The sequence below is a fragment of the Bubalus bubalis genome, chromosome 3, assembly GCF_019923935.1.
Source record: "Bubalus bubalis isolate 160015118507 breed Murrah chromosome 3, NDDB_SH_1, whole genome shotgun sequence".
Taxonomy (NCBI): domain Eukaryota; kingdom Metazoa; phylum Chordata; class Mammalia; order Artiodactyla; family Bovidae; genus Bubalus; species Bubalus bubalis.
The window spans coordinates 45,073,490-45,124,358 of NC_059159.1; the positions used below are offsets into that span (position 1 = coordinate 45,073,490).

At 37.9% G+C, this 50,869-nt stretch overlaps 2 protein-coding genes across 3 annotated transcripts; one reads left to right on the forward strand and one right to left on the reverse strand.

The window, feature by feature from the left end:
• The first annotated feature begins 4,001 nt into the window (after positions 1-4,001).
• ATAD5 (ATPase family AAA domain containing 5) lies at positions 4,002-39,250 on the forward strand. Of its 2 annotated transcripts, none has more exons than XM_006059396.4 (23): positions 4,002-4,476; positions 7,340-9,252; positions 10,227-10,323; positions 13,468-13,623; positions 15,004-15,130; positions 15,664-15,745; positions 18,325-18,509; positions 20,184-20,341; positions 20,822-20,981; positions 21,433-21,762; positions 24,603-24,699; positions 26,276-26,355; positions 26,579-26,721; positions 26,813-26,963; positions 28,585-28,761; positions 29,490-29,623; positions 30,251-30,344; positions 31,321-31,385; positions 34,256-34,436; positions 36,027-36,199; positions 36,701-37,566; positions 38,150-38,308; positions 38,422-39,250. In XM_006059396.4, the coding sequence occupies exons 1-23, from the start codon at positions 4,411-4,413 to the stop codon at positions 38,498-38,500; spliced, it is 5,673 nt and encodes a 1,890-aa protein (XP_006059458.2). In that variant the 5' UTR covers positions 4,002-4,410; the 3' UTR covers positions 38,501-39,250. The 2 variants fall into 2 exon arrangements, with proteins under 2 accessions (XP_006059458.2, XP_006059459.2); XM_006059397.4 differs by having other exon boundaries at positions 38,153-38,308.
• A 1,764-nt stretch (positions 39,251-41,014) lies between these two features.
• TEFM (transcription elongation factor, mitochondrial) lies at positions 41,015-48,610 on the reverse strand. Its single transcript, XM_006059399.4, has 4 exons — positions 48,460-48,610; positions 47,112-47,575; positions 45,854-46,003; positions 41,015-41,858 (listed from the first exon to the last, which is right to left on the reverse strand). The coding sequence occupies exons 1-4, from the start codon at positions 48,488-48,490 to the stop codon at positions 41,421-41,423; spliced, it is 1,083 nt and encodes a 360-aa protein (XP_006059461.2). The 5' UTR covers positions 48,491-48,610; the 3' UTR covers positions 41,015-41,420.
• Positions 48,611-50,869: the final 2,259 nt, after the last annotated feature.

A 50,869-nucleotide genomic window follows, 5' to 3' on the forward strand; every position in this document is an offset into this window, starting at 1 on the left:
AAGGGTTTCGCAGGTGGCACTAGTGGTAAAGAATCCACCTGCCAATGCAGGAGACATAAGATTGATCCCTGGGTTGGGAAGATCCCTTAGAGGAGGGCATGGCAACCCACTCTAGTATTCTTGCCTGGAGAATCCCATGGACAGATGAGGTTGGTGGGCAACAGTCCTTAGGTTTGCAAAGAGTTGGAGAATACTGAGTGACTGAGTACCCACACATGCCCCTAAATAGATTGGAGAAACCAAGTGGTCCAGAGAAAAGACCTCCACCTCTTAATACTGGGAAATTCCTCAGTGAAAATGCTAGTTCATCTTCTGATCATCCTACTATAGAACCCACGAATGAGTCCTGCCCATGCTGAAAAACTTCAATCAGCGTTAACAATTTTTAAAAACAGCTTTATTGAGTATAACTGATTTGCAATAAACTGCATGTATTTAAAACATATAATGTGATTAACTTTTTCATGGGGAACCATTACCATAACCAAAATAACAAACATTTCTATCACTCCCCAAACTTTCCATGTGACACATTCTTTTGTAATCCATGCCTTCTTCAACTCCTGAACACAGGCAATGATGATCTGCTTCCTGTCAGTAGAAATTAATTTGCATTTTCTCAAATTTTAGAAAAATAGAATCATGCAGTATATACTCTTTTTTCATCTGGCTTCTTTTACTCAACAGAAGGATTTTGAGATTCATTCATGTTATTTCATGTATTGATAGTTCATTTCTTTTTACTGCTGAGTAGTATTCCATGGACAGAGAAGACAATGGCACTCCACTCCAGTGCTCTTGCCTGGAAAATCCCATGGATGGAGGACCCTGGTGGGCTATAGTCCATGAGGTCTCTAAGAGTCAGACAGGACTAAGTGACTTCACTTTTACTTTTCACTTTCATGCACTGGAGAAGGAAATGGCAACCCACTCCAGTGTTCTTGCCTGGAGAATCCCAGGGACAGGGGAGCCTGGTGGGCTGCCGTCTATGGGGTTGCACAGAGTTGGACACGGCTGAAGTGACTTAGCAGCAGCAGCAGCAGCAGTATTCCATGGAATGGATATACTGTTGATAGGTTGTTCCCAGATTTTCACTATTACAAATAAAGCGTCTATGAACTTGTTTACAAGTCTTCATAATTTAGCTATATTGGGAATGTGGAAGGAGAGGAAGAGTGGAGGGTGGTGTTACAAGAGAATTAAATCCTTCACCACCATAACAGAACATTAGTGAATACTGTTTACAATTGTTAGATCAAGAAATAGCTGTGTAAAGAAAATGGATTATTTAAAGTTAAGCAGATATTTATAGTGCTAGAAGAATTTTGAAAGTGGTTGCCTCTGGGAAATAGAACTGGGGGTTGAAATAGAAATTAGGTGTTTTTTTATTAAAAGCTTTGTGAAGCTCTTTGACATATTTAACCAAATACAGGCATTATTTGGATGAATATAAAAGCTAATAATAATTTTTAAAAGTAAGGATTAGCCAGATGAGAAAGATAACAGAAAACAACATAGGCACATTGTAAATGCTAAATTGCCATACAAATATGACCGCTCATTTAATTTAAAATTAATAAATGCCATAAGCTCCTAAATAAATTTGTGTAAAATACTAACTCAATATCTAAAAATAAATTCAGTGCAAATGCTTAACAACACAACACATTTTAAATATGTAGTTTTTTGGAAGACTAAAAAGCACTGCATACTCTGCTGCTGCTGCTGCTGCTAAGTCGCTTCAGTCGTGTCTGACTCAGTGCGACCCCATAGATGGCAGCCCACCAGGCTTCCCCATCCCTGGGATTCTCCAAGCAAGAACACTGGAGTGGGTTGCCATTTCCTTCTTCAATGCATGAAAGTAAAAAGTGAAAGTGAAGTCCCTCAGTCGTGTCTGACTCTTGGCGACCCTATGGACTGCAGCCTACCATGCTCCTTCGTTCATGGATTTTCCAGGCAAGGGCACTGGAGTGGGGCGCCATTGCCTTCTCCGACTGCATACTCCAGAAACTAGCAATTCCACATCTAGGTGTGTATCATGGAAAAGCACTACTTGTGTTCAAGGAGACAAGAAGGTTCATCAACTCACTATTTGTCTAACAGAAAACTGAAGACAATTTAAACGATCATCGCTAAAGAAATGGGTAAATAAAAGGTGCATAATTGGGTGAAATGCTCGGGAATGAAAGAGAACGAATCAAGTGGACCTGTATCATGGCTGGGTCTTGAAGACAACGGGGAAAAAAAAAATTGCTGAGGGATATTTACGTTGCTACTTTCTATGTAAAGAAAAACAAAGCTAAAGATTTTCCTACAGATATGTTTATATGTACTTTTACATACATTTATGTATCCATATACGTAGAATTCCGGATCGAACCCGGGTGTCCTGCATTGCAGGAAGATTCTTTACCGTCTGAGCCACCAGGGAAGCCCCCCAAAGAAAGTCTGCAATACTATCCACCAAATAGGTAATATTGGCTGCCTTTGCGGCTAAGAGGAAGAAACTGAATTTGGGGGTGGAAATCAGAGAGACTTTCAGTTTTTTTCAGTAATTTTCTAATCGATTCCTCCTCTTCCGCCCCCCAACTCTAGCTCCGCCTCCTACTCCTCCTCTTCTCCGTTCTCCTAGAGCGTATTCTTATTCTACACGAGTTATAAACAAATCAAACCAAAACAACAAAACAGTTTATACTCAGAAGTGCAGTCTTCCTTCCCGTAAAACCTTATCAAGGTTAACAATTTTCAAAGAGAATGTAATTCCCACTAATTTCATTGGAGACATTTGTACTCTTTATGTTGTCCAGACAATAGCAAATACCATGATAGACGCAGTTACTCAACAGTTAAAATCAGTTTGCATAACCCGATGAACAAGGTGGCTTCTCGCTCTCATTTGATAGGTCTGTTTACATGTCTTGTTTCAGCTTTTACACATCGTGTACTTATGCACTCAAACAAAATAAATACAGTGTGTAAATTGCAAGTGTCATGTAAAAAAATGTAAAGCTAAACATATGTATGAAAACAATGCAAAAGATACATGAAATTATCGTGACTACAAACTAGCATACTGCTGGTTGCTGCTAAGTCACTTCAGTCGTGTCCGACTCTGTGCGACCCCATAGACGGCAGCCCACCAGGCTCCCCCGTCCCTGGGATTCTCCAGGCAAGAATACTGGAGTGGGTTGCCATTTCCTTCTCCAATGCATGGAAGTGAAAAGTGAAAGTGAAGTCGCTCAGTCGTGTCCGACCCTCAGCGACCCCATGGACCGCAGCTTTCCAGGCTCCTCGGTCCATGGGATTTTCCAGGCAAGAGTACTGGAGTGGGGTGCCATTGGTACCCAGGGACAATTCGGACACACGCCAGCCTGCAGAGGCGATAACCGCGGGCTCGTAGCTGCTCGTGCGGACAAAATCCACTGGAATAAATGAGTTCAATTAGGACTAAAAAGTCGAAGAGACACACATACACACACACAAAATAAATAAATAGGAAAAAGACCTGGAAAAAAAGAAAAAGAGTAGAAAGTCGAAATCTTGGACCCCCAAGTGGGCGTGTCTAGAGGTAGGACGCTTGCCAAAATAACCTTTTAGTCCCTGTGAGAGGAGTGTAATCAATCATTATTCCTTTTTCGATATTTCTCGAATTTTCACTTTTAAATAGGGGCTAATCTGGGGTATCAAAATATAGGGGTTTAGGGAATTACTGGCCTAAACCAGTGGTTGGGACTCAGCGTTTTCACTACTGAGGATGCCGGTTCAATTCCTGGCGGGGTAACTAAGATCCCACAGGCGGCCAAAAAAAAGTATACGGTTTTAATTTTGCCACCAAGTGACTTAGTCAAAGCACATCCTCATTCGTGAAACTGGGCGTTAGAAGTTTGAAATCGGCGAACTCCCCGCTACTTTTAGTTTCTCGATCAAACAGTCCCGCCTCCCGTAGGTTTGGCAAAGAAGTATTTTGGCCCTCTGGGCTCACCGTCCGCGCAGCGTCCGGAAGCAACCTAAGCTCCGCCCCCTGCGCGCCAGTCGGCGCGAAAACCCAATTGACAAGAACTCCCTTCGAAGCTCAGGGGTTGGTTCTGCGTTCGACCTGCTTTTCCTGCAGGACCCCCAGCCTCGATCACACAGGACTGGCGCGCCCGCCTCGGGGGCACCCCACGCTCACCAACCACGCCCGAGGGTTCTCTCTGCCCGCGCTTTCTTACCGCCTCTTCCCGCGTTCGACTCGGCTGAGCTGGGCCCAGCCTCTGCGACCACCCCGGGCCGTGGGCGCGGGGGAGTCCGAGGTGGACCCCGCGGCCCAGGTCCTCGCTCCTGCTGGAGTCGGCCGCCTCCATGGCCTCCCGACAAGCCGGGCCGGGCCGCGCAAGGTCCTAGGAACTGGTATTCCGGAAAGGAGGGAGCATGGTGGGGGTCCTGGCCATGGCGGCGACAGCTGCTCCCCCTCTGGTGAGGGACTACGAGATTGAGGTGAGCTTGGATATCTCCGTTTGTGAGGAGTGATCCCAGTTTAGGATCTATGAGGGCAAAGGAGGGACCTGGTGAGGCCTCACAGAGTTGTGACATTGTGTGCAACAATTGCTGGGGTGTATTGTTTCTTGAAGACGTGATAGGTCCTGACAAACGTTAGGACTGTGAGGTGTTTGCGGGGACTTCAGGATGCCTAGTTAAGGACCAGATCCTGAAATGTTGAAACTGGCTGTTTTGGACTTTGTTAGTGTCATCAAGGATCCTATGGTCTAGTTTGAGTTCATGATAAGGAAGCAGAGAACTTTAACGTTGAAAAGAATCTTTGAGTCCTACTTGTCCACCCAAATCCACCTGCTCTGGGAATACCGATTAGATTGTCGCTACAGGAGTCAAAGAGAACCCTTCATTTAAAAACCACTTTCTCATTCTTCTTTAGCTTAAAATACTGCAGTTAGAAGTCCCACCTTGCCATACTGTTCTTCTATTGTGTTCATCAAGTTTCAGTGAAATGTACTAGCAGTTGTTATAAGGAGCTTCTAACACCATGAAGTAGTGAAGTAGCATCTTAAAGTGGATGGTTGCTATATTTTTACACCTTTTCATCTCAGGCTTGTAGTCTGTCTGACGTATGTATTCACTGTATGTATGTCCTTGAAGTGAGCCAAGATGTATATTCACTTATGTAACTGGGACTCTTTCTGTTTAGAATTGAGTTCTGTTGTCTACTTGTTATTAGGTGTTATGCTGGTGCTTGTTTGCTAAATCAAGGCACTTGCTCTGCTTGTCTTAGGTGTGAAAAAGAACTTTTAATAGTGGAATCACACAGTTCTTGCTTTTTGTTTGGGCAGTTTTCCCGTCTTTTTGTTACAGTTTCTGTTTTTGATGCCCGGCTTAGAGGGTTATTTCACAGTAATATTTACTGTTCAGTATTGGAAGGGTATATCAACTCTGTGATGAGGTGTTATTATCTGTATTCTGTGGATGAGAGGTTAAGTAGTAATTAAAAGTAAGTTAAACTAGGTTGTTGTTGTTCAGTTATTAAACTGTGCCTGACTGTTTGTGACCCCATGAATTGCCGCATGCCAGGCTTCCCTGTCCTTCACTATCTCCCTGTGTTTGCTCAAACTCACATCCATTGAGTCAGTGATGCCATCCAACCATCTAAATTAGGTTAGAAGAAGTAAATTAGAAAATTAAAAATAATTTGCTTAAGGTCCCACACTAGTAGATGACAGAACCAGCACTTGAACTTAGATCTGCCTAACACCAGAGCCTATGGTATACCGCCTCTGATACCAATTCAGGATAGTAATACTAACAACTCACTAGCATTTTCTTCTAATACATTTATCACTTCATTTTAAGAGGTAAAATTTTAATCTGTCTGTAATTTATTTTGCCTTATATTTATCCAAAGGGTTAGAAATTTGCCCCAATAGTTTCTGTTAACTGCTTCTTTGCCCACTGACTTGAGTGCTATTATTATCATATGCCAATTCTTAAATATCTAAGTCTTTTTCTGGTTTTCTAAAGGGTTCTGTTCAATTGCCTATTTGTGCATCAGTACTGTGCTTTAATCATGATAGCTTTATAATACATGTACATTTTCTAGAAGTATAATTTCTCGATTACTTATGTTTTTTAAAAAAAGGTTTCCTTGTTATTCTGGCAAGTTTATTCTAATAAATGAACTGAAGGAAATGAAAAATAACAAAAAGACTGATGGAGGTTTTTTATAAGGGCAATGAATAGTGTAGGAGTCGGGCAGTAACTGTTTTAATCAGTTCAGTTCAGTTGGTCAGTCATGTCTGACTCTGCGACCCCATGGACTGCAGCACGCCAGGTTTCCCTGTCCATCGGCAACTCCTAGAGCTTGCTCAAACCCATGTCCATCGAATCGGTGGTGCCATCCAACCACCTCATCCTCTGTTGTCCCATTCTCCTCCCGCCTTCAGTCTTTCCCAGCATCGGGGTAAAACTCCAAAGTACTGGTGTTTTAGTTTCAGCATCGGTCCTTCCAATGAATATTCAGCACTGATTTCCTTTAGGATTGACTGGTTTGATCTCCTTGCAGTCCAAGGGAGTCTCAAGAGTCTTCTCCAACCCCACAGTTCAAAAGCATCCATTCTTTGGCTCTCAGCTTTCTTTATAGTCCAACTCTTACATCCATACATGACTACTGGAGAAACCATAGCTTTGACTAGACAGACCTTTGTCAGCAAAGTAATGTCTTTGCTTTTTCATATGCTGTCTAGGTTGGTCATAGCTTTTCTTCCAAAGAGCAAGCATCTTTTTTTGTTTTAATAGCATATTAAAATATTGGAAAATCTTATTTATTTGTAGTAAGTGCCCACTATAATTTTTGCTTAATTAGTAAATTTTGGGATCCTAGGCTTGTTCCCTGTGTACCTGTTTCTTGGAAATAGAATAATTTGTTTACTTTTAGCTAAAAAACCATAAAGGAAATGGAAACTATTTATAAAGTTCCTATCATGGGTCAGACTTTATGTGTTTGTATGTAACATGTTCATTGCAAATTCTGTTTTGTGGTACTATTTGAAGGTTATTAAATGAACAGAGGCCAACAATAATTAATGTATTTGTACACAAATATAGTGTCCTTGAAACTTTCTATTGAAGTATACATACAGTGAAGTACACAAGTTATAATTGTGTAACTCAATGTGACATTGAGATTTGATTGTAGGTTTAAGTTTAAAGTTCTTTTTCTTCCTAATATATCATGTTTATCAAGTAAGGAAGCCTTTTTTTTTAATCCCATTACATAAAATAATAAATCCGTGTTTAAACTTTATAGTATTTTGCTTGAAATAAGTGCTTTTTTCTTCTTTTAAATTGATAGGCATGCAAGAAGCGAAGGAAAGATGATGACAGAACTTCTTGCAGAACAATCACAAAGTATTTATCACCCATGGGGAAGACTGGAGACAGGGTTTTCTCTCCACCCAAATCCAATAATATTCTGAATTACTTTAGAAAGACTTCATTCACAAATGAGAAGACTCAGACAACAAAAAAGTGCAAGACAAAGTCATCCACACCATTGCCTGCTGACAGTGGCAAAGACTGTTTGGAAATGCTCTCAAATACGCACTGTAAGAAGAGAAGAAAGAGACTAAATTTATCTCATCGACTAAGTATTAAAACTGAACATAAAACTCCAATTGAAATTAACAGTGATGAGAGCAAAGAAGACTATAGTTTAGATAACGATTTTGTGGAAAGTAGTACTTCCACTTTACTTGACAAGAAACATGTCGAGGTACTTGCAGAAAGTATTCAAAGTCTCAAAAAACAATCAAGCACTGTGACCTCCAAAAAAAGTTCTAAGAAAGTAAATCCTAAATATGGGCCCTCAAAAAAAGATCGCAGAACACTGAGAAAAAGGAAGCACAGAGAGGTCATAGATCTATCTGAAAGCTTATCCTTAGCAGAGGAACTAAATCTCCTTAAAAAAGATGGTAACAACAGTAAACAGATAAGGCCTTCCCTAACTAATGAAATCAAAAGTACTGTAAATGATGCTGAGCCTAGAGATCAAATAACTGAAATAGCCCCGTTAAAAGATAGTACAATAACTGTCTCATATGAGGAATTTTTAAAAAGTCACAAGGAAAATGAAGTGGAGCAGACACCAGACTCTACAGTGTCAATTTGTATTCCTTCTGAAACTGTTGAGGATACAGTCAGAAGTGATTCTATGAGTGACCCTGAAACCTATGAAATTTCCCAGCAGACCCGCTTTAAGACAGTCACTGTTCTTGCGCAAGTTCACCCTATCCCCCCAAAAAAGACAGGAAAAATACCCTCCATTTTCTTGAAACAAAAGCAGGTGGAAATGGAAAGTAGTCTTTCTGATCCTGAGAATGAACAGGCAGTTCAGAAAAGAAAATCTAATGTTGTTATACATGAGGAAGAACTAGAATTGGCGGTGTTGGAAGCTGGAAGCTCTGATGCTGTGAAACCTAAATGCACTCTAGAAGAAAGACAACAGTTTATGAAAGCATTTAGGCAGCCAGTATCAGATGCACTTAAAAATGGAGTCAAAAAGTCTTCTGATAAGCAGAAAGAGCTCAATGAAAAATCTTCAAATGAGGAAGAAAGAGATAATCATTCTAAAAAAATCATGGAAAATCCTAATACCCAAATGGTTTCAAATCCTGGCAGTTCACAGCCCTACACTGATAAAGGAAGTTTTCCTAAGGGGAAAAGTAAAACACTGAAGAAAAAGAATAAAAAAATGTTAGAGACTGTTGGTATTCCAGCTGAAAATAGAGAGGGAAATACTCAGGAAAAAGAAACAACTCTTTCCTTTAAAGAGAAGCAAAATCAAAACAGTCTTAGAATGAGTTTAAGACAAAAGAAAACAGAACTTTTCAAAAACAGCACATTATTTAACAGGGAAAGTCTTGTTTTTGAACGTACAGCAAATGATGACCCTGGAAAGATTTCCTCTCTGTGTAATAATAAGTCTTCAAAAAAAACCAGCTTACCAGTTAAGGATAAGGTTATACAGTCTAAAGCTGAGACTGAAGACAGCTTGGGAAATGTTTCTACACCCAAATCAAGCAGAAGATCTGTAAGAAGCAGCAGCACGCCTGCTACAATAATCCATATAGGTACTGATTCTGAAGTTGTGCAAGAGGATAGTCCAGTCAAAGCTTCTACTCCAAAAGCAGCCAGCTTATCAGAGAAGCATCACTTATATACAGCGGAATTAATAACAATACCTTCTGATTCAGAGAGTCCTATTAGGTAAAAGTTCTGTTTTGTTCTCAGGTTCTGAATATTCTGTGTAAGTTATTAGATTCGAAGGAAAAGACGTCAAGCACTGGAGAGTAGTTTGGTGTTTTTTTTTCCCCCTAGAACACAGTTTATTTATAAGAAAAAGAAAACAGGGTTTCAAAAATGTTGCTTATTTTCCATACTTAAAGTCAGGCATGCTTTCAGAAGAATTCTGGATGTATTTTAGATGAGCTTTACACTCTTGTTTATCATAGTTGCTAATTTCTGGAGGAATATCATTCAAATAAGAATTCTGTGCATTTAGCAAACATGAGATTAAAAATAAGTTATAGAACTTCAGGTAAACTGAGCCATATACTATGAGATATATACTTGCATGCTGGTTCTGGCTAATGTAAGATTTTTGAAGTGAAGTTGAGTGAAAGTTGTTCAGTCCTGTCTGTCTCTGTGACCCCATGGACTGTAGTCCATAGAATTCTCCAGGCCAGAATGCTGGCGTAGGTAGCTTTTCCCTTCTCCAGGAGATCTTCCCAACTCAGAGATCGAACCCAGGTCTCCCACATTGCAGGCGGATTCTTTACCAGCTGAGCCACAAGGGAAGCCCAAGAATACTGGACCAGGTAGCCTATCCCTTCTCCAGGGGATCTTCCTGACCCACGGATGGAACAGGTGTCTCCTGCATTGCAGGCAGATTCTTTACAAACTGAGCTATCAGGGAAGATAAGAAAGATCTTAGGGACTAATTTTCTGGAAAACTTATGATTTACAAAAGAAGCTTTATGTTTTCTAAGAGTTTAACAATGAGTTTGGCTTACATTTGAACTAGTAACTTGAAACTAATGGAGGGTTTGATTTTTTTTGTTTTCTACTTCAGAACTGTCCAGAAATTAGAGCTCTAGCTAGTTGTTTACTATATTTAATTGAAATTCTTAGATATTATAATCATAAAAATATTTGTCAATATCTTTCTGGCTTGCTTTCAGAATGAAATTCACCAGAATTAGTACTCCAAAAAAATCTAAGAAAAGGTCTAAGAAATCTGAAGCTGCTGATGAAGATTTTGAGACACAGACTAGAAAGGTAATTGAAATATTAGGGAGTCCTGTAAGTGGTATTCTGTTTTCTAAAACAACCACCACTACTTTTGGAAGTGATACGCCAAAAGAAGATGCACATAATTCATAGACTGGTTTATGTTAACTACAACCCTTTACTATTTTTGACTGTTCACTCCGTGAGTTAGCTTATTAAAAGAGCAATATATCTTATTGTGAGATGAAAGCAATTGATAAAGATCGTGTAGTTTACTTAGAAAAGGTGTTCTTTTTTTTTTTTTTTCAATTTATTAATTTATCTATTTAGGCTTGTCCAGGTCTTGGTTGCAGCATGTGGTATCTTTAGTTGGAGCATGCAAACTCCTAGTTGTGGCATGGGAGATCTAGTTCCCCGACTAGGGATTGAACCTCCACCCCCTGCATTGGGAGTGCAACGTTTCAGCCACTAGACCACCAGGGAAGTCCCAGAAAAGGTGTTCTTAATCACAGTTATATTCCAATCATTTTCCTTAAGGCTGGTTACAGAAATAAGCATGATTGAATTTTTGTTTTATTTCTCTAGAGGCTAAAGAGTGGAGTCTCTCAACCCTGGCACTGTTGACATTATGGGCTGGATAATTCTTTGTTGTGGGGGACTGTCTTATGCATTATGGGGTGTTTAACAGTAACCCTGGCGTCTACACATGAGATGCCAGTGGCAGTCCAACTCGCCCAGTATTGGCAACCAAAAATATCTCCAGACATTACTAAATATTCCCTGGAGGGAAAAATCACCCCCAGTTGAAAACCACTACCACTATCCTGAATGGAGAATGTGTAGGAATAGTTTAGCTGCTTTTGTAAAATAGACTGCTTATCCCCTCCCTGAGAGAATTGGATTCTCCCTTGGGTGAATAGATACAAGTGTGTGTGTGTGTCTAAAAAGCTACCAGGGTGATTCTAATGTAATTCTTGGGAGAAAGCCCCTGCCACAGAAAGTTGGTATCTCCTTTGTTTTTCTTTAACAACTGTCCTTTTTTTTTTTGACAGCTTATCCCATTCCAGGTATTATGCTTGGTACTCATACCATTAATCTCATGAAGTAAATATTTAGCCCTCTTTTGAAGGACAGTGGTGCCAAAGAAGGTTTTTGAGAGTTGAACATTTTTGAGAGTTGAAGTGATACACAGTGCATTTTAAGCTGGGGGCATGGGAAGAGGGCTACCAGAAGCTGATAAATAGGAAGAAAGTAGAGAACTGTCAGGACGGAAGTTCCTGTTGTATTAGGAGTAAGTAAGAGCTGGGAGGACAGGCAGCTCGGTCACAAAGGAAGGTATTGGAAACGACTATTTTTTGAGGTGATAGGATTATGGTTGATTTTAATTTTCTTATTTTTCTGTTTTTCTATAAATAAGAACTTTTAAAAACTTTTATCAGAAAAATAACTATTACGAAAAAAAAAACAATTTCAAGTAATAGTAGAACTTGCCAAAATGCACGTGTATTTTTTTCCCAAGCATTTACTAAAACAGATCTCTTTGTTAACTGGTTCAGTGATGGAGTTGTTAATTTAAATTAAGCTGGATTATTACCCTAAGGTTTATCACCAGCCTGTCAGAAATTTTGCTACCAGAACAACAGATATCTATCACTCTACTCCTGTAAGCAAATCCCTAACATTCCTAACCTCCTTATGTACTGAATACCCATGCCTGTTCTTTATTTTTTTATGCCTATTCTCTTTAACATTTTTTTAAAAACATTTAAAAAGTTTTGAAGAAATAGCAAACGTTTGTTTAAAAAGCACAGTAGTATATACATATAAAAGTGAAAGCTTTTTAAATTTTTTTCACTCTTATTCTGTAAGGGTAACCCACTTTTAATAGTTACAAGTTTATCAGTCCAGACTTTTTCCTGTGCTTAAATAGATATGTCATTTTTAAAAGAGATCGTATAATGTAAACTGTTTTATAGCTTGTTTGCAATATGTTTTTAATACAAATGTAAAACCTTGTAAAACTCAAAATATGGAAAACACATAATTTGGAAGATAATATTTGAATATACAGAGTCGCTTAGTACATCAGTGACAGAGCCAGACCTGCAGGGTAGACTTTGCTCTTTTCTATGCCTACTGCCCTTTCAATTTCTCTCCAGAGGATTCAGCCTAAAAGTGACTAAAAACAAAGAAAAGATGCCATGAAGATGGAAATAACCAACCATTCCAATCTATACAGACATCTTTTTTTTTTTTTAATTTTTATATATGGTCATCTTTCTGGGTGTTTTTTAACAAATGTAATTATATTTATCTGCATAGATTTCAAGTAAAAAAATGAAGGCAAACCAAGTATAATTAGACACATTTTAATTTCATTTCCATGGTAAAATTTGAATAGGCATTTTTTTGGTCCTTTATTTGGTGTGATCTGTGATTATATTTTTCCATTATGTATATATTTAGTGGATTTCAGTTTTTAGAGCACTTTCAGGCTCATAGCAAGACTGAGCAAAAGGTACAGGTTTCCCATATACCCTATGCTGCCACACAGGCAAAGCCTCCCCCATTATCAGTATCAGAATAGTGCATTTGTTATCATTGATGAACTTACACTGATACATCATTATCACCCAAGGTCCATGGTTTATTTATTTTTAAGTCTTTCCAAAAAACATTTATTTATTTATTTAGGACTTGCTTTGCAAGGGCTGTGTCTAGTTGCAGCAAGTGGGCCTACTTTTTGTTGCGGTGCCCGGCATTCTCTTGTGGGGCCCAGGCTCTAGAGCTCTGGCTTCAGCAGTTGTGGGAATGGGCTTAGTTGCTCCGTGGCATGTAGAATCTTCTTGGACCAGGGCTCGAACCCATGTCCCCTGCATTGGCAGGCAGATTCTTACCCATTCCGCCACCAAGGAAGTCCCCATAGTTTAAGTTAAGGCTTACTCTTGGTGTTGCATAATCTGTGGGTTTAGATAAATGTATACTGACATGTATCCACCATTATATTAATAGTACCATCCAGAGTAGTTTTGCTGCCTTAACAATCCTCTGTGCTCTGCCTGTTCATCCCTTCCTTTTCCCCTGACAACCACCTGTCTTTTTACTGTCTCTAAAGTTTTGTCTTTTCTGTTTTTTCTATTATTAAATATAATTTGCCAGAAACCTAAATTATTATTTCACATTTGTTTTTAGGTAAGCCGTGCTTCAAAAAATGTGTCAAAAGCAAAACAATTGATCGAAAAAGCAAAAGCTTTGCATATTAGTAAGTCAAAATCTACTGAAGAAGTAGTGACACCTTTAAGACGTTCGTCTAGACATCAGACGCTTCCTGGAAGATCAGAAACAGAAGTGAGTATTACAGATATTTAGTGGTATAAATTTTGTTCTCTTCTGTTTGAAATGAGAGAAGGAAACCATTGTAAAATAATAAGATAGAGTACTTGTAGGAAGCCTTGAAGTGGTAGGAAGAATATAATTTTCCATTCTTTTTTAAAGGACTTTGGCTCTCTTTTGCCCACAGAATACACTCTGAATCCTTATCAAGTCATTCAAGACCCTTCATAGACAGAACTAGCTCCTACCTTTCCTCAAAACAACCCTCTTCCTCAAATACACACTTTTCACTCTGTCTTACTAAATTATTCATTTCTCTCCAAAGGGTACAGTTTTAACTCTTTTCAGTTCGTAGTTTCAGCTTGAAATGTGTATTAGGTACTCAGTCCTACTGGAGGAATTCCTACTTAGATTTTAAGATCTGCTAAATGCCACCATCTTCTGTTTTTTAAAAACTACAACAACAGTTTTATTATAGAGACATATAGCTTTATTAGAGAGATACAATTTTCATACTGTATAGTTTACTGTTTAAAGTATGCAATTCAGTCATAGAGTTGTGCATCCATCACCACAGTCAATTTTAGAACACTTTAATACCTCCAGAAGAACCCCCATTGTCCTTAGCTGTCACCTCCCAATCTCCCCTCCCTCAGCCCTAGCCGAACTGTATAGATTTGTCTGTTCTGGACATTTAATACAAATGATATATTATCACATATAATACTATATATGGTCCATTGTATCTGTCTTCTCTCATTTAGCATAATGTTTCAAAGGTTCATCCATGTTGTAGCATTAGTGTTTTCTGTCTTTTTATTGCCAAATAATACCCCATTATACGGAAATACCACAACTAACGACCATCAGTTGTTGGACGTTAAACTATCCACTCGTAAATTAGCTCTCCCTCTGTCCCTAAACCCTGGTTCTAACCTTGATGCCATCTCTAGAGTTTCATTTGTCCGTGTTTCAAGTGTCTGCTCTTGCCTATACATAGTAGATACTCAGAGATATATACTGACCATATGAGTACTTATCAAACTTCATCTAATATTTTTCTAGGATATATAGTTCTGAAAGGGGATAGCTAGAATTTTTATAGCTTGGTTGTATTGATTCTTTTATCTGGAATATAGTTTGTTAGTTGCTCCTTTAAAAAAGAAAACTATGATCATAATAAATCTTCTTTTTGATCATGTGAACTTGTATGGTGTAAGCACAGACTACTGCCATTCATATCATGTATTTTTTGTATCAAATAGTTTCTGACAGGGAGATGTATGGAATTGCTAATATGATTTTCTTGTCTATGACTTCTAGCACTATAATCTTTTTGAAATTGTAATAACTAACTGTATGGTATTAAAATTTTTTTTTCTTATTCTGTCTTAGGACTCTGTAATAATAATAAGTTCAAGTCCTCCTCCCGTAAAGCATCCTGAGAAAAATCAGAAGAAACTTCAGTGTCTGAATGATGTGTTAGGAAAAAAACTTAACAAGACTCCTAAAAATGTCCCTGGTAATCAGATTTGATAATATCGATGGTGAACATTAGGAGGTTTGAGGGGGATTATATAGTTCTGAATTTTAATTTAATTTAAATTTCTTGTCTTATAACCTTTTAATTATATTAAATATTTCTATTTTGATGAGTAAATGAGTGAAGTTGTAGTTAGTAAAGAGTTTTACAAAGAGTAAGTGAGTATATTTTAAATGATTGCATTTCTTTGTATCTATTTAACCTCAGTTAACTTAGTGATTCTGAAAGCTGACTGATCATCGAAATCATCTGGGTAAATTTTTAAAAATGTTAAATTTTTAGGTCCTTTCCTAGACATTACTGACCAAGAGTCTCTAGAGGTGGGTTGTGGGAATCTGTAACTTAAAAAAAAGCTCCTCAGGAAATTCTGATATTGATATTGCCAGGTTGAGAGACCAACTCATTATACAGAAAAATTTTAGTTAAAAATTTTTTTAAAGAGTTCTGAAAGTAATTGAAGGTAAGTGGAGATGGTAAGCCTTGATACTAAACTAAGTATTTATTTTTCTAAGGAAAAGTGAAAGTCGCGCCTTTATTTCTTACTAGAAAGACTCAGAAGACAGCTGATCCTGCCCTTGGTTTTGATGAAAGCAGGTCAGTCTGATACAGATTTTAAAATGCCAAAATATTCTATGCAATGTATTTTGTATTCATTTACTTTGATGAGAAAGATTTAAACTATCATTTGAAGCTTTAATAAGTCCATTTTAAAAGATGACAATGTTGACATTGCTACAACTGCAATTTGAAGATCTTGATCTTTTGCAAAAATTTTGTGGCCATCTCTAGACACACTAGTGGAAAAATAAATAGGCAAACCAAAAATGCCAAAAAGGTGATTTATGAACCTAGTAAATATTTAAATATCCATTATGTACCAGGCACTGTGTTTGGTACTAGGAATATCATGGAAGTAAGACACATTCCCCATCCTCTTGACTGGTAAAGAACCTGCCTGCCAATGCAGGAGACGTAAGAGACTCAGGTTTGATCCCTGGGTCAGGAATTTCCCCTAGAGAAGGAAATGGCACCCCACTCCAGTGTTCTTGCCTGGAGAATCCCATGGACAGAGGAACCTGGAAGGCTACAGTCATAGGGTCACAAAGAGTTGGACACAACTGAGTGACTTAGCACACACACTGTCTTCTTGAGGCTTACACCTTAGAGGAAAGACAATCTCTGATTAAGCATTAATTGAGCCAACAAGTGAAGAAGTGGAGTTGTGCTAAGGAGAGGTACAAAGTTCTATTAAGTAGATTTGGTCTGGTTAAGAAAGAATTCGCTGAGCCAATGATGCCTGAACTGAAGGATGAGCAGGAGCTCATTGGGGAGGAGCAGTGGTCCATCCAGAGGGACCATCTAGAGTCCCTGTGACTGCAAGGAGCATGGTAAATAGGAAGTTGAAGGAATGTCCCTGTGACTTGAGCACAGTGAGCAGAGTGTGAGATTATGCTGGAGAGGTGGTACCAGCCCATGTGGGTAGGACGTTTAGGACACATGAATGGATTTTGTCACTATGCTAAGAGCAATGAGAAGCAGTCAGAGGGTTTTAAACATGAATGGAAACTTAAGCATTTGAATTTTGAAAGTTTAATCTGACTGCTGGATTAATTTGGCTGTTGTACAGAGAATGGGATGTTGGAGGGATTAGAGTAGATACAGGAGTCCTGGTGAGAGATAATGAAAGTGTGGGCTCAAGTATTGGAGAGGATGTACGAAAGATTTTAGGAGTTACATTTATTTGTTTATTTTTTGCCACACCATGTGGCTTGTGGGGTTTTAGTTCCCCCACCAGGGATTGAACCTGTGCCCTTGGTAGTGAAAGCGTGAAGTCCTAACCACTGGACCACCAGGGAATTCCCTAGGAGATAAATTTAAGAAGGCTTTATGATTAATTGGGCTTCCCTGATAACTCAGTTGGTTAAGACTCTTCCTGCAATGCAGGAAATGCTGGTTCGATTCCTGGATCAGGAATATCTGCTAGAGAAGGGATCAGCTACCCACTCCAGTATTCTTGGGCTTCCCTGGTGGCTCAGCTGGTAAAGAATCCGCCTGCAATGCTGGAGACCTGGGTTCTAATTAATTATGATTAATTAGACATGGGGGCTGGGGGTGGGAGAGTTGAAGATGGAAAGATGACACCTAAGTTCTGATCTGGGCCAGTGGGTTGCACAATCGAAGAAGACCAGGTTTAGGGACATGAGTTCAGGTTATTTTGTCTTTTTTTTCCTGTTTCAGTTTTATTGAGGAATAATTGCCTGTTGTTAAATGCACATATCTTAAGCACACAGTTTTGACAAGTATATTATATCTGGATATTACATCTTTCTTTTACTCCTGATTGGTTTACTTTTTCTTTTTCTGTTTGCCTACCACCACCAGAACAACAGGTTGTCACTATTCTGGTTGCTGTTACCATTAGTTAATTGATTTCTGTTGCCATTGGTTATTTTTTGTCTGTTTCCAAACATCACATAAACGTTATGTTATTTTGTGCCTAAGTGCACTTGCTTGGTACAGAACATACACACACATATTTTTTTAAGTCAACTTTATTCAGGTATAATATGCATATATTCATATGCACCCCTATTAAGTAAATAGTTTGAACTGTTACAAACATTCATGTGGGAGCCTGCCATGATGCATCAACACCACTCTCTCCCCTCGGCCTCCCCGCCCCCCATCCTCCTCTAGCCTGTCACCACCTTCCCGCATAAGTCAGGAGTAAGTCAGGAGTCTTAGGGTTAGCAATGCGTGATAAGCCTGGTGAAACTGAGACATCAGTAATGAGGGCCCTATAGTTCCTACTGTTGGAAACTTAAAAGTTCTTCTATTAATTTCTAGAAATGTGGCACTGATTTTATCTGATTATAATATAAATGTATGTTTAAAAAAAAAGGAAGACAAAAGACAGGAAAAAAAACTCACCTACCATTCGAAGATAGCCTTTGTTAACATTTTGGTGGATATTCTGCAATACTTTTTTATCTGTATATACTTATTGACTAGACTTTCATTTTTACGATAAGCAGAAAAAGAATTTGACCAGTTAACATCTCAGGGAGCTGATTAAATTTTTTTCACATAAAATTAAGAAATATTTTTCTTATAGTGTATTTTTAAGTGTTTATAACCTTAGCTGTCCTTTTCTCACATTATTTTCTTAAAAGCCAAGATGCATCTGAAAAGTCTCAGGATTGTGATGTGCAGTTTAAAGCAAAGCGTGACTTCCTCATGAGCGGTTTGCCAGATTTGTTGAAACGACAGATTGCAAAGAAAGCTGCTGTGTTAGATGTGTACAATGCAGTGAGCTCCAGTTTCCAGAGAGTCATTCATGTTCAGCAAAAAGACCATGGTGAGTTTATTATTATGAGATATTTTTAAATGTTAGTAGCAGTATGAAACTATGTAAGTTGGTTTTAGGTGAGACAAAGGTTCAGGTATAATTCTTATGTGAATTTAAAGTAGCTTTTTATCCTCTCTATTCCTGGGAAATCCCATCAACAGAGGAGCCTGGTGGGCTACAGTCCATAGAGTCACGAAGAGTCGGACACGACTGAGCAACTAAATGAGCACTACTGCATCCTCTCTGCTGCAGCCTTGGGCTGAGAAAGGGGGTGGGGCAGGAAAGCCGAAGCCCTTAGCCCTGATGCCAGGGGGAGGGCAGGCACGTGTGTGGAGCTGAAGTGAATGCTGTCCAGAGAGGCGCTGTGTTCTTGAAATCTGAGCCTGTCTGTGCACAGATCATCTTGTAAGAGTTTCTTAGAGGAACTCCATCCCTATCTGTCCAGTCTGCAGCTCACTGTTTAAGAGAAATCTGTCTGCCTCCTTGCTGTAACAGCTTGTGCTGTTTGGTACCACACAAGTATCTTGCGAACCATCTGGAGTGGTAACAGGGAGCCGTGCTCCACTGTTCTAGCTCTCTCTACCCTCACATGTACCGCACTTGAGAGCAAGATGTTTACACAAGCCTTGTAGGATGGTGTTAACTTGATCTTGATCTAATTCTCTGTGGATTCAAGTGTTCTGGTAACCACAGTCTTACTTTACCTATTTAGTTTTTATAAGTACTGATGATATACAAAGCCTTCTATCTTTGCTTTGTTGTTGTTCCTGAAAAGTGTTAGTCACTTCAGTCATGTCTGACTGTTTGTGATCCCATGGACTCTGTCCATGGAATTCTGGCTCCTCTGTCCATGGAATTCAGAGGCAAGAATACTGGAATGGGTAGCCATTCCTTTTGCGGATCTTCCCAGCCCAGGGATCACCGGGGTCTCCTGCATTGCAGGCGTACTCTTTACTGTCTGAGCCACCCGGGAAGCCCCCTATTGTTGTTCCTACCTAGTGCTTTTTATCAGGGCAAAAACAGTTATGTTCTTCTCAGCTGGCTATGTGGTTTGGTTTGGTGTAATCCCTTTACTTGTGAAATGTTCACTATGTTCTGTTCTCGTTTCTTTTTCTTTTATGTTTTTGACCTTGATGGTTTTTGAGTTTTATTTAGCCTGTCTTTTCTCTGTTGTATGGAGAAGTTCCCAGTCAGCCTTTCTAATAATATTCTACTTTTCCTTTTCTCTCAGTTCTGCTATGGCCATTCAGTGGATGAAACCTTTCTTGTTACTTTCACCAGCTCAGTTTTATAAAGCATTTTCTAATAGTATGTTCAACTATAGAAATTAGTTATACTTTTCCTTAGGATCATGCCCATGATCACCTGGGAACAGAATCTGGATTTCAGGATGCTAATTGCCCCTGAAATTTTTAACCTGAGTAGCAAGGTTGATTTAAAAAAATGACAAATGTGCTAATATTTGCTTATTTTTAACAATTGGGAGGGAAGACTAGGTAATTTTTATTAATTGTATTTGTTACAGGTGAGGATTTTGTTTCTGTGTACTCCTTTGAATTTTGATACCTTTGTGTTAACTGTGTAGTTGTTGAGTCTTTTTGTGTTTGTTGACTTGGCATTTGGTAAATGGATAAGAATGTGAAGAATGGAGGTAATTAACGTTATTTTTCTGTTTTTCTTTAGGGTGCCATTTGTGGCGTTTGAAACCACCCACTTGTCCTCTCTTAACTAAACTTAAAGAACTAAATACTAAAGTAATAGATCTCTCAAAATGTGTTATGGCTCTTGGTGAATTTTCAACATTGAATTCAAATTCGAAAAGTAATAATTCCACTGTTGGGGTAAGTATGAGAGCAGTCAACTTATAGGATGTTTCCTTCACATTTTTCAGAGGGTAAAAATTTTACGTGTCTACTATTGAAGCCTAAAGATCATCTCTTCCTAGAGTCCAATTTTAAAAAATAAATCCCAATTGAAATACAAATCCTTTTAAATTCTCTGAGAACTTTAAAAACATTTTAAGAGTTAATGATAGCCAGTTTCAAAAGAATATTAGATTATATAGCACATTTAGGTACTTTGTCAGTCAAAATTATACTCTAATAAATGTATAAAATACAATTCGTTTAAAAAAGAACAATAAAAATATGAACTAAGTCCTTCTAAAGCTATGCAAATACAGCTTTGCCGTCAAGGGTTGTATTTAGTGACTAAAGTTAATCCTACCCTGACGTAGACTTATAAACAGAAAATAATTGGCAGTATTCTGATTAATATTATTAGAATGTGAGTTTAATTGAACATTTGGTTTTTTATTGCAGTTTATGGAGAGAAGGAAGGATTTGACTGAAGAAGTAAGAAATCTTTTGTTGGAGGAAATTAGGTGGTCAAATCCCAGATTTCCTTTGAGGAAATACTTCTCTTTGCTTCTAAAAAAGCGAACTGAGCACCAGGTACTTTCTGAGTGTCATTGTAAACAAGGTTAGTGATAATTACTATCATTTCCATTAACATTACAGTTTTGAAAATGCTGAGGTTAGCTATTAACTCTTGGAAGTGGTCAGCACTGAGAGAACTTTTCTTGTGGTTGACAGTGAGGTTTGTTCAACTAAAGTAAAGCATCTTATGTGATGCATTGTTGGCCTCTGCTGGCTTCCAGAGTGGCCAACCCCAAAACAGCTTTAATTATGTTAAAATACTAATATTTTATTTAAGGAAAGTCTTAGATGAGGTAGTTTTTATAGCCTGTACAAAAGGCAGTCTAAATAACAAGATAGCAACTAACTTTCAGCATGCAATATTTGATTCTTTGCTTTTCATTTTATAGTAATAAGGCTATTGGATATTTTCAAGTGGTATTAAGATTATTGGGTAATAAAATTAGTTTTCTGTTGATTGGTAAGCATGTGCATTTCTATAATTTCCCAAATAGAAAGTCCACAACTTGAGCCCATTGTCAGCCGAAAAGAAACCAAAAGGAAACGAGTGGAAATGGAAAATCATAAATCCAAAAGAAGGAAACCAAATGAATATTTAGAAAGTCCAAGAAAGATAAATGGGAAACCAGAAGAACTTGACAAAAGAAACAACTCCAGTGGGATAAAGCTGGATTCTTCCAAAGGTTTGTTTCCTAAAACATCCAGGAAGAAACAAACAGCTTTGAGTACAAGGTGTAAAGTGGAAACAGCAACAGTAGAAGATCCTGATATTCTGATAATAGATGATGACAAAGAGTCTTCATCAGAAGTGTCCTCCATTCCAGGTAAATTAGATTCTTTTCTCCTTCTGGTCCTAGACATGTTTTGTTTGCTTGTTTTTAACCTCTCATTTTCCCCCTCTTTTTTAATGTATGCTCATTGCAGCATTCAAACAAAATAAATGGGGAAGCCTCACTGATTAGGGTCTTACAGATAAGCCACATTTAAGAGATTTCTGTTTGGCCGTTGATTCTTCTGTGCTTCCCTAAATACGTATGCCTTTTTAAAAACTTAGGATCATACTCTACCTGTTATTTTACACCTGTTTCATTGATTTTTCTGACATAGTCCCATTTGGTTATCTAGCGTATCTGGAGTATTCTATTGAACCGATTAATTTATTCATGTAGAGTATGTTTTGATCATTTGTACAGCAAGTCTCTCTCTTTTTTTAATTGAAGTGTACTTGATTTACAACATTGTGTTAGTTTCAGGTATGCAGCAAAGTTAATCAGTTATACATGTACCTATATGCGTTCTTTCTTTTAGCTTCTTTTCCCATATGGGCCATTACAGAGTATTGAGTAGTGCTGTGCTATATAGCCGACTTTTACTAGTTATCTATTTTATATATAGTAGTGTGTATATGTCAATCCCAATCTCCCAGTTTATCCCTTCCTCCATCTGTGATTCTGCTTCTGTTTTGTAAAAATGTTCATTTGTTCCCTTTTTTTAGATTCCTCATATAAGCAATATCACATGATATTTTTCTTTCTGTGTCTGACTGACTTCACTCAGTATGACAATCCTAGATCTATGCATCTATAATTCTTTTTAAACTATTTTCATCCATTGCTCCATTAAATGAACTGCCGATTCCTTTACCCGACAAATTCCATGGGCATTTTGATTTTGCATTAGTATGTAGGTTAACTTGAAGGAAACTGGTATCTTCCCAACGTTGTGTTCTCTGTCAGGAGTGTAGCCTCTCTCCATTTACTCAGGCCGACCTTATAGAAGGTTCTAATGTATCTTTTTAGTGGTCAAGAAGAGGCTTTGTGAAAAGGATGCTACATTTGTCCTTTAGATCATTTCTTATAGTACAAATTATTTTTCATAATTTGCATTTCTTAAAGAAAGGCAATGCCAAAGAATGCTCAAACTACCGCACAATTTCACTCATCTCACACGCTAGTTAAGTAATGCTTAAAGTTCTCCAAGCCAGGCTTTAGCAATACATGAACCATGAACTTCCAGATGTTCATGCTGGTTTTAGAAAAGGCAGAAGAACCAGAGATCAAATTGCCAACATCCGCTGAATCGTCGAAAAAGCAAGAGAGTTCCAGAAAAACATCTATTTCTGCTTTATTGACTATGCCAAAGCCTTTGACTGTGTGGATCACAATAAACTGTGGAAAATTCTTCAAGAGATAGGAATACCAGACCACCTGACCTGCCTCTTGAGAAACCTGTATGTAGGGAAGGAAGCAACAGTTAGAACTGGACATGGACCAGCAGACTGGTTCCAAATAGGAAAAGGATTTCGTCAAGGCTGTATATTGTCACCCTGCTTATTTAACTTATATGCAGAGTACATCATGAGAAACACTGGGCTGGAGGAAGCACAAGCTGGAATCAAGATTGCCAGGAGAAATATCAATAACTTCAGGTATGCAGATGACACCACCCTTATGGCAGACAGTGAAGAAGAACTAAAGAGCCTCTTGATGAAAGTGAAAGAGGAGAGTGAAAAAGTTGGCTTAAAGCTCAACATTCAGAAAATGAAGATCATGGCATCCGATCCCATCACTTCATGGCAAATGCATGTGAAAACAGTGGCTGACTTTGTTTTTCTGGGCTCCAGAATTACTGCAGATGGTGATTGCAGCCATGAAATTAAAAGACGCTTACTCCTTGGAAGGAAAGTTATGACCAACCTAGACAGCATATTGAAAAGCAGAGATATTATTTTGCCAACAAAAGTCCATCTAGTCAAGGCTATGGTTTTCCCTGTGGTCATGTATGGATGTGAGATTTGAACTATAAAGAAAGCTGAGTGCCAAAGAATTGATGCTTTTGAACTGTGGTGTTGGAGAAGACTCTTGAGAGTCCCTTGGACTGCAAGGAGATCCAACCAGTCCATTCTAAAGGAAATCTATCCTAGGTGTTCATTGAAAGGACTGATGTTGAAGCTGAAGCTCCAATACTTTGGCCATCTGATGCGAAGAGCTGACTCATTGAAAAATCCCTGGGAGGAATTGAGGGCAAGAGGAGAAGGGGACGACAGAGGATTTAGATGGTTGGATGGCATTACCGACTCAATGGACATGGGTTTGGGTGGACTCTCGGAGTTGGTGATGGACAGGGAGGCCCAGTCTGCTGCGGTTCATGGGGTGGCAAAAGAGTTGGACACGACTGACCGACTGAACTGAGTGGTTTGAGTAACATTTTTAATGTATACTTTTAAATCTTCCTCCCTGGTGGCTCAGAGGTTAAAGCGTCTGCCTGCAAAGCAGGAGACTTGGGTTCGATCCCTGGATCTGGAAGATCCCCTGGAGAAGGAAATGGCAACCCACTCTAGTATTCTTGCCTGGAGAATCCCATGGACAGAGGAGCCTGGTGGGCTACAGTCCACGGGGTCGCAAAGAGTCCGGCACGACTGAGCGACCTTACTTACTTTAAATCTTATAGTCATAAGATGTTATGGTGGTTAGCTTTTAAGGGGAACAGTTTTGATGAGAATTTTCAATGTAATGTTAGGTTTTTAAAATTGCCTTTTTTGGCAGTTTATAAATATAAACATTTCTACAAATACTTATTGTTACATGAAACAATAATGTAAATGTGTAAGAATATATGTTTATGTCAAGGAACAAAATACTTCAATACATATTTTTTTCTCTAGATTCTGGAATTGAAGACATGCTTTGGACGGAAAAGTATCAACCTCAGAACTCCAGTGAACTCATAGGCAATGAGCTAGCTATAAAAAAGTTACATAGGTTGGTAAAATTTATAAAGGAATTGAGAAATAGTTTATGAATCTAGTTTTACTATTTATTTATACTGAAATCTAGAAATTATGGGCTTCTCTGGTGGCTCAAATGGTAAAGAATCTGCCTACAATGGAGGAGACTCGGGTTCGATCCCTGGGTCAGGAAGATCCCCTGGAGAAGGGAGTGGCTACCCACTCCAGTATTCTTGCCTGGAGAATCCATGGACAGAGGAGCCTGACAGGCTACTGTCCACGGGATCGCAAAGGGTCAGACACGAGTGAACGACTAACACAACGCTAGAAATTATAAAGTTATACATCACAAGGTAAAATCTCAAAAAATAAAAATCCAAAGTGAAAAGTAAATGTACCTCTTTTCTCCTGTTTCTATTCCTTACTATTAATGATGTCTTATAAAACCTTCCAGAAAAAAATTAATGCATATATTTGCTCTTCCTAACAGATAGGATCATATTACTACTAACTCAGGTCATATAATCCTTTGTCTTCAATTCCCACCTCCAAAGAGTTCTGGAAATTGAAAATTAGCTTTATTATATACGTAATATTTATTATGACCTTCCCTGGTGGCTTAGAGGTAAAGAATCTGCCTGCAGTGCAGGAGATGCGGGTTTGATCCCTGGGTCGGGAAGATCCCCTGGAGAAGGAAAAGGCCACCCACTGTAGTATTCTTGCCTGGACAATCCCATGAACAGAGGAGCCTAGAGGGCTACTGTCCATGGAGTCGAAAAGAGTTGGACACAACTTTAGCGACTAAACAACAATGACAAAAGTTCATTATAGTCTTTATTGGTCCCAGCCAGAAATATCCAGTGATTATAGATGTACTGCCACAGACCCACTAAAGGTATTATGTGATATGTACTGTATGTTCCAAATTACATTTCTAATATCTGAAAAATCCTGAATTCTAAAACTCACCTGGCCCAAAGGATTTCATACAAGGAATTGGGAGCCATCATAATAAACACTTTGAGATTGGCGTTGTTCTAAGTACTTGATAGTTCTTAGCTCATTTGATCCTTAGAATGATCCTATGAGGGTAAATACTGTTCCTCAAGAAGAATGAGTCCTAGAGACGTTGAGTTATTTGTACGAGGTCACACATCTAAAAAGTGGTGGAGCTCAATTTAAACTCAGGCGGTCTAGCTCCAGATGAGAATTTAATCTTCCTACTCATAGCATGGTGTATTAGACATCTTTCAAGTCATCGTCTGTTCCATTTCTAAGTTTCTCTGTACTGGTTTCTTATGTGACCATACCATAAGGTATCTTTTTCCCTACAGATGCACTTTTTAAGTTTTTCCTTTTGGAGGCTAATTTAAACAATGTTGTAGTGAATATCCTTGCACATATAGTCTTGAGTATTTAGGCAAAATTACTTCATTTTAAAATATTTATGCCAGTGTAAAATTATTTTACTATATAGTTGATTCAAAAGCATCATGGAATTCTTAAAATGTAACAATATACCATACCTTCCCCCAACAACCATTTTAACATATTGTCTAAAAACTACATTCTGTGACTTATTTTTATTAACATACATTTTCTTTTGATAGTTGGTTGAAAGACTGGAAAAGAAGAGCTGAATTGGAAGAAGGACAGAATTTGAAGGGAAAAAGAGACGAGAAACAGGAAGGTATTTTGAGTCTTTTTTTTTTTCCATTTCACTGAACATTTTTAGAATTAGATTAGCTAAACACTTTTGTGAGGCTTCACATTTGATATGTTTGGTTTTCTCGTTTTTGTACATTGAATTGCCAACATTTATCGGCAGGAAGTTGTGGGATTTGGTCACCGGGTTTGGTGAGATAGAGCTGCTGCCCATCAATTGTTTTATGTGCATTTGAATGACTTTTCAGATTCGTTGGATAGCAGAGACTTCAAAGGCAGTTCAGATGACGAAGAAGAAAATCACCTTTGCAATACCATTCTTATAACAGGGCCAACAGGAGTGGGGAAGACTGCTGCGGTATATGCTTGTGCCCAGGAACTTGGATTTAAGGTTAGTAACAGCTGTAGTGGATGGATACTAATGTAATGAAATGAAAAGAAATATAAACCATTCTGCCCCTTTTCATGTATTTTTCTTCTAGATATTTGAAGTGAATGCCTCTTCTCAGCGCAGTGGTAGACAAATTCTGTCTCAGCTGAAGGAAGCTACTCAGTCTCATCAAGTAGACAAGCAAGGTGTCAACTCACAGAAACCCTGCTTTTTTAATAGCTACAATATCGGCAGGTCACCAAGTAAGTGAATTATTTTCTTCAAATCATAGCCTTTAAGAAATGAAAATTTAAGAAAAGAATTTTAATAATCAATATTTTGCCATATTTTATCTCTTCCTACTTATATATATGTGCCTTTCAAATATTTGTTGGGTTTTATGTTTTAAAACAAATCTCATGACCATCACATAATTTTACTCATGTATATATATATACTTTAGTATTTAGCTCTAACTGATGAGGACTTTTTAAAAGCATAATTGCAATATCATAACCAGAATAACAAAGTTAACCACATACCTTAATTGGATCTGATACATAGTCTGATTTCAGTTTTCTGTTGTTTCAAATGGTTCATTCAAATCAGGATTCAAACAAAGTCCACACCTTAGATTAATGTCTCTTAAGTGTCTTTTCATCTCTCTTAATAACTCCCTCACTCTTTCTCTTCATGTTATTTGTTTGTTGAAGAACATGGGACATTGGTCATAAAATGTCTCACATTCTGGATTTGGCTGACTATATCTACATGGTATCAATTGACACATTCCTCTTCCCTGTATTTCTTATAAACTGGCAGTTAGATCTGTGGGCTTGATTAGGTTCGTTTCCGTTTTGGTGCCGGTATACATTCACAGATGGGGCTGCACTTCCTGTGGCGTCATAGCAAGAGATACATAACAACTGGTTATACCACTTTTAGTGATACTAAGATATTTTTTATTTTAAGATTATACCTCTTCCCTTGTGATGTTAAAATGTCTGATTTTTATGACATGATAGTGATATCTATGGTAATTTTTTTCAAGGCTCAAAATTTCCTCTCTTTTTTCAAACACCTATGATACATAAGAAATATAAGATCTCTGAAGGTGAGGGTATAGAAAAAGAATAGGACAGTCATGGATATGTGCACGTGTACTGGTACGTAAAGAAGATTCTGCTCTGAGTGCATGTGATAATCACTAGTGCATGTAAAGGCTGAATTGGGGTACTTAGAGAGGAGCAAAGGACAAGCTCTGGGATAAATGCCAGGCTGCTGTCAGGCTTCTGAAAGGTGGGCATCAGCCATTTGTTTTTAACTTTGTATCCATCTTTCATATCTAGAAAAACATATCACTTGCTTGTAGTACCATTTACTGTGGGCTAAACCAAAGTTGGACTAGAAGACATGTAATGTGCTCAGTATACACCAGTATCACTTTTCCTCCAGCCTTTAGCTGTGGCATGTGAACTCTTAGTTGCACCATGTGGGATCTAGTTCCCTGACCTGGGATTGAACCCAAGCCCCCTGCATTGGGAGAGTGGAATCTTAACCACTGGATGGCCAGGGAAGTGCCCCTCTAGCTTTTTTTGACCTCTAGCAGATATAGACAGAGTGAATGGCGGGATTGTGAACATTATTTACTTCAAAAATGGAAAAGAGTATCTTTTCCAAATGATTGGCTTTATCTTCTCAACTGATGGGCTAACAATACAGTAATATTTGAGCGTAAAGAGTATTTGACTATAAGAATGAAAAAGAATTTTTATATCTTTGCTTTTTAACTGGTATGAGTAGAATTATACAGTGGATAACTCAATCTTGCCATCTGTTTAATTTTTAGAATATTTGTTTTTAAGTGCAGTTTGTTTTTGGCAGGAAAATTATGCTCCCCCAAGAAGGTTGTTACATCACCAAGAAAAATTCCTCCTCCATCACCACAAAGTAGTGGACCAAAGCGAACACTTCCACCTAGAACTTTGGCAAATTATTTTAAAGTGTCTTCTAAGCCAAAAAATAATGAACAAATAGGAGCACTTCTGGAAAATAATAAGGGTAAGACACTAAATTGATAAAGAACCCTAATACATAAAAATTGGATGACATTTCATGAGTTCCTATTGTTATTTATTAAACCTCTGAAGGTCCTACTTGTAGCAGTCTTGATGCTTTGCTTCAGTTTTGATAGGGGATTTCAGTTTGAGCTTATTCTGTGGAAATAGTCAATGTTCAATCAAAAGTTGATTTGAAAGAAGATAGGGTACATATATACAATGAATATTATTCATCCCACTAAGAGAAACAAAATAGGGTCGTTTGTAGAGACCTGAATGAACCTGGAGCCTATCATACAGAGTGAAGTAAATTAGGAAAACAAATATCATACATTAACGCATGTATGTGGAATCTAGAAAAATGGTACTGATGAACCTACTTCCAAGGCAGGAAGAGAGACACAGACATAAAGAAGAAACATGTGAACACAGCAGGGGAAGGGGAGGGTGGGATGAACTGTGAGATTAGGAGTGACATACGCACACTACCATGTGTGAAATAGACAGCTAGTGGGCAGCTGCTGTGCAGCACAGAAGCTCAGCTTGGTGCTCCGTGATGACATAGAGTGGTGGGATAGAGGGTGGGGTGGGAGGGAGGTCCACGAAGGATGGGATGTATGTATACATATAGCTCATTCACGTCACTGTACAGCAGAAACTAACACTACATTGTAAAGCAATTATATTCTAATAAAAATGTTGATTTTATATAAAATATTTTATATGCAGGAATCAAAAATTCTTTTGAACAGAAACAGATCATTCAGACTAAATCTACAAACACAACAAATTCAAATGTCAAAGAGTTTGGGGCTGAGGAACCCAACAGGAAAAATGCAACATCCCTCATTCTTTTTGAGGAGGTAGGTTTACAGAGGTAATACATTTGTGGTATCTCCTGATTAAAAGCTTATTCTAAAGGTTACTATATATTTTACTCTGACGATCTGTAAAACAGCCAAGAAAGTCAGGAATAATTGTGTCTATGACCCGGGTTCAATCCCTGAGTCGGGAAGATTCCCCTGGAGAAAAGAAGGGCAATCCACTCCAGTATTGTGGCCTAGAGAATCCCATGGACAGAAGAGCCTGGCGGGCTACAGTCCATGGGGTTGCAAAGAGTCGGGTATGACTGAATGACTAACATTCACTCATTTCAAATTAAAGTGAATAAAACTGTCTACCATAGAAGAATTTTTCAGGAACATGATTCATGCAATTTGATTACTGTTTAGAGTTTGTAGAATTATACTGGCCCATACTTATCCAATTATATTAATAGGTGACTGTATTTCTTTGGTTTTAATGTTTGATAATTTCTTTACTCTTTTAATAGTGTAAGACATTGTAAGCATGGTGTGAAGTCACAGTGTTTACAAATTCGTAAATTTGTCTCTGACATATAATGTATCTACTGTGTATACATAACTGATATTCAAGTAAATGTATTGTTACTCACTATGTCAGTATCCTAATAACCATTTTATTCTTAGGTTGATGTCATTTTTGAAGAAGATGCTGGATTTTTGAATGCAATCAAAACATTCATGGCAACCACGAAAAGACCTGTAATCCTTACGACAAGTGGTAGGTAACCAGTGATTTTACAATTAATTACTTTCAGTTAAAATATTTGGGGAAAGATTCTAATTTTGGTTAGATAAGTTGCCTTAGAAGTCTGCTGGCGAATTAAATTGGTTGTTTTTTCCTAAAGAGGAGGCTTCTAGATCATTTTTATTAATCAACTAAGAATTATTCAAATTTGCAATTGATTTGCAGCCTTGAGTAATTTATAAAACTTAATATATTAACTTGCAAATACCAATGACTTTAAAAAATGGGTACTACTTTGAATTACTGTGTTGGGATGTTAGATATTTAGGATGCCAACAACAGCCTACACAGATAAAGAAATTTATGGACAAGCCAGTGAAGGGGTTTTGGGAAGGAAAATAACAGATCTTTCTCTTTATCTCTTCCTCATACCTATAATTAGGTCACCAAACCTCATTTACTGGTCAGAATTTTTTATGGAACCTAACCTTTCTCCAGTTCCTTAATATTAAATTTGGCCATTCCTTAGCCCTTGATAATGTTTCCATATGGATTAATTGCATATTTTAGCTGAAGTCAGCCATCATCAGTCTCACAGAATTGGTCCCCTTTTCTTTATAATTAGAATTCGGTTTTTAATCTTAAAATTTCATGCAATATTTTTCATTTTATATATTGTATTATAATATTTTCAATATTTGTTATTGCAGATATTCAGAATGTCTCTACTATGGATTTTTGTAGGAAAATGTGTTTGTGTTAGTCTCTACTTAGAAATTAATGGCCCATTTAATAGTTAATGATTGTACTCTAAAAATATCGTTAAAATATTAATTACAAGTGACTTGGTAGTTTAAAAGGTCAAGATAGAAATTCAGTTCCTTAATGATTTATAATTTGTATGATGTTTTCATTACTGATGAAATATAGAATACTTTCATAGAAAACGTATGACTAGAGAAAGTACCTTAGTGGTTTTAATGTTTAAAAATATGTTTTTTCACTATAGATCCAACATTTAGTTTAATGTTTGATGGCTGCTTTGAAGAAATTAATTTTAATACTCCTTCACTGGTAAGCTTTGAATTTTGATGATCATAAATTATATATCATAATTACATAACAGGTAATTTATTATAATATTTATCTATATTTTGACTATTTAAGGGGTATGTTAACATTTTTGAGTTTTAGGAGACTTCTGATTTTTTTTTTTAAACTTAAATTTTTTTTGTTTTTTCAAAATTCAAATATGCAAATTTTTACTAGACTCCAGTGTTCTTTAGTTCTTTTTCATAGTAACCAGTGCTTTTTTAAGGTGAAATTTACATACAGTTAAAATTGCACTTAAGTACAAGTTGAAAAATATGAGCAGAGATAAACATCCATATAACCATTATCCAGATCAAAATCACCTCATTATCCAGATCAAAATCACCTCAAAAAGTTCCCTTGGGCCCTTTTTAGTCAGCACTCCCCTCTCCACCAGAGATAACCACTATTCTAATGTGTATTAACTCAGATTAGTTTTGTCTGTTATGAAACTTTATGCTTTAATTTTCAAATTCTTTGTGTTTGCATACATTATAAGCTCCTCGATACAATGCTCTGTTTTTTGCTTTAGCTGATCATATATACTTTAAGAAATTAAGAAGGTAAAAAATCAAGTTTTTGTTTACCTGTGTAATTTTGTATGTTCTTAATTTCTGTATGAGGATCTGAGTTTTTCCTTGGTTTTATTTCTCTTTAGCCTCAAAAACTTCATTAGCAATTCTTATAGAACAAGTCTGCTGGCAGTGGATTATATTAGATTTCTTTCAGTTTTTCCGTCATTACTTTAAACATGTCATTTCACTGTGTTTTGATCACCACTGTTTCTGTTATGTCCCAGCAGTTTGAACAGATTTTTAAAATTTATGTTTCTGCCCCATATGTAATGTGTCATTTTCTTCTAGATGCCTACAAGATCCTGTCTTTAACTTTAGTTTTCAGCAGTTTTCTTTTGATGTTCCTAGGTATTATTTTTCTTCATATTTATCCTGCTTGTGATTCTTCATTATCTATTACCCTTAATTATATATCATTCTTCCAATTAGGGAACTTTGTAGTCTTATTTTCCCGAATTTATTTTATTTTCATTTTCTCTTTTTCCCTTCTGGGGATTTAATTACAAGAAGGTTGGACATTTACATTGACCCCCATGTCACTGAGATGTGCTGTTTCTTCCCCAGGCCACTCCCTCAGTTTTTTTTTTCGGTTTATACTTCTGATTTGGTGATTTATATTGATTTATCTTCAAGTCTACTGACCTTTTTTCCTGCCATCTCAGTTTTTCCATGAGGTCCATCAACAGAAATCTTTATTCTAATATTACATTAATTTTTAGTTTTAGAAGTTCTTTTTACTTCCTTTTTATGTATTCTATTTTTCTGTTGAAATTTCCTATTGTTCATTATAAGCATGTTTTCCTTAAGCATAGTTTTACTAGCTGTTTTAAAATTCTTTCTTGCTAATTCCAGCTTTGTCATCTTGTGATCAGTCTCTACTTGATTGTCTTGCCTCTGAGGTATTGGTTACTTTTCCTATTTCTTTGTCTAGTAATTTTAGATTTTTATCTTGTACTTTGTGAATGATATATTGTACATTGTGAATGTATATATATATTCTGGATTCTTTTTTGTTCCTCTGAACAAGTATTCTGTTCAGAATACTTGTTTTATTTTTTTTAACTAAAATTTTTCAGAATTTTAGTTTTAGCTGGTCTGCTTTAAGACAAGCTCACGCACATGAAGTTTAAGCCTCAGCCAGTGATTTGGGTTCTTTAGAGCTAGGATTTCTGTTTGTTTTCTTTCGTGGACCTCCCCCTCACTTTCTAGCTGCTGTGAGCTTTAGCTGCCACTGTTACAGCCCACACTCAGTCAAGAATCAGTTTTCAAAGGTGTGGTGGGGATTCACCCAAGACCATTTCGTTTGTCCAAGTGTTGATTTCCCTTTCATTTTCTTCTGCCTTTGGTTATTCTCTTGTTCATTCAGATAATTAGCTTTTTATATTTTCTTAAGTTGATTATAGAACTTATAGCTATTATTGATGGCAAGGTTTGTCTTACAGTAAGTACTCTTTTGTTATTGAAAGGAGAATTCCTGGTCTGTGGGAAGAAGTCCCAGATGTGTGCAAGAATAATACATATATATAGAATAAAGTCAAAGATACCATGGGGAAAAATGTTTTTAATTGTCTTGTTTATTATAATGTAAAAATGCTAGTAGTCTTGTAATATCTGTGAACTGTGAATATAATTTTATATGTTTTAGCTTTTCAAGGTAAAAAGCTTTCCATAAACAATAAGAAGAGAATTATATTGTTTTACAAAAAATATAGCAAATTAATTGTACAAAATAAAATTTAAAAGTAAACATTATACATTTACTATAATAAATATGTATTTAAAATTTTTTCTTCTATTTCTCATTTACATACATTTATTCTTTTATGTATGCATTGACATAATTTACTAAGTCTGGTTTTCAAAAGTTATACAGTAAGTATTTTTCCTCCTGTATAGTATAGTATTCATAGTTGTCATTTTAATGGCTGTAAATGTTCCATCAGGTTGTACCGTTGATCCTAAGGGATTGTCTTAAGGTTTAATAAGATTGCCTTTAGTATTCAGGTTGGAGAATGTCCCATAAAAAAAAACCAAGATACAGTCTTGCTGTCTCAGACTGTATACAGTTAATAAAAGCAGTATATATAGATGCTTTTAATTTGGTAACGTATTTCCTTATATTTTTCAATCATTCTCAATAAGAATTAAGATGTTTTAAAATTTTAGCGAAATTTGGCTTTTTGTTAGAGTATTGATGTATTTCTGTTAACTCTGCAGTTGACCATGTTTCTTTCCTCTCTTTCTCCCTTTCTACCCCTCACCTCCCCCTCACCCCAGCTAAATGTTGCCAGCTACCTACAGATGATCTGCTTGACTGAAAATTTCAGAACTGATGTAAAGGATTTTGTAACATTGCTAACTGCAAATACTTGTGATATCAGGAAAAGTATCCTTTACTTACAGTTCTGGATTAGAAGTGGAGGTGGATTTTTAGAAGAAAGGCCATTATCTCTTTGTCGTAAGTTGCTTTGTTAGAAAGGAAATTTCTGTTATGGGATTCTATATTAAAATATATGCTGTACCAAAATATTTGAAAAATTATAAAAATTTTAAGCATTGGGGTATCGTGTCAATATTAAAATAAACATATAAACATCAACTTTGTTCCTGAAAGTTTTGTAAGCATTAAATGTGGGTATTTACAATTAAACTGAATCTGGAACAAATGGTTACTTGTACATTTATAAACATATGGTTTCTTAAAAATAAATAGAATTATATTGTTTAGCAGCTTCCTTTTTTCACCTATTAAAAATGTATTGGTGGTTTTTCCATATGTAAATTATTTTTAGATGGCTGTATTGTAATTTCCCTGTTAGCTTCTTTAATAGCCTATAATCCTGTCTTTCCTAAGAATTCTGTTATTTCAAAAATGCTTTATTTCTTATCAATCTTCAGTCATTGTTACCTAATTCAAGTCACAGACATTTTCTGAGGACTTTCTCCATGCCAGGTCCTGTGTTTATATGAATAAGACATGGTTCTTTCCCTGAAGAAGTTCATAGTTTGTGGTTTCCATGCTCCATAGCCACAGTTCTATAGTTACAGATCTTGCTCTGGGAAATATACTAATGTTTAAATTTTAAAAAGGTGAAGTTCTGTTATATTAATCCCTTATCAGTTTTTCAGTTAGTTCAGAATTTAATATCTTATTCAAGTATTTTAATAATTCAATTTAAGCTGGCAGTTTCACTATTTCTTAGAAGTAAATATGATAAATAAGATCTGAAATGTCATATTATAAACAAAATAGTTAATAACTATCACCATATTACTGGATATAAAATGCAGTACCAAGAACTTTAACATTATTTATCTTCTTGAAGATCTTAAATGCATTTCATCCTGTCTTAAAAACACACATACATACACACAGATATACACTCAATGGAAATCAAACAGTAGAGAAATAAATAACATAAAAAGTAAAAGAGCTTCCCTGCTTCTTAAAGATAGCTACTGTTGGACCTTTATCTGTGCATATACAAATATTGCTGCCTACTTATTTAGCAAAATTACCAGCACTATGTATAGTAAATAATTTGCTTTTCTTTTACTTGACAATTTATTGTCAGTGTATAGTTCTAGCCCTCTTTTTCTCAACTGCATGCTATTCTGTAATATAAAATGGATGTAACATAATTAACCATTACCTACTAGGCAACATTTAAGTCATTTTCAATTTCTCAGTAATTATGCAGTGATTGTCTTTTTAATTTTTCCCAATTTAAAAGGTGAAAAATGAATATCTTAATCTCATGATCATTGGTGAAATTGTACATCTTTTTATGAGTTTATTAGATATTTGTGTGTCCTTGCACTTTTTTCAGTTGGATTGTTTGTAAGCTCACCCCACATCCTACCCCCACTAAATTTATGTAGAAATAATGTTTGTATTGTTCTCTTTGTGAATTAGATACACAGATGGAGAATAACACAATGAGGATTAGGTAGAAAAAAATGCCCAAGGATCTTGGATGTTAAATAATTGCTTGTTACAATCTGATAAAAATATGGATACTCAGTTTTTCTTTTACTAATTTTCTAGGAGCAAATAGCAGAAATGTTTGTTCTGAAGATGACCCTGATTCCAAAAATAACCCTAAAAATACAAAAAGGAATCCAACAGACCTTCCCAAATGTGACACTGGTTGTGCCGAGACCTTGTTCGGCCTTAGGAACATTTTTTCCCCATCTGAAGACTTATTTTCATTTTTGAAGGTATTTTCAGTATCTGGTTTGGAATATTTACGTTCTTTTTCATCTTCCCAACACTCACTTCTGTCTTTTGAATCTAAGGTTAATTGTAATGTACCATTAATTTTTATAGGCTTCAGATTGCTGATTTTAACACATTGTACCACTTTGACAAATGGTACATGGGCATTGCTTTAAATATATATTATAGAATATAGAACTTAGAGATATTTCAGATTTTAAAAAATTTCAGAATAGTAGTTTTTAAACAAATGAACTGCTAATTATTGAATTAGGGTATATACTGACAATTAGAGAATTTAATTCTTCAATTTAACACTCCAAATTAATTTTTTAGACTCATAATACTGCTTTGATGTATTAAGGAAGTGTAAGTTAATGAAATTATGAAGGGTAGAGACTCATAACTTTGAAGATTGATAGGAATGACACTATTCATATGGGTAGAAAAATGTTCAGACTTGGTGCTATTATAACTTTTCTTTACTCACAATTGTTTTTCAGCACAAAATCAGAACAAAGGAAGAATGGCATAAGCTCATCCACCTTCTTACAGAATTCCAAATGCAGGATGTGGATTTCTTATATAGTAATCTGGAGTTCATTCTACCACTACCTGTTGATATCATTCCAGAAACAGAAAACTCTTCTGTTTCATCAATAAATATGGACACCAATGCAGCAACAGAAAACATGAGATGTCTTGCTGGGACACCTTTTGAAGGAGAGAAGCCTTTGAAAAAGTCACCAAAAAAGAAACGTAAGAAAAAGATCGTAACTTTAGATGATAGTGACTTATTTGACAGTGAATTGGACATTTCTGATGAATGTATTCGTCTTTACTCTGCATCTTCGTCAAATTTAGAAGAAAGGAAAGCCAGAGATAAAGAAAGCAATCCACAGACAAAGAAACTAAACAAATGTGTAGAGTCAAACGTTGAATCTATTCCTCGTCCTCCTACAACACCAGCAGAAAAAAAGTGTTCTGTCCTTGTTTCTCACTGTTTAAATTCTCTCACTGAGTTCATGGACAACATGTCCTTCCTAGATGCCCTTCTGATGGATGTACGGGAACAAAGGGAGTTTGGTAAAGATGATTTTGGTTGGACAAATGGAAAGGTTAAAAGTGGACTTTGTGATGAGTTTAGTCTCGAGAGTAGTGATGGATGGACTTCTCAAAGATCTGGAGAAATAAAGGCGGCTGTAGAAGCTCTCAGCTTTACTAAATGTTCTTCTGCTATTTCAAAAGCATTGGAAACGTCGCTGAATTCTTGCAAGAAATTAGGAAGAGATCCCACAAAAGAGCTTACTTTTTATATTTCTCAAAAACGCAACAATGTACGCTTCAGTCAGTCTGCAGCTAATTTAGAGTAAGTCTTCTGTTTACTATTTATTTTTCAATAATAAATGGTAAAAAAGGGGAAGTTATTGGTTTCTTTCTCTTACTAATTTTGAAATGCTGGGCTTTATTGATTAGGTAAGCCCGTAATATTGTAGCTTGTAAGGAGACAGTTAAGGAGACCGGCCTGATTTCTGAGAAGAGAGGTAATGAGAGATTGGGGGAAGGGGAGTAGATTTGGAAGACTCTTCGAACACAGGGAAGGGGTCTGGATTTGCTGTGCAGACAGCAGGTGGCCAAGAAAGTCTTTTCAGTATGGAAGTGACTGATGTGTTGAAAATGGTACAGGAGGTTCATCTGGAATACAGTTAATCTAGTCTAGACTAGGAAATGGCAACCCACTCCAGTATTCTTGCCTGGAGAATCCCATGGACAGAGGAACCTTGCGGGCTACAGTCCATGGGGTCCCAAGAGTCGGACACGACTGAGTGACTTTCACTTCACTAGACTAGAATCAGGGTGGAGTAGAGACCAGAAGCTGGTTGTGTTTGAGACTGTTGCATTTTTATTGGACATTAAAAATCAAAAGGTAATGCAATACTTTTAATTTACAGCAGTGCTTGGCAGAGGGTAGCAGTCATCAAAAGTGTATTTTCCAGCCGATCTCTTCTGAACCTGGGTAATAGACAAGCTAGTATAATTGAATACTTGCCAACTCTTCGAAACATCTGTAGGACTGAGAAGCTAAAGGAACAAGGAAAAAGTAAAAGAAGGTAAAGTTTGTTATAAAAAGAACATTTGACATAGCTGTTTACAGATTGATAAATATTCTTATCTGATGGAAATATTAATATTTAAATTGTATTTTTCCTTGTAATTTTGACAGATTCCTGCACTATCTTGAAGGAATTCATCTTAACATTTCAAAAGAGACTATGAACACTTTGGCAGCTGACTTCCCTTAATCTACATTAACAATGCCTTCTACGGAGTCTCATGTGGCTCTCCAGATAAATTTTTATATTGATGTTCATGGAAGTGTTTATATCTCTTAATGTACATGTAAAACAGACTATTTGTATATTTTTATTAGTGTGTAAATATTTAAAATGAAAAAATTGGAGTTACAAATTATATTTATAATTATGGTAGTATTTTTTTTTCTGTATTTTTTTTGTATTACCTGATTTAGCTCTGTTGGAATATGTGTGTGGGCTGTTTCTAGAAGGGTAGAGTTCCCTAAATATTCCTAAAGGTGCTTCAATGCCAAACTACTCTACACCTTCTCCCTTTCTCGTGACCCTCAATCCACCTCTCTCCAGCCAAGTGTTAGCACCCTGTCAAATTGTGAATGTGAATCACCCAGGTGATGATCTTTTTAAAAATCATCAATTTTACACAATCCAGAATATCAAATAGCATGGACAATAGTAAGAAAACTTCCAAAGAAAGAAATTATGTGTCATTTTTCAAAAAGTAAGTTTTTCCTGATAAATTTATTTTTAGTGTGCTGTCCAGGATATGTTACCATGTGAATCACTGAATACTGAGAAGGTGAAATCAAGATTATGAACTGTAGTTTTCATAAATCTTTTTTTAGCAACAGTACAAATGTGGTATCTTGTATATTTTGATAACTCAAATAATTTGTCTTGTACATTTTTCTTGTATTTTTACATCATTGATGTTTTATTTCATAAAGATATTAATATAAATATTCTGGATAAAGTGCTGTTCATTCAAACTGTAACAAAGGATTCTACTGTAGGATTTCTACATGATAGCCATTTCCACTTAAGGTTATATTTTTGGAGAAAGTATCTATTTTTAATTACAAGATTTTAAAATGTACAACATTTCATGTAAAATCATTTTTACAATCAGATAATCAGGTGTATCTGAAAATAGTTTCCTATTTCAAGTGTTTATATTATATATTAGCTTAATATTCAGTTACACTATCTGGAGAATTATGTTTTTACTTCAAAAGGTAAGGATCCTAATTTTCTACAGTTGAAAAACATAGACATATACCTGTGTACAAAATGTTTTTACCTCTTAAAATATTTGTTCAATATATCTTTTCTTGTATTGCTAGTACATTGATTTAATTAAAGGCTAAAGGTAAGACTATGCAATATTTAAATGGGAGTTCCAGATGAAATCATGTGGGTAGTATGGATATTGAATAGGTTTGGATATAGGCTCTATCTTACAGGTTTTGTCCCTATACAAAAGAGAATATGACCTAAGGCACCTTTTTTTTTTTTTTTTAAGTATATGAATTTATTTTTTCTACTGAATACCAGAGTCCACTACCTGTAGAGCATTTACCAGTTAATTTGGTCTTTAGTTATTAGAAAATTGTGACAGTTCTCATCAATTGAGGAGCTAAAGTAAAATTAACTCCATAGAATTGTATTTAAATGACCAAAAATCAAGAAATGAAAGAAGCATTTTCCTCCCTAGTATGGACACAGGTAATAGCTTTTTCTTTTTTCAGGTTTAGCATATTTTGAGGAAATACTTTCTCAGTTCTTAAAGGTGATAAATACTGTAAGACTTAAGATTTACTTTTGTGATAAAAGTAACTACATTTTGATGACTTTTCAGTACTTAGCATCTTATCCTTTAAATGTCTAACTTGAACACATTTTCACCACAGCTATTTCCAGAAATATGTGAGAAGTAGAATGCCACCCACCTGGCCTGACCAATTGAATGGCTGGTGAAGCTGTTTACGAGTACCACACAGTGGCAAACGAGGTAGTCTGGAGGAAGAATGGTTTCAGACCTATACTTGGAGGTATCTGCAACAGTTCCCAGGTGGAGATGCTTCTGTATACAGTCACATAGAGATTTACAGTGTGCATGGCTACAAGTCTGGAGTGCATATCAAAGTGCCTAGGGAGTTGGAGGCGCTGGAAGGGAGGACATTCTTGTATGTTATAGGTATCTGATTATTTGGATTTTTTTTTTCAACAAGTATACTTCACTTTTAGTTTAAAGGAAAGAAAAAATTTAATGCTTTGACATCAGGGTGACTTGGGTTCAGTATAAGTGAGATATAAGGAGGGCCTGAGTTTAAGCAAAATGGGGGAAAAATACGGGGGAAAAAATTAAGTGCTACTTTTCTGAGAAGATGGTCTATTGAGTAAAATATTTCAAAGTTAAAAAATGAGCCTGCACAAAATTCTGTAAAGCAATTACCCTTCAATTAAAAAAGTTTTAAAAATGAGCCTGTTGGGCTTCCCCGATGGTCCAGTGGTTAAGACTCCATGCTTCCACCGCAAGGGGCACAGGTCTGACACCGGGTCAGGGATCAAATATCTCACATGCCACACAGTGCAGCAACGAAAAAGACAGCCTGTTAAACAAAACTTGTTTGTTTGGTGCTTGATAGATTGAGCTGATGAAGAGTGCCTTCTGAAGCCATCAAACCACATTGTACTCATAGAGCAAGAGGAGGACTCTACAAGTTGTGTTATTGATTATATTTAGCTTTATTCCCATGATGAGCACCATCCAGAAAATTCATTAGTCCTTACTTTAACAATATGATAATGATGCAAATCTTTTCATATAGATGGCACTTGCCTTTCAAGGAAGATAACTGTTTCCTGTTTTGGATGTTTAAGGAACATCATATTTTTTAACACTTAAACTTGAAAGGCACAGGATCTCATATTTATTGATTTAGCCTTGGTTTATTATTGTATAAACCATTCAAAAGCTAAAAGTCTGACTTTAAACATCTAAATACATTCAAACTTGTGCTTTCTTCTCCGTTAACATGGATGTTCAGAACAGTTGCTTTTACAACTTAGGAGCTAATAAATATAAATTCATAGAATATTAACAGCATGTAACATTAACCTCAGAATTTTAAGATTCAGTATGAAAAACAGCCAGTTCATAGAAAGCAATAGCTTGTAATAATGAATCATATAACTCCTCCACTCTGTGGTGTTCAGTAGATGAAAACATCTGTCTGTAGCGGACTATCTTCTCTGGTGGGAAGAATACCCGAGGCTCATCTTTCAGCACAGACTCTGCGAGGAGCTGCTTCACCACCTCTTTCCCACTAGTCCGTGTGTCCCTAATCATCAGCTCAAAATGCTTCCCCACTGCACTTCGGTTCATGCTCAGCACCTGATGATGACCATCCTGGGCAAACGTTGTATTCAGTAAGGCGTACAGCATGGCTTCTGTCATATGAAAATGTAACAGCACAGGAAACAGAGACGGGTTCTGAAACGAAGGTCCTGTTTTTTCCAGAACATAGAAGTCAGCTTTAGGCATCTTTGAAATGATTGAAGAAATCTTTGGGAGGAGAAAAAGGTAAAATAAGTGAACAGGGCAACTAGGCCCGTGCATCCTAGAGCCCACGCTCTGCAACGAGAAGCCACTGCAATGAGAAGCCTGAGCACGCCAACTAGAGAGCAGCCTCTGCTTGCGCGAGCTAGAGAAAGCCCATACGCAGCAGTGAAGACCCAGTGCAGCCAAAAATTAAGAACGAATTCACTGAGTTTTACTGTTTAGGCCTCCATCTCTGTCCCACTTCTGATTTTTAAATATATAACTTCCATTATATTGCCATTGACAATTTTGAAGTAACTGAAAAAGACTTATGGAGGAGTAAGGATAGCCAGGTTCTGGTCATGGTTCTAGCAGGAACAAGCTGAGCTAAAACAACCCAGTTAATCCTCCTAATTACTAGTTTCTCTATCTGCAATGGGCTTCATAATCCCTAAGATCTCGATTGCCTTTAAAACTGGACAAAATTGTCTTATTTACCTTTTAAAAAATTCTAGGGTAGCGTACAGGGTTGGAATGACTGGCCTAGACTCAATCACCTTTGCCACTGACTAAACGAGATGACAAGAGTGAATGTCGACATTCTAGGAATCAGTGAACTAAAATGGACTGGAATGGGTGAATTTAACTCAGATGACCCTTATATCTACTACTGTGGACAGGAATCCCTCAGAAGAAATAGAGTAGCCATCATGGTCAACAAAAGAGTCCGTAATGCAGTACTTGGATGCAATCTCAAAAATGACAGAATGATCTCTGTTGGTTTCCAAGGCAAACCATTCAATATCACAGTAATCCAAATCTATGCCCCAACCAGTAATGCTGAAGAAGCTGAAGTTGAACAGTTCTATGAAGACCTACAAGACCTTTTAGAACTAACACCCAAAAAAGATGTCCTTTTCATTATAGGGGACTGGAATGCAAAAGTAGGAAGTCAAGAAACACCTGGAGTAACAGGCAAATTTGGCCTTGGAATATGGAATGAAGCAGGACAAAGACTAATAGAGTTTTGCCAAGAAAATGCACTGGTCATAGCAAACACCCTCTTCCAACAACACAAGAGAAGACTCTACACATGGACATCTCCAGATGGTCAACAATGAAATCAGATTGATTATGTTCTTTACAGCCAAAGATGGAGAAGCTCTATATAGTCAACAAAAACAAGACCAGGAGCTGACTGTGGCTCAGATCATGAATTCCTTATTACCAAATTCAGACTTAAATTGAAGAAAGTAGGGAAAACCACTAGACCATTCAGGTATGACCTAAATCAAATCCCTTATGATTATACAGTGGAAGTGAGAAATAGATTTAAGGGCCTAGATCTGATAGATAGAGTACCTGATGAACTATGGACTGAGGTTCGTGACATTGTACAGGAGACAGGGATCAAGACCATCCCCATGGAAAAGAAATGCAAAAAAGCAAAATGGCTGGCTGGGGAAGCCTTACAAATAGCTGTGAAAAGAAGAGAAGAGAAAAGCAAAGGAGAAAAGGAAAGATATAAGCATTTGAATACAGAGTTCCAAAGAATAGCAAGAGATAAGAAAGCCTTCCTCAGCGATCAACGCAAAGAAATAGAGGAAAACAACAGAATGGGAAAGACTAGGGATCTCTTCAAGAAAATTAGAGATACCAAGGGAACATTTCATGCAAAGATGGGCTCGATAAAGGACAGAAATGGTATGGACCTAACAGAAGCAGAAGATATTAAGAAGAGGTGTTAAGAATACACAGAAGAACTGTACAAAAAAGATCTTCACGACCAAGATAATCATGATGATGTGATCACTGACCTAGAGCCAGACATCCTGGAATATGAAGTCAAGTGGACCTTAGAAAGCATCACTACGAACAAAGCTAGTGGAGGTGATGGAATTCCAGTTGAGCTCTTTCAAATCCTGAAAGATGATGCTGTGAAAGTGCTTCACTCAATATGCCAGCAAATTTGGAAAACTCAGCAGTGGCCACAGGACTGGAAAAGGTCAGTTTTCATTCCAATCCCAAAGAAAGGCAATGCCAAAGAATGCTCAAACCACCACACAATTGCACTCATCTCACACGCTAGTAAAGTAATGCTCAAAATTCTCCAAGCCAGGCTTCAGCAATATGTGAACCGTGAAATTCCAGATGTTCAAGCTGGTTTTAGAAAAGGAAGAGGAACCAGAGATCGAATTGCCAACATCCGCTGGATCATGGAAAAAGCAAGAGAGTTGCAGAAAAACATCTATTTCTGCTTTATTGACTATGCCAAAGCCTTTGACTGTGTGGATCACAATAAACTGTGGAAAATTCTGAAAGAGATGGGCATGCCAGACCACCTGACCTGCCTCTTGAGAAACCTGTATGTAGGTCAGGAAGCAACAGTTAGAACTGGACATGGAACAACAGACTGGTTCCAAATAGGAAAAGGAGTACGTCAAGGCTGTATATTGTCACCCTGCTTATTTAACTTATATGCAGAGTACATCATGAGAAACGCTGGACTGGAAGAAGCACAACTGGAATCAAGATTGCTGGGAGAAATATCAATAACCTCAGATATGCAGATGACACCACCCTTATGGCAGAAAGGGAAGAAGAACTAAAGAGCCTCTTGATGAAAGTGAAAGAGGAGAGTGAAAAAGTTGGCTTAAAACTCAACATTCAGAAAACGAAAGATCACGGCATCCGGTCCCATCACTTCATGGGAAATAGATGGGGAAACAGTGGGAACAGTGTCAGACTTTATTTTTGGGGGGCTCCAAAATCACTGCAGATGGTGACTGCAGCCATGAAATTAAAAGACGCTTACTCCTTGGAAGGAAAGTTATGACCAACCTAGATAGTGTATTCAAAAGCAGAGACATTACTTTGCCAACAAAGGTCCGTCTAGTCAAGGCTATGGTTTTTCCTGTGGTCATGTACGCATGTGAGAGTTGGACTGTGAAGAAGGCTGAGCGCCAAAGAATTGATGCTTTTGAACTGTGGTTGTTGGAGAAGACTCTTGAGAGTCCCTTGGACTGCAAGGAGATCCAACCAGTCCATTCTGAAGGAGATGAGCCCTGGGATTTCTTTGGAAGGAATGATGCTAAAGCTGAAACTCCAGTACTTTGGCCACCTCATGTGAAGAGTTGACTCATTGGAAAAGACTCTGATGCTGGGAGGGACTTGGGGCAGGAGGAGAAGGGGACGACAGAGGATGAGATTGGCTGGATGGCATCTCTGACTCAATGGACGCGAGTTTGAGTGAACTCTGGGAGTTGGTGATGGACAGGGAGGCCTGGCGTGCTGCGATTCATGGGGTCGCAAAGAGTCGGACGCGACTGAGTGACTAAACTGAACTGAATCACGTCAGATGACTGATTGAACCAGTTTTTACAGATATAATCAGGATGATCATTACTGCCCATCTCACCAGATTCTGAAGACTCAGATGAGACAATAAATAACTGTGTGAAGAACAAGCTTTATAAATATGGTGCGGAAGTTTCTTAACATTGAAACAGTATACTTTACCCCTGATTTTCTCAGGATCTACCTTTGATTCATAAGGTATTTCTTTAAATAAATTATTCAGTTTTTAAAAAGATCATAAGTGGGGACTTCCCTGGGGGTCCAGTGGTTAAGAATCCGCCTGCCCGTGCAGGGGACACGGGTTTGATCCCTGGTCCAGGTAGGTCCCACATGCCGTGGAGCAACTAAGCCTGTGGGCCACAACTATGGAAACTCAAGTACCTAGACCCTGTGCTCTGCAACAACAGAAGCCACTGCAGTGAGAGGCCCATCCACCGCATCTAGAGAAAGACTGCACACAGCAGTGAAGACCCAGCACAGCCAAAAAAATAATAAATTTTTTAAAAATTAAAAAAACAAGCGATGGAAAATGCAATAGGAACAGGTAAGTAGTAAGTACCCAAAGAAAATCCATCCTTACTATTTTATTTCATCCCTTTTAGGACTAAAAGATTCATAAGGAGCTCCAGGCAGGTCAGGATTTGGAGATGCAACTGCCTTACCTCTTCTAAATAGACAGACGACAGGTATGATCCTTTCATCAATTGGCAATATTCGGTTTGCTGCCAGTCCAGCACTGCCAATTTACGATCGAGGTGAGCCCAGGCAATTCTTCGAGTACCAGAAACAATGGATACAATACTATTAACTGCCTGAAACAAAAAAGCCTGGTTTAATTATACGTGTGAACATTTTAACAGACAAGATTTAAGATACAAACTCAGAAATCCAAATTAGTTTATGTGATAGAAATAATATTTACAGTTTATGAACTAAGAATTATTAAAGAGTAGTTATTATTAAAACATAACCAGCAGTAGTCAGTTTATAGACAGAACTTTTACTTGTTCTCAACACCTAGCTCAAAGCAGGTGTTCAGATATTCAGATGTTGCTGGGGAATGTGCTAGATACTGGGAAACAAGGGACATGACCCTACATTATAAGAAACACCACCATACAAGTTACACTGTAGAGAGGAGAAATGGTCAGGAAGACTTGCTGGAGGACTAGGAGACTGAGTAAAATGGTAAACAGGAAGTTATTTCACCCAGATGTCTGCAGATATAGGCTGACACCTCTCAGACAGTGGTGTAAAGAATGCAAGTGGCGAAAGGGCAGAGGGGTGGGCAGATTTCTGCAGAAAGTAACTTCCTTTATCCTGAGAGCTACTGGGAGCCACCAAAGCATACACATTCAGGTGTAACAGATTTACATTTCAGAAAGAACACGGACAGCTGTGAGAAAAGTGGGTGGGAGATGGCTAGACTAGGGAGAAAGATCTGTATTAGGTACCTGTTACACTACAAAGTTTTAAGAATCTTAGTCACAGTGAGAAGCACAAACAGATTAAAAGCAATAGGAGTATAATTGATATGTGGAATAAAGGAGGAAATGAAAGCAGCCAGGTAACTCAACATTCCTATGTAAGTCCTGCACAGACCTACTTCTCTACATCAACTATCCTATCTTCCTAAAATGCCTTTCTCTTCCTACTAGCCTAGCTCCCTCTCCAGGATCCAGGCTGAGTTCTAGTAAACACTGCCCAAGACACAGTTCTCTCCACTAAATTGCCGATTTACTACCTGTACATCTCATGTCTTTGAGAATAACTATAAATAGATTATGTGTGTATCCCTGGGTCCACAGGACTAAACTATAATTGCCAGAAGAACCCTGTCTTGGTGCCCAGAATAGTACTCTGCAAAGTAGGTTGTCAAATATTTAGGCAGTAAAAGAGACATTAAGAAAAAGAGTGTACCTTAACTCTCTCTCTTCCTATTTCTGGTTTGATGAGCTTTCTCAAGAGCCGACTTTCCTGTAACTTCTTTTTTTTCCCTCCAGTCTCTGGATTAAGAATTGAGTTACAAACTTGAATGGTGATTTTATACTGGAACAAGGGCACATTCATTAAACTCTCCAAATTCTGAAATGGTCCAAACTTTTTTCTGTGTTCTACAATATTGAAGGACTTTTTTCCACGAAGCAATTTGAAAGCTTCAAGTTCTTTATTAGATGCTGTATTCAACACATGCAAGATGGAAGCTTGCTGTTCTGAAGAAAAGAGCTTGTCAAGTGTCTTTCCAGACTCCTTTGCAGTCTCATCAGAAAAATCAATATGGGGAATGATTTTCTTTGGTGCAGTGGATTCTTTCCGACAGTAGGAATTATGTAGGGCCTGGAATAAGGATGACGGTAATGGACGTGGAAAACATCTCCATCTCCCTAAAAGAAAATTTTAGCAAAATTTAAGTTAGACATAGTTCCTTTTAGTGTTGTGGCCTAACGAGGGCCTTTGCAAAGTGATACGGACTTTCCCATAATTTAAGAACTATCCATAGGAGATATAGGCTGATTTTTGTGGGTAACAAACTTAAATTTTACTACATATAAATCTTATGTCCAACAAGAAGAATGTATTTAAAACGATTATTTCCAACTTTTAAACGTTTTTTAAAATGTTAACCTTAGAGAAATCTTTTTGTAGTTAACTGATATTTTAAACAATATTTATCTTCACTAGTTTCTTTCTCATCCAGTGGAATCAAATGAAACTAAATTTTAGAGAATTCCCTGACGCTGGAGTGGTTGGCGCTGTCACTGCCAGAGCGGGGGATTCAATCGCCAGGCGGGGAACTAAGATCCCGAAAGCTGCACAGAGCGGATAAAATAAAACTAAAATTTACCCGTTTACAAGAAATATTTTAGCTGAGTGATAAATTTAAGAGCGGTTTTTATTTTCTTTTGTACAGTTTTCACGATTTCTACCATAAGTCTACAAAGAAGAAAACCCATACAAAGAGCAACTCTGTAAAACCAAGGGAAAGTTTTACATTGCGGCCACAGGACAATAACGCATCCAGAAATAAGCAAGCAGCTGTCAGACACTGAACCCTCTGCCCTCTGCCCTCAGCCCACTCCGAGGAGTCGCTCGTGGACCCTTAACCCAGGGAAAGGAATCCCAATCGCTCCGAGGCTCGGCGACCAGAACCGCCCGGTCTCCTCGGCAGGGTCTCCAAGAGGGAGACCTGGACACGGGACCTGAGAGGGTAAATACGCCAGGCGCTAAAAGCATACGGCAGATTCATCCAATATTCCAGGCACCCTACCTCCCGCCAAGAGGAGACTAGGGACATTCATCCTCCACGCTAAAGAACTAGGTTCCCACGGTCCAGTCTTCCCCCACGGAATTCCGGTTTTTGCGTGCTTCGCCCAAAAGCGCCCGGCTTGTCAAAGGTTCCGGCGGAAGCGGCGTTCCGGCCCGCCACTAGGGGCTTCCAGCTGGGCTGTGGGCAGTCGCTTCGTAGAGCCTCGATGCAGACTCCGCCGGCGTAGTAGTGCCAGGATCCGGAGCTCCCAGCTGCGCCGTAGGTTCGTTCCTCTGCATCCGGAAAACGGCCTCGCCCACTGTGGCCCCTGAAAGCAGCAGAGCCGAATCTCTGGGAAGAGAACGCCTGGGCCGGTTTTAGCTTGTAGTTGGCAAGATCCCTCCTTTGGGGAGCCTCCCTGAGTTTGGATCCAGGCATATAGATTGGTGAACTCTTATCCGGGACCCTGTCTGGGGCGCAAGAAGGAGAGTCTGGCGGGGGAACGTAGGCAGGAACATACATAAGCAATACCCCAGGTAGAATGGACTAACTGGGACAGGTGCGAGGTGGTGTTTCAGGAGCCCAGCAAGCTGAAGACAAGCTCCAGGAAGGGAGCCTTAGGAGGAAGTGGCTTTAGCGCTGGGCCTCAAAAGTATCCCCTGTGGAAAGGATGGATGCAGATCAGGCTGACACCAAAAATGGTTGGTCCTGTTCCACCAGCTAACTGGAAACCACCTGGACTTTTGTAGAGTCAGACTTGAGGTGGGTTTCGGAAAAACTGACCATACGTTGAAGTGTGAGGCTGGATTAGAGGTAACAAAGTGTATCTGGAAGCTAGTGTATCCTCAAGGCATAGGCAACCGTCAGGAATTGAACCGGGGCAGTTGTGTGATCAGGTAACGCTGGATGGCTGTTCCTTGCTCTTTGTACACTCACTGCTAAAACAGTCCCCGCTTCACCTACACCAGCCTCCCATGACTGATCATCCCTCCTAGTCATAGTAATGCCTATGTACTTGCCCCCAGCCCCAGCTAGTGATTTTCCTAATCTAAAGCTCAAAACACCTCTACTAGGATAGTTTATCGGCATCCCCCTTCCCTGGTTTCCGGGCAACCTGGGGTCATTTCCCCCACACCCAGTGAAGACAGGCTGTCTTGTCCTGCCTGCCACCGTGCAGTGCCTTTCCAGAACCCTTTTGCTTCAGACGTGTAAGATTCCTTATCCGCGAAACCACTGATGTCTCTGTTGCCGACTCTGGGCTCTTTCACGAAAGATGGCATGGTATGGCGTGTGTCCTCAGTTGTGTCTGACTCTTTGCAACCTCATGGACTGTTTGCAACCCACCAGGCTCCTCTGTCGGGATTTTCCAGGAAAGAATACTGAAGTGGGTTGCCATGCCCTCCTCCAGGGGATCTTCCCCACCCAGGGATCAACCCCATGCCTCTTGCATCTCCTGCACTGGCAGGCAGATTCTTTACCACTAGAGCCACCTAGGAAGCCCATTTCATGAAAGATGGAGAGACTTTAATTTTGTGATGAACAGGGAAATCAGGAGCATGGTGACTTTGGGAGGGAAAAGTGGTGGGTTTGTGTTTTTATGAGGCAGCAGTGTCTGTGTAGATACTGTCCAAGAGGTGGTGGAGATGTAGCCAGTTGTAGGTACTCGTGAGAATTCTAGTATTCTTGCCAATTTCTGGGGCACTTATGAATCCAACAGAAAATAAAGCCAACTTTTTGTGCAAAATTCTCCAAATCAATGGGAAATAATTTCCTTTTTACTCTGAGGCTTATTCCACTTAAGTGAAAGTGAAAGTCACTCAATCCTGACTAACTCCTTGTGACCCCATGGGCTATACAGTCCATGGAATTATTCAGGCCAGAATACTCAAGTGGGTAGCTGTTCCCTTCTCCAGGGGATCTTCCCAACCCAGGGATTGAACCCAGGTCTCCTGCATTGCAGGTGGATTCTCTACCAGCTGAACTACCAGGGAAGCCCTAATTCCACTTAATGAAATGTTAATGAGTTGAAATGTATCTCTCAAAAAGATACATTAAAGTCTTACCCTCAGTACATTACATCAGTGACTTTATTTGGAAAGATAGTCATTGCAAACACAGTGAAGATTAAAATGAGGTCACACTACAGTACATGGCGTCAGCTCATTCAATATGACTGCTGTCCTTATAAGAAGATGACCCTGTGAATGCCTGTGAGAATGGAGGTGGAGTTTAGGATGACACGTTAACAAGCCAAGGCCAAGGATCACCAGCAGGTCACACACACCACAAGCTAGGAGACAGGCATGGTACAGATTCACAAACAGAATGAATCCCCTCTGTTTGCATCTTGATTTCGGGCTTCTGGCCTCCAGAATTAAATGCTTCAAGCGCATTTCTGTTGCTTTAAGCCACCCAGTTTGTGGTGATTTGT

Bases quoted from the DNA above. Each gene is read 5' to 3' on its own strand.
- ATAD5 (XM_006059396.4), top strand. From the start codon at position 4,411: ATGGTGGGGGTCCTGGCCATGGCGGCGACAGCTGCTCCCCCTCTGGTG. The intron at 31,386-34,255 runs GTAAGCTTTGAA...CCCTCACCCCAG, and splicing joins ATTTTAATACTCCTTCACTG to CTAAATGTTGCCAGCTACCT. The intron at 34,437-36,026 runs GTAAGTTGCTTT...CTAATTTTCTAG, and splicing joins AAGGCCATTATCTCTTTGTC to GAGCAAATAGCAGAAATGTT.
- TEFM (XM_006059399.4), bottom strand. From the start codon at position 48,490: ATGAATGTCCCTAGTCTCCTCTTGGCGGGAG. The intron at 47,576-48,459 runs GTAGGGTGCCTG...ATTTTCTTTTAG, and splicing joins TAGTCTCCTCTTGGCGGGAG to GGAGATGGAGATGTTTTCCA. The intron at 41,859-45,853 runs GTAAGGCAGTTG...CTCCTCCCAAAG, and splicing joins CGTCTGTCTATTTAGAAGAG to ATTTCTTCAATCATTTCAAA.